Source organism: Meles meles, chromosome 18 (genome assembly GCF_922984935.1).
Source record: "Meles meles chromosome 18, mMelMel3.1 paternal haplotype, whole genome shotgun sequence".
Classification (NCBI taxonomy): domain Eukaryota; kingdom Metazoa; phylum Chordata; class Mammalia; order Carnivora; family Mustelidae; genus Meles; species Meles meles.
In genome coordinates, this window is record NC_060083.1 from 43,231,009 (window position 1) to 43,301,415 (window position 70,407).

General features: G+C 39.9%; 10 protein-coding genes and 1 non-coding gene across 17 annotated transcripts; 1 reads left to right on the forward strand and 10 right to left on the reverse strand.

Moving 5' to 3' along the window:
- Positions 1-5,044: 5,044 nt before the first annotated feature.
- On the reverse strand, positions 5,045-5,473 carry LOC123929637 (keratin-associated protein 9-3-like). Its single transcript, XM_045985537.1, has one exon. It carries the CDS (start codon positions 5,471-5,473, stop codon positions 5,045-5,047), a length of 429 nt encoding a protein of 142 aa, XP_045841493.1.
- Positions 5,474-7,696: 2,223 nt separating this feature from the next.
- LOC123929638 (keratin-associated protein 9-3-like) lies at positions 7,697-8,125 on the reverse strand. The gene has a single exon (XM_045985539.1). It carries the CDS (start codon positions 8,123-8,125, stop codon positions 7,697-7,699), a length of 429 nt encoding a protein of 142 aa, XP_045841495.1.
- Positions 8,126-16,650: 8,525 nt separating this feature from the next.
- Positions 16,651-17,184, reverse strand: LOC123929635 (keratin-associated protein 1-1-like). Its single transcript, XM_045985535.1, has one exon. It carries the CDS (start codon positions 17,182-17,184, stop codon positions 16,651-16,653), a length of 534 nt encoding a protein of 177 aa, XP_045841491.1.
- A 6,643-nt stretch (positions 17,185-23,827) lies between these two features.
- Positions 23,828-24,361, reverse strand: LOC123929636 (keratin-associated protein 1-3-like). The gene has a single exon (XM_045985536.1). It carries the CDS (start codon positions 24,359-24,361, stop codon positions 23,828-23,830), a length of 534 nt encoding a protein of 177 aa, XP_045841492.1.
- A 3,466-nt stretch (positions 24,362-27,827) lies between these two features.
- Positions 27,828-28,217, reverse strand: LOC123929639 (keratin-associated protein 2-3). The gene has a single exon (XM_045985540.1). It carries the CDS (start codon positions 28,215-28,217, stop codon positions 27,828-27,830), a length of 390 nt encoding a protein of 129 aa, XP_045841496.1.
- A 7,830-nt stretch (positions 28,218-36,047) lies between these two features.
- LOC123930248 (keratin-associated protein 2-3-like) lies at positions 36,048-36,449 on the reverse strand. The gene has a single exon (XM_045986573.1). The coding sequence runs from the start codon at positions 36,447-36,449 to the stop codon at positions 36,048-36,050; it is 402 nt and encodes a 133-aa protein (XP_045842529.1).
- Positions 36,450-41,092: 4,643 nt separating this feature from the next.
- LOC123930260 (keratin-associated protein 2-3-like) lies at positions 41,093-41,512 on the reverse strand. Its single transcript, XM_045986596.1, has one exon. It carries the CDS (start codon positions 41,510-41,512, stop codon positions 41,093-41,095), a length of 420 nt encoding a protein of 139 aa, XP_045842552.1.
- Positions 41,513-46,145: 4,633 nt separating this feature from the next.
- LOC123929730 (keratin-associated protein 2-3-like) lies at positions 46,146-46,640 on the reverse strand. Its single transcript, XM_045985730.1, has 2 exons — positions 46,384-46,640; positions 46,146-46,302 (listed from the first exon to the last, which is right to left on the reverse strand). Exons 1-2 carry the CDS (start codon positions 46,638-46,640, stop codon positions 46,146-46,148), a joined length of 414 nt encoding a protein of 137 aa, XP_045841686.1.
- Positions 46,641-54,206: 7,566 nt separating this feature from the next.
- Positions 54,207-54,662, reverse strand: LOC123929729 (keratin-associated protein 4-8-like). The gene has a single exon (XM_045985729.1). The coding sequence runs from the start codon at positions 54,660-54,662 to the stop codon at positions 54,207-54,209; it is 456 nt and encodes a 151-aa protein (XP_045841685.1).
- A 7,531-nt stretch (positions 54,663-62,193) lies between these two features.
- On the forward strand, positions 62,194-62,300 carry LOC123930324. Its single transcript, XR_006816044.1, has one exon. It is a non-coding gene; the product is annotated as a U6 spliceosomal RNA (small nuclear RNA).
- Positions 62,301-65,835: 3,535 nt separating this feature from the next.
- LOC123929486 (keratin-associated protein 4-12-like) lies at positions 65,836-66,651 on the reverse strand. Of its 7 annotated transcripts, none has more exons than XM_045985194.1 (2): positions 66,527-66,651; positions 65,836-66,325 (listed from the first exon to the last, which is right to left on the reverse strand). In XM_045985194.1, the coding sequence occupies exons 1-2, from the start codon at positions 66,649-66,651 to the stop codon at positions 65,836-65,838; spliced, it is 615 nt and encodes a 204-aa protein (XP_045841150.1). The 7 variants fall into 7 exon arrangements, with proteins under 7 accessions (XP_045841150.1, XP_045841147.1, XP_045841146.1 ...); XM_045985191.1 differs by having other exon boundaries at positions 65,836-66,475; XM_045985190.1 differs by having other exon boundaries at positions 65,836-66,481.
- Between the last annotated feature and the right edge of the window lie 3,756 nt (positions 66,652-70,407).

The following is a 70,407-nucleotide window of genomic DNA, read 5'->3' on the forward strand; positions in this document are numbered from 1 at the left end:
TTGTCCTGAGAATCAGATGTTTCAGGAAAACTGGCTGGCTGGTGACTTTGAGTGGGGTGTGCTATGAGGCAATTTCTCCAAGTGTTGAGAAAACCGCAGACTGGATTTAGGTGCTTTTCAGGGAAGGATCTGGGGCTGCTGGAGTGAACAGGTATTACTGGGAGAGACTTCTGGGAATTGTCAGCATTCAGGAAGTCCCAGTTAAGCAGAAGGAAGCAAAAAGGAAGGAGCACATGCCTTCTTCCTCTTCAGCTTTGCAGCTTTACTCTGTCACCCCCTAGTGGCAAAGCCCGACAAAGTGGTTTGCAGAGCATCACAGGGCTGACAACAGCAGGGAGGGCATGCAGCTGGGACAGTATCTTAGCATCTGGCATAGAGGAGCTTACTCTGAAAGCCCAGAGCTTCCCAAATAGGCATCTTTAAATCAGCTGAACCAACGATATCAGCGAGGGAGACAAACCATAAGGGAGTCTTAACTATAGGAAACAAACTGTGAGGGTTGCTGGAGGGGAGGTGGGTAGGGGGGAATGGGGTAACTGGGTGATGGGCATTAAGGAGGGCACATGATGTAAAGAGCACTGGGTGTTGTATGCAACTGATGAATCACTAAACTCTCCCCCTGAAACTAAACTGTATGTCAAATATTTGACTTTAAATAAAATAAAAAATAAATCATCTGAACCTTCCCACACCATTCTTTATTTCCAGTTCCTTAATTTCATTGTCTCATTATGAGTTTTGAAGTCAAAGTTGGGTTCATATTTTAGTTTTTCTTTATGAGCTGTGTGACTATAAGCAAGCTATTTAATTTTCTTTAGTCATTAAAAAACCACGTTGAGATAGGATTGACATACAAAAAACCAAGTTTAATGTAAATAACTTGATGAGTTTGGAGGTAAGTATATTACCAGTGAAACAGCATAATCAATGCCATAAACTTGGAAAGTTTCCTCTTTTTTTTCTCATTTTCCTCTTTTTTTTTTTGGTGATAAGAACAGTTAATATACATCTTTTTAGCAAAGTTTGAAGTATACATTGCAGTATTGTTAACTATAGACCCTGTGGTACACAGGAGCACTCTAAGACTTATTTTACATAATTGAAGCTTTTTACCCCTTGACCATTACCTTTCTCAATTCTCCCCACTCCTGAACCTCTGGTAACAGATGTGAAATATTGGGGTTCAGGAGCAAACAAGAAAGAATTCTTGAGACATCTTTGGTGCAAAAAGGGTGGTTTTATTAAAGCACAGGGACAGGACCTGTGGGCAGAAAGAGCTGTACTGGGGTTGTGAAGAGTGGTTGATTTTATACTTTCAAGTTGGGAGGGGGTTGGGGATAGCCTGAGTCTCTAAGGAACTTGGAAGCAAGGTTTCCAGGACCCTCAGGGACTAGCAGTTGTTAGGAAAACTCCATTTACTACTGTCAGGTAAAACCTCAGTCATGAGATGCTTCAGGTGAATATCATTGGATCATATGCTTGGAGGATGATTGCTAACATATATCTTGGGTCAGGGTAGAGATAAAGGAAGTTTCCAAAGGGGTTTTTACAGGATCCTGGAGGTCTAGCTGATGTCAAGCTAAAGTTGTCTTTTGCCTTTAGCAAAGTATTAATGGTGAAGCATTTGAGTTCCTGGAGAACGGTCACTCTGCCTGTATCAAATACTTGTTGATGGGCTGTAAATTGTAAGACTTAATTTTTTTTTTTTTGCTTTTTTACTCCACATCAGTAACCACCATTCTATTCTCTGCTTCTACGAGTTTGACTATTTTAGTTTCTCATGTAAGTGGTATCCTCAAGGATTTGTTCTGCATCTGGCTTACTTATGTTAGCATAATCATCCATATTGTTGGAAACAATACAATTTACTTTCTTTTTTAAAGTTGGGTAATATCCCATTGTATGTAAATACCCTATTTTCTTTATCCATCATTTATTGTTGGATACTTACTTTGCTTCCATGTCTTAGATATTGTGAATAATGTTGCAATAAACATGGGAGTGCACCTGTCTCTTTGAGATCCTGGCTTCAGTTTGTTTAACCTCTTTCAAATTTAATTTACTCATCTTACAAAACCAAGATAACTGTCTGTTTCACAGAACTGATAAAATATTAAATATAATTGGGTTCACTTGAAATTTAAGTCTGGGTACAGCATATGGCACTAAACAAGGGAAGGAGAAAGGAGAAGAAAAATAAGGAAGAAAATACACATAGTTTCTATAATCCTTCTAATTGGTCACGAGACTGTAGTTGATACTTGTAACTCTCTTCCTCCTCTACCGGTTTTATGTTTTCTTTATGCTCAGTCAGAACTTGAGCTGGTTGAGGTTCTTTATCTGATAGGGAATGATTTAAATCTTCATTTCTGAAAGGTCTTGAATCCATAGTGGTCCTTTTCCAGGTTGTCAGTAAATGGGTTACACTAGCACACTCAAACAGAGTATATATTGAATGCAGAATCCAAAAAAGCCCACCAAGAGTTGCGCTTTTTCCCAGCCAAAGACAGTTAAAGCGACAGCAGTTTTTCTTTCATCCTAAAAAGGAGAGCTCAACATGTTCTAGACAGTTTGACTCCAAGAAGATTCACTGAGGTGGGAACCTCCTTAATTTTTGTGGGGTTTATCTTCCACCTGGAGTTCACATGTGTTTACTAAGACATCTAAAGTAGTTGCTACTTTCTGCTCCTCAGAAACAATTAGCATGATGTCATCTGTAGTGCCACTGTAGTGGACTGATACGCTGTGTGGAATGTCAAGTTGATTAAGATCTCTGCTGAGTATATTATGACAGAACCCAGGAGAGTTGACACAGCCTTGAAGCAGTATTTGTAAAGTTACTGTTAGTCATGCCAGTCCGGTTAAAAGCAAACTACTTCTGATTGTCCTTGAAAACTGATATGGAGAAAAAGGCATTTTCATGTCAAAAGCTGTATACTTCTAATTGCCTGGGGCTATGTTGATTTGTTCCATGAAAGACACTCCATCTGGAACATAAGCTCCAATTGGAGCCATTACCTAAATTAGTTATAATAATGGTAGATAATTACTCTTATATTCTAAGATTTCAGCTTATTGGTTAAATCTTCAGTTTATTTGGATAAATACATAAGAACACAGTTGCTGGATTGTATGATAAGCCCGTGTTTAACTTGGTAAGAAATAGCCCAGCGGTCTTCCAAAGTGGCTGTACTGTTGTGTATTCCCACCAGCAGTGAGAGAGAAGTCTTGTTGCTCCAGCAGGATTTCACCAGCATTTGGTGTTGTCGCTAGATTTTTAGCCACTCTAATGGTGTGCAGCTTGAACTTTTTTTCTTTTTTTTAAACTCTTTCCCTCCCATTTAGAATGATCTTCATGGGCCCCAAAGATTACCTCCTTTGTGAAGCCTTTCCAGATGCCACTCCTGACCCAACCCCTGCTGGTCCCAAAGTGATCTTTTCCTTTTGAAATCCTGTTTCTGGCCCTTCCATCTTCTTTGTAGTCTACATAACCAAAGTACTACTTTCCACAGCAGTGGTATTACTTTATTGTAGACCCCCCTGCTCTGTCTGGGTCCTGGGTTGTCTACAACTCCCTTTGAATCAACCCAGACATGAAATTCAGATCTTCCACTGGTATTCACAGGAAAGTTGACCTACCCTAAAGATTGTGTGAGTTTGGTAACTTAAGGGGAGGAGTCATAGAGTAATATTCATGACCTCCTGACTGGTTCTCTCCTCTCTTCTTCCTTCTCCTCACTCCCTTTCTGGAGTATTAAAAAAAATCCTTCTGTCTCATGTGTAATTATTTTACATCCTTCTCTTAGGGTTTTGGGTTTGCCGACATGCACGTCACATGTGATGCACCTATTATAAGTTGGACCTTTGAGGCATATTGCCACAAAAGCCTCTTCCTAAGATGGAGATTTTTTCTACCAACTCTTAAGAAGATACCGCTTATCTTGTTAAATTGTTTGTGGCTATTTTCTTTCTTTCTTTTTTTTTTTTAAGATTTTATTTATTTATTTGACTGACAAAGATCACAAGTAGGCAGAGAGGCAGGCAGAGAGAGAGGGGGGAAGCAGGCTCCCTGCTGAGCAGAGAGCCCGATGCAGGGCTCGATCCCAGGACCCTGGGATCATGACCTGAGCCGAAGGCAGAGGCTTTAACCCACTGAGCCACCCAGGTGCCCCATGTAGCTATTTTCACACATATACTTTTTCTTACTGGATAGCAAATTCCTCAAGGATAAGAAGTAAGTTTTCATCTTTCTGATTTCCATAGTCCCAGCTTTGGAAGTGGTGATCAATAAATGTTTATAGAATGAATGAATACACTATATATGATTTCTGTTTCTTTTAAAAAGAAATAAATGTATTTCTTTCAAGTAGGCAGTCATGAATTATCACAGGTAACCCATTTCATGTATACATAGAAGCACAGACTATGGTTTGTTTGCCCAGTTATAATATTTATTAAGAAATGACTGAAAACACTGTATCACAGATGTAATTGAAATAGCCAACAGGCAAGATCGTTATGGTCCCCTCCCCCTTGCAAAAAAAAGGAATGGAACCAGATGTTGAACTATGAATAAGTCTAGCCTACTTCTTAGAGGATGAATGTTGGGCGAAGAGCTTCCATTCTTTCTGGTGACAACTGAGAAAAGTTACTTGGCTATATTCTGGTGCTTTTGATGTTAGAAAAATGGTAGGTAAACAGAGCTAAAAATAGATTATAAAGCAGGGAAGAATTAGAGTTGTGGGTAGTTCTCAAGGGTTAATTCTACAGTGTATCAGTAATTTTCAACCCTGCAAAAAAAATCAGAAATAGATATCTAAAGCATTTTGATAGTCAGCTGGTAGGTTCACAGCATTTCTGTTTGCAGTGGATGGTCAGGGTATCTGCTACAGAATGAAATCAGCTAAAACTCATATATTTGGTAGCCCCCATAACAAAAACGCAAATGGAAGTCTAAGAACTCGTGGTGGTCCAGGGATGGTTGAGGAGATACGCTATTCAGAGATACTGTGTCCTGGGCAACTGGAAATCAGCAGGCTTGCTTTTAGCAGGTGGGCTGGCAGCAGCTGGGCTGGCAGCAGTAGCAGCAGCAGGCTGGGCGGCAGCAGGACTGTCCACAGTAGGATGGGCGGCAGCAGGGGGCCTGTGCATGGTGCAGCTGGCAGCAGGTTGGGGGCGTGCAGCTCACCACGCAGCAGGGGGGCAGGCAGGTGTCCTCCACGCGGCAGTCAGGGCGGCACCACCTGACTCGGCAGCTCACAGCTCCGCAGCCACCCTCCTGGCCACCACCAGTGCCACAGCTGGTTCCACAGCAGCTGGTCTGGCAGCAGCTTGGCTGGCAACAGCTGGGCTGGCAACAGGTTGGCTGGCAACAGCTGGTCTGGCAAGAGCTGGGCTGGCAGCAGCTGGAGCCACAGTTCCCACTGGTGGCGCAGGTGGGAAATCCACAGAAGCTAGTGGAGCAGCAGGCCATGGTCAGGACTTGGGTTGAGAGTTGGGTTGCTTGTCGGTGTTTTGGTGGTAAAGTCTATGTCAGACAGGCCTTTTATATATCTGAGCCAGTTTCTATTTATAAAATTCTTAACATATCTTCCTTGTTTTTGTTTAAATTTGTTCCTCATTGGTCCTCTGATTGGCTTACATTGAAATACTTACGACCTATTATGAGCAGCAGTTTAGAAATTACTTTGTTTTATAGTTTCATTTGGACTCCTCATATTGGTTCTTTGCTCTTTGGAATACATTTGTGGTTTTCCATGTTCAAAGAGCTCTTCCATTTTAGTCCATTGTCAACACCCTCATTTTGTAGAGGTGGTTATTTCACGTGACATTCTGTCCATATCTCTAAGGCTAAGGATAATTGTGCTCTTAGTTTTAACTATTATTTTTTCCTTTTGGCTGTATGGACTGAATTCTATTGAATGTAGGACATTGGAACATCCACTGAATTGAAGAGTATGTTTGGTTATAGATAATTAAAAGCTTCCAACTAATTTACTCCAACATTAAATCAAATTACTATCATAGTTCCTTTGACTTCAATCAACTTGAAATATGTAAATATTATTCATATTCTAGGTCAGAAATCTTTTCTTGTGAACCAAGTGACATAGTTTATATAGATATCTTGCAGAGGGCTTAGCTTCAGGTAGATCTTTAATAAATGCTTACCAAATCTGATTTTGAATGGGTGGAGTAAAAGACATGATTCATGGACACATGTACCAATTATAAATAATTTAATAGAACTTTCAAGCTGTAGTGCCTCTCGTGGAGGAGTCCTTGTTATTGTCAAAAGAGAGTAGGAAGTCCTGAAATATTTTTCTGCATTGAAAAGTTGAACCAAAGCTCAGGGAAAAACATCTGGGAGTTAGGACATTTTGAAGAAGGCAAGGCCATCTATTATATTCTTTGAAATGCATTTGATCTATCATTGTCAAATGTTTTTGGTCTATCATTGCTACCAGTTAAATGATAGAGGTAAGTTCTGGGAACTTGTAAATAACTTGGAAAATATTTTTCATGAAGTGTCTTATATTTTGTCCTATTGTGTTTTATATATTGCACTAAAATACTTAATGAGGAATTAAAAATTATATGGTAAAAGTATTTTTTTATTCTAGATTTATGTTAATTTCCTAAGAGAACATCTTTCAAATTGGGTTGCAAAATGCAATATAGAGTTCAAAATGTGTAATGCATGTGTCTGACCATTGGTGACGGTAGAACTCACAGGGTATCTCCCTGGCTCTTTGTTCTACCATCATTTAGATTAGAGATACATTTTATACAAACTCGCAGTAAATGAAGGTGAGTATTAGCAGTTGAAACTTAGAGAGCAATTTGGGGACCAGTGATAAGAATATAATAGGTAAGACATAGGAATTAAACCTAAATGCTTTTGGAAAAGAGTATCTAAAAGATAGTATCTGGTAGATATTTTAAAATTTATTTATTAAGTAATATAATCTTTAGATGTTAGCAACACATGAAGGAGAACATCTAGTATATAAACTGGAAAGAGATTAAAACGGTAGAGATACAACTAGGTAGAAGTCCTATAGATCTGAGCAACCTGAAAATTTTAGCCAAAAGTGATTTTACTGGCTTAGACCTAATCATAATAGGTTAGAACATTTTAGATATTTGAATAATTATAAAGATTATTAAATGCATGGAGGATTTTATTAACTGATGGATTCAGCATAATGTAATTAGTATTTAATCTTTCTGGTTTAGAGTTTCTGTTTATGCTTTAGGATTATTATCAAAATGCAAATCCACTCTTCTTGAGTTCCAGCTAAGGGTGGACAAACTTAGAGGTAGAAGGAAGAAAATAACTCAGTTTGCTTTACACATTTAACATTTTATTTGAAATTAAGGGGATATTCAAGGAGAAATGTCTGAAAATAAGTGGGGATCAAGAGAAAGGGAGGAGACCAGAGATGTCACTGAAATGAAGAAATACCCCACCCTGGTGCTTTTCCAAGCAAGGCAGGATATCTAGATACTCTGATTGATACATGCTTTCAGCATGCTAGTTCAGCACATCCAAGAGAGTCCTAAGACTCATTATTTCTGAGTGGCTTAGAAACATCATGATACTTAGCATGGGAGTAAAATTGAACACTTCTTTGTAGATCAGAGCAGTTTGCTTAGCTTCTCCTTTCATTCTTTCTTAATCAGCAGGCTTGCTTTAGCAGGTGGGCTGGCAGCAGCTGGGCTGGCAGCAGTAGCAGCAGCAGGCTGGGCGGCAGCAGGACTGTCCACAGTAGGATGGGCGGCAGCAGGGGGCCTGTGCATGGTGCAGCTGGCAGCAGGTTGGGGGCGTGCAGCTCACCACGCAGCAGGGGGGCAGGCAGGTGTCCTCCACGCGGCAGTCAGGGCGGCACCACCTGACTCGGCAGCTCACAGCTCCGCAGCCACCCTCCTGGCCACCACCAGTGCCACAGCTGGTTCCACAGCAGCTGGTCTGGCAGCAGCTTGGCTGACAGCAGCTGGTCTGGCAGCAGGTTGGCTGGCAACAGCTGGTCTGGCAAGAGCTGGGCTGGCAGCAGCTGGAGCCACAGTTCCCACTGGTGGCGCAGGTGGGAAATCCACAGAAGCTAGTGGAGCAGCAGGCCATGGTCAGGACTTGGGATGAGAGTTGGGTTGCTAAGAGGTTTTTGAGCTTTGGCTGCACCTTCTACAGCTGGCCTTTTATATATTTCCTAGAGCTGCATATTTCCTTGACATTCAACATTGTTCCTTAAGACCATTTGCAAAGTAAGTCTCTGATTGGCTGGTCCCTGAGTTGTTTAGAAAGTTATTAATAGCATTTCAATAACCTGCTTTGGTCATTATTCAATTAAGCCTCATTGTATTTCTTCTTTGCCCTCTGGATTATTATGGAAGCCAATCAGAGCAATACCTCTTTATGCGAATCACATGAGAGACTAGAGTTGGGCCAACCATGACTTGCTTTGTCAGACTTGTCCTTTGTTAACCTTTAGGCTGAGTTTGTCTAAACTGAGCATTTTCTTCCTAAGTGGTCACTTGGGACCAGGACTTCATAAATAGAATTTTTTCAGATTTGGAATAATTAACATTAGTGTCATCAAGACATGAGGTAGCTAAATTAATCAGCATCCAAAAGCACTATGGCTTTCTAGGATCTGTCTTGCAAGTTAGAGGATACTAAGAGCTCTACCCAGTATTTTTACCTTTATCCATCCAATGGATTTTACCTTTATCCATTTCCAGTTGAAATCCTTAATGACTTTTGCTGGTAGATTGTTTTATCACTCTACTAATTAAAAATGTATGCTAGTTGGTACTGGCACAAAAACAGACACATAGATCAATGGAACAGAATAGAGAGCCCAGAAATAGACCCTCAACTCTATGGTCAACTAATCTTCGACAAAGTAGGAAAGAATGTCCAATGGAAAAAAGACAGCCTCTTCAATAAATGGTGCTGGGAAAATTGGACAGCCACATGCAGAAATACGAAGTTGGACCACTTCCTTACACCACACATGAAAATAGACTCAAAATGGATGAAGGACCTCAATGTGAGAAAGGAATCCATCAAAATCCTTGAGGAGAATGCAGGCAGCAACCTCTTCGACCTCAGGCACAGCAACATCTTCCTAGGAACATCGGCAAAGGCAAGGGAAGCAAGGGCAAAAATGAACTATTGGGATTTCATCAAGATCAAAAGCTTTTGCACAGCAAAGGAAACAGTTAACAAAACCAAAAGACAACTGACAGAATGGGAGAAGATATTTGCAAACGACATATCAGATAAAGGGCTAGTATCCAAAATCTATAAGGAACTTAGCAAACTCAACACCCAAAGAACAAACAATCCAATCAGGAAATGGGCAGAGGACATGAACAGACATTTCTGTAAAGAAGACATCCAGATGGCCAACAGACACATGAACAAGTGCTCCACATCACTGGGCATCAGGGAAATACAAATCAAAACCACAATGAGATATCACCTCACACCAGTCAGAATGGCTAAAATTAACAAGTCAGGAAATGACAGATGCTGGCGAGGATGTGGAGAAAGGGGAACCCTCCTCCACTGTTGGTGGGAATGCAAGCTGGTGCAACCCCTCTGGAAAACAGCATGGAGGTTCCTCAAAATGTTGAAAATAGAACTACCCTATGACCCAGCAATTGCACTACTGGGTATTTACCCTAAAGATACAAACATAGTGATCCGAAGGGGCACGTGTACCCGAATGTTTATAGCAGCAATGTCTACAATAGCCAAACTATGGAAAGAACCTAGATGTCCATCAACCGATGAATGGATAAAGAAGACGTGGTATATGTACACAATGGAATACTATGCAGCCATCAAAAGAAATGAAATCTTGCCATTTGGGACGACATGGATGGAACTAGAGGGTATCATGCTTAGTGAAATAAGTCAATTGGAGAAAGACAACTATCATATGATCTCCCTGATATGAGGAGGTGGAGATGCAACATGGGGGGTTAGGGGGATAGGAGAAGAAGAAATGAAGCAAGAAGGTATTGGGAGGGAAACAACCATAAGTGACTCTTAATCTCACAAAACAAACTGGGGGTTGCTGGGGGGAGGTGGGGTTGGGAGAGGGGGAGGGGGTTATGGACATTGGGGAGGGTATGTGCTATGGTGAGTGCTGTGAAGTGTGTAAACCTGGTGATTCACAGACCTGTACCCCTGGGGATAAAAATACATTATATGTTTATTAAGAAAGGATGAATACCCAACTTTTGTAGCAACATGGACGGGACTGCAAGTGATTATGCTGAGTGAAATAAGTCAAGCAGAGAGAGTCAAGTATCATATGGTTTCACTTATTTGTGGAGCATAACAAATGACATGGAGGACATTGGGAGATGGAGAGGAGAAGGAAGTTGAAGGAAATTGGAAGGGGAGGCAAACCATAAGAGACTATGGACTCTGAAACACAACCTGAGGGTTTTGAAGGGGCGGGGGTGGGAGGTTGGGGGAACCAGGTGGTTGGTAATAGGGAGGGCACGTATTGCATGGAGCACTGGGTGTTGTACAAAAACAATGAATACTGTTATGCTGAAAAATAAATAAATAAAAATGTATGCTAGTAATGAATACATGTTTTAAACAAGTCAAACAAGTACACAGGCATATGAAGAAATTTAATATTTTTCCTCTCTTCCCCAAAACACCCATCCCTTCTAAAACTAATAATAAATATTAACAGTTATTAAATATTAACAGAAATAATAAATATTAACAGTTGGGTACATATTCTTTGACACCTTTTCCCCTGCTTTTGCAGACATAAACCAGCATAGATAGATAGAAAGATTGTTCATCTAGTTAAGTAAAAGTTGGGGTCTATATGTATTTTTAAAAAGTTTTAATTATAATAATATAATATAAAATTTACCATCTTAACCATTTAAGTGTACTGTTCACTAGTGTGAAGTACATTCACATTGGTGTGCAATATCTAGAACTCTTTTTAACCTCCAAAACTGAAACTCTTTGTCCGTTAATGGAAAGGTTTTTCTTTCTCTCCTCCCTAGGCCTTTGGTAACCACCTTTTCACTCTTTGTATTGATGAATTTGACCAAACTAGGTGTCTCCTATAAGTGGAATCATACATACATCTTTTTAATGAATGGTTTATTTCACTTAGCATACTGTCCTCAAGATTCATCGATGTTTAGAATGTATCAGAATTTCCTTCCTTTTTTAGGCTGAATAATATTCCATTGTATGTATACAGCTTGATTTGTTTATCCATTAATCCACTGATGGACACTGGACCCGTTTCCAACTTTTTGGGTATTATGATTAATATAACCATGAATGTGGGTGTACAAATATCTCTTCAAGATCATACTTTCAATTCTTTTGAGTATATTCCTAGAAGTGGAATTGCTGGATCACATGGTAATTCTGTTTTCAGTTTTTTGGGTAACTGCCATACTGTTTCCCATAGTGACTACACATTTCCACCAACAGTGGAATTTCTTCACATCCTTGCCAACACTCTTTGGATTTTTTGAGTGTAGGGATTCTAGTGGGTATGATTATATGTCATTGTTGTTTTGATTTGCATTTTTATAATGCCTGTTGATATGAAACATTTTTTCAAGCGCCTGTTGGCTGTTTATCTTCTTTGGAGAAATGTCCATTCATGTCCTTTGCCCAATATTTAATTGATGAGTTGTAGGACTTCTTCATATATTCTAGATATTAGCTTCTTATCAGAGATATGATTTGCAAATCTTTGTCCCATTCTCTAGATTGAATTTTCATTTTGTTCATTGGTTCTGCAATGCACAGAAGTTTTTAATTTTGATATAGTTCAGTATCTGTGTTTTTAATTTTTGTTCAATATATTTTTGGTGTCATATCCAAGAAATCACTGCCAAATCCAGTGTCATGGAAAACACATGTCTCCCTGTGTTTTCTTCTAAGAGTTTTACAGTTTTATCTCCTAACTTTAGGTTTTAAAATCTGTCTTCAGTTAATTTTTGTGTACAGTGTGATGTAAGAGCCCACCTTCATTGTTTTGCATGTGGATATCCACTTTGCCCAGCACCATTTGTTGAAAAGACTGTCCTTTCTCAGAAGGATCTTGTAAATGATCTTGACACTCCTGTTGAAAATTATTTGACTGTATATGTAAAGGTTTCTTTCTAGGCTTTCTTTTATTCCATTTGTCTATATGACTGCCTTTATGCCAGTGCCATGCTGTTTTGATTACTGTAGCTTTGTAATCTAGTTGGAAATCAGGAAATATGATGCCTCCAGCTTTGTGCCTCTTTCTCAAGATTGATTTGGCTATTGAGAGTCTTTTGTAGTTCCATACAGATTTTCAGATTTTTTTTTTCTATTTCTGTGAAAAATATCATTGGAATTTTTATAGGGATTGTAGTGAATCTGTAAATTGCTTTGAGTACTATGACATTTTAACAGTACTGATTCTCCTAATTTATGAGCATGGAATACCTTTTCATTTATTTGTAACTTCTTTAATTTCTTTCAACAATGTCTTTTAGTTTTCAGTACACAGATCTTTCATCTCCTTGGTTAAATTTATTCCTAAGTATTTTATTCTTTTTTGATGTTATTATAAATGGAATTGTTTTCTGAATTTTTCTTTCTTTTTTTGATTTATCTTTATTATTATTATTATTATTATTATTATTAGAGAGAGAGAGTAAGAGGGAGAGCAGCAGGGAGAGGGAGAGGGAGCGAAAGAGAACCTTAGGCAAGTGTCATGCCCATTGTGGGGCCTGATGTTAGGCTCAGTGTCACGACCCTGAGATGACCTGAGCCAAAATCAAGAATGTGACACTTAACTAACTAAGCCACCCAGGCCCCCTTAATTTTTCTCTGATATATTGTTGTTAGTATATAGAAATGCAGCTGATTTTTTTTTATATCTTGCAACTCTACTGAATTTGTTGACTAGTTCTAAACATTTTCTTTTTTCTTTCTTTCTTTCTGGTGGAGTCTTTGGAGTTTCTATATATCATATCATGTCATCTGCAAGTATAGACAGTTTTACTTTTTTCTTATTTGGATGCTATTTACTTCTTTTTCTTATCTAATTGCTTTAGCTGGGACTTCCAGTACGATGATAAATAGAATAGATAAAAGTGGGCACCCTTCTGTTTTTCTTAATCTTAGAGGAGAAGCTTTCAGTCTTTTACCACTGTGTATGATATTGGTGTGGGCTTTCATATATGGCTTTTACCAGGCTGATGTACTTTCCTTCTATTCCTAGTTTGAGTGTTTTTGTTTTCTGTTTTTTTTTTTAATTATGAAAGCATGTTGAATTTCATCACTTTTTTTTTCCATTGAGATAATCATGTGTCTCCCCCCCTTTGTTCTGTTATGCGATGTATTATATTCATTGATTTTTTTTTTGTCTGTTGAACCATCCTTGCATTCTAGGATAAAATCCCACTAGGTCATGGTATATAATCTTTTCAATGTACTCTTGAATTCTGTTTGGAAGTATTTTGTTGAGGACTATTGCATCAATATTCATCAGGGATATTGATCTCTAGTTTTATCTTCTGTAGTGTCTTTGGCTTTGATATCAGGGTAATGCTAGCCTCATAGAGGGAGTTTGGAAGTGTTGCCTCTTTAATTTGTTAGAAGAGTTAGAGGATGATTGATTTTTAACTTTTCTTTAAACGTTTGGTGAAATTTACCAGTGAAGCTTCTGGTACTGGGATTTTATTTGTTGGGAGGTGTTTTTTTTTGTTACTGATTTAATCTCCTCACTAGTTATAAATCTGTTTAGATTTTCTATTTCTTCATGATTCAGTTTTGATACATTATGTGATTCTAGGAATTTATCCATTTTATCTAGCTTATCTAATTTTTTAGCCTATCCCATATATATTAGTTATTCTTTTAAATAAGCTATGCACTATTCCAGAGTGTGATCATACCACAGTCTATTCAATCATCCCCCTATTGACAAATCCACAAATATTTTTAGTTTGTGCTTTTGAATTAGATCATAGAATTTTAAGGTAAAAGGGACTTTAAAGGAGTCCAGCTTTAGGTGATTATGAGAACTAAATTAAGCTAATAGAACTAAACAGGCTTCTGAAACAGGTTCTACCATCAAGTGTATTCTGTGACCTCAGAGTACTTAATCCCCCTGAAAATTGTTTTATTCATCTGTAAAATGAGATGATCTCTTAAACACTCCAGGGCTAAAATTGTATAATTGCTCTTCCAGATCATTCATTTCTTAAGGGCATGATCTGCTATGTCTGATTCTTTTTTTTTTTAATTTATTTTTTCAGTGTAACAGTATTCATTGTTTTTGCACAACACCCAGTGCTCCATGCAATACGTGCCCTCCCTATTACCCACCACCTGGTTCCCCCAACCTCCCACCCCCATCCCTTCAAAACCCTCAGGTTGTTTTTCAGAGTCCATAGTCTCTTATGGTTCGCCTTGCTATGTCTGATTCTTTTCAGTTTCTACATAGTGCCTTCTGCGCAATCTTGAATATAGGCACTCAGTAAAGGCTTGTTGAATCAAGGAAGGAATGAATGATTGGCCGTGTATTGTAATGATAAGTAGCCAAATTTGCATTTTATCCATTTCACCCGTCATTTTATTTTATACTTTTTTCTCAGCAGGAGCTCTTAGGTAGTAATACCTGAAGTGTGGTCAGTAGTTAAAGAAACAAGAGGACAAAACATGTTTCCATTTTTGTTCTGTTGTTCAAGGGTGTCTTCTGGGTTGGATCAGGTCTCTAGAAGAAATGTTGGGGAAACTGATTCTTTGCTTACATGTTATCTTTTACTTGTGCTTTCTAATTTCTTGACTTTCATTAACTCTTTAATGAATAAAGTATTATAATCTTCACCAAAGTAATATATTTTTTTAAGATTTTATTTATTCATTTGACAGAGTGAGACACAGCAAGAGAGGGAATACAAGCAGGGGGAGTGGGAGAGGGAGAAGCAGGCTTCCTGTCTAGCAGGGAGCCCGATACGGGGCTTAATCCCCATACCCTGGGATCATGACCTGAGGTGAAGGCAGCCACTTAATGACTGAGCCACCCAGGCGCCCCATTAACCAAAGCAATATTTTTAATGAAAAAGAATTATCTTCAGCTCCCTCCAGTTCTTTCTTTTTTTTTTTTTTTAAAGATTTATTTATTTTAGAGGGAGAGGCGGAAGGGAAGAGGGGAAGAGAGAGAGGGAGAGAAGCAGGGTGGAGGGGCCAAAGGAGAGGGAGAAAGAGGCCTACGTAGACTCTGAGCTAAGCCCAGAGCTTAGTCCCATGACCCCGAGATCACAACCTGAGCTGAAACCAAGAATCGGTTGCTCAACTGACTGAGCCAACCAGGAGCCCCTGGCTCCCTCCAGTTCTGAGTCCAAGAAAACACAAATTAATCTTGATCCTTGTCTGAAAACTACCCAGATTCATGAAGCATTTCCTAATGCTGTGTTTAAATCTATGTGCATTCTGGTGTGCCAGGTTAGTGTCTGTCCTGAGCTTAGGTCATGATCCCGGGGTCCTGGGATCGAGGCCTACCTCAGGCTGGGAGCCTGCTTCTTCTTTTCTCTCTGCTTGCCGCTCCCCTTTCTTGTGCTCTCCCTCTCTCTCTCTGTCAAGTAAATAAATAAATATGTATAAGTTCATTGTATGTATTTTTTTCATTCGTTGTGTATTATGTATGCATACATGTGTATATATAATAAATGCATGTATTTCTAAGTGAAAATTTTAAACCAAATTGGTTACATTATCTTCACTTTCAGTTTAGAAATGGAAAAAGGAAAATCCTCCATCTAACCAAAAGCATATTTCCTCAGAGAGGCTTCTGCAACTTGTAGCTTTCTTGCTTTACTCTGGAAGGCTATGTGTAAATGGAAGAGTGTAATATATTAGCCTTATGTTCCCATGGTTTGAAGATTGCCTGAAAGAGCATTCCTTTAATAGACCAAAAAAAAAAAAAAATACATCATATTCTGGCTCTGGATTCAGAGTTCCTGGTTTCTATAACTTCCTGGTTATAAAAGTACTTGTGAGGTCTGGAAATAGAGCCTGTGCCACTTCTGAGGCCCTTTATAACTGCCTTTGATCTATCTTTCTCTGGGGATTAACCTCCATTAGATCTGGTAAAATTTCCTAGAAATCATTGTGGTATAGCAAAGGCAGACTAAAATCTTTTCTGATTTTTTATGAAATACGTATCACGAACACACTCAATGAAGAGAAAGAGATATGTTTGCTGCACCAAATAGATATAATTTAATAGGCGTTGGTATATTATTCCCCTTTCATAAAAAGTGCAGTTTGCAGAAAGGTGGAGTATAGGAGGTACATATGGGACAGATGATTCTTCTGTGGCATCGGTGACACTGAGTCAGAGTAGATTCAAATGTGTGCTGAAGGCAATTTCTTGAGTTAAATTTGTATTTTGGCAACGTCATTGGGGTGATCAAGGTCTTTCCGGAATGGAATGGAATTAGATAGGTCTGTGAGGCCCAAATATTTGGTATCCCCCACAACAAAAACCAAATAAAAATTCAAGAATTTTTTAGCCATTCATGGGTGGTAGAAGAGATAATTAGTTCATGAATTGATTTGGAGGTTGAAACTTTAAATCAGAAATCAGCAGGCTTGCTTTAGCAGGTGGGCTGGCAGCAGCTGGGCTGGCAGCAGTAGCAGCAGCAGGCTGGGCGGCAGCAGGACTGTCCACAGTAGGATGGGCGGCAGCAGGGGGCCTGTGCATGGTGCAGCTGGCAGCAGGTTGGGGGCGTGCAGCTCACCACGCAGCAGGGGGGCAGGCAGGTGTCCTCCACGCGGCAGTCAGGGCGGCACCACCTGACTCGGCAGCTCACAGCTCCGCAGCCACCCTCCTGGCCACCACCAGTGCCACAGCTGGTTCCACAGCAGCTGGTCTGGCAGCAGGTTGGCTGGCAGCAGCTGGGCTGGCAGCAGGTTGGCTGGCAGCAGCTGGGCTGGCAGCAGGTTGGCTGGCAACAGCTGGGCTGGCAGCAGCTGGTCTGGCAAGAGCTGGGCTGGCAGCAGCTGGTCTGGCAAGAGCTGGGCTGGCAGCAGCTGGTCTGGCAAGAGCTGGGCTGGCAGCAGCTGGAGCCACAGTTCCCACTGGTGGCGCAGGTGGGAAATCCACAGAAGCTAGTGGAGCAGCAGGCCATGGTCAGGACTTGGGTTGAGAGTTGGGTTGCTAAGAGAAGTTTTTGAGTTTTGGGGTGACTTCCACATCAGGCCTTTTATAAGCCTTGACTAGCTGTGATTTACATAATTCTCAAAATCTCTTCCTTGTTTGTGTATAAATAATCCATCTCTGAATAATAATTGCCTATTCCAGAGTTATTTGTTCAACTTCTGAAAGCTTTTGTAAGTTCATTTTATTTGGTCTTCAATTAAGATTCTTTACCACAGTCAAGTAGTCATTGGCGTTCCTTGGGTACATAACCCATAATGCCCCATATTTGTTAAAATTTGGTGATTACCTTAAGAATAATTGATGCCTCACTTTTAAGGAGTGTTGTATTACTCAGTGTTGACTCTGATAATCGCGCTCTTGGGTCTCACATGACAGTTTAATTCCCAGCAATGTGGTTCCAACGTCAACTACTGCCTCTTTATCTTTTTCATCTCCAATCTATGAAGCAAAGTGATCCAGCTGGCCAGAAAGGGATGCTTTTTTGGGGGACTGAGAAATGGATGAATGGATGAATGGATGAATTGTTACTAATCACAATTTCTGGAGCACTTTGGTGCTCAAATGGTTCTGACTGCTTTGCATGTATCAGTTTATTTAATTTTTACTGCAGTGATATGAGCCATGCCTATAGCTACTACCATCATCCATGTAAGGAAACTGAGCCTCAAGCAGATTTACGTCTCTTGCCCAGGTTCACAGCAGCAAGTGGTGCATTTGAAATTTGAATCTACATCATCTGACTCCAGACTGAACTCTATTCAACACACTGCAGTCAGTACTCTGTTTTCCATGTAAGCAATTGTTGTCGAGAAAATAAAAGAGTAAAAGAAAGATGTAAAAATTTGTTCACTTTCAAACTTTTTAGAGTCCAGGGAAGAAAGGCAGAGCTTTGGATGAGTAATAACAGTATTTAGTAGGACTTCTCTGGAAATTTTTGGTGTGTTGTTTTTTTTTTTTAAACTCCATAATAAGCATGTTTCGAGAAAAATCTCCAGTGCTTTTATAAAGGTTAATCTATTTGACTTGAGACTTCATCTAAACTTTGGTATTAGGATGTCTTCTAGATTTAAATATTCTTAACTGCATAGAAATGACAGTGTACTCACACTGGAGCACATGACACACTGTGGTGTGTTAGATCGGCGGCATGCAGTTTACTGTACGTATTAAGAACTAGTCCAACTCGTTTAAAGTTATTGTAATTTGAATGAGACATCTGATGAGGGTGAAGATGAAGCTTTTGTGTGGGTACAATGAAAGGTGACCTGGCCTTCATTGAGTATGGATTATATTGTAGGGAAATGGAAGTTAAAATACTACCACAGAGTTTGAATCAGAATACCAATTTTTAGTTCTGCTTCTCCAGAAATGACAGCTTTGAGTTAAGATCATAACTCTTCCTAAATCAGAATTAAGACGTTTTCAAATCCCACATCAAATGTGAGTTAAAAGGTATGTGAATTTTTTGTCTCCTCTCCTTAAGCAAATCTACCACACAGATTTTGTTTGATAAGCTGATTTTTTTTTTTTTTAAACCTTGGATGTTTGGAACATGTAGATTTATCACCATTACAATCTCCGGAGCTACTTCATTCATATTTAAATTCAGTAGAATCTTTTATTTTGACAAATAATAATAAAAACATTTATCTCCCCTTGCAAAAATTCAGATGTTGAGGAGTTGAAATACCTCCTGGTAAGGGCACTGGACATAGTGGTGTTGTCTGTTAGGTCTCCATTTCTGGCTTTTCTGCTGTGGCACTGTTTATAGCATCTCCCTTGGTGCAAAACTTAACTCAGTTTTCATGTTTCTGGTCTTTTGTTGCCCTCAGAGAATTATTAGGTGTTTTAGCTGGAGTTCTCCAGAGAAGCAGAACCAGTAGGATAAATATAAAAATATGTAGGAAGAGATTTATTGTGAAGGATTGTTTAACACAAATAGGGAACCTGGAAAGTCCACCAAGAGCACTGAAGTCTGAGGGCAGGAGAAGATGGATGTCCAGCTTAAGCCACAGAACAGTTGGCCCTTTCTCTGCCTTTTTGTTCTATTTGGGGTCTCAAAGGATTGGATGATACCCACCCACATTGCTGAAGGCCCGGGTTCTTTATTCATTCTACAGATTTATATAATAATTCCTTCTGTAAACACGTTCACAGACACACAGGAATAATGTTCTACCAGCTATCTGTGGATTCCTTAAACCAGTAAAGTTGTTACATAAGATTAATCCATCACATAAGGTATGACACTTAAATTTGAGAATTCTGTTCTTCTGCCATAGACTAATCTGAATATTCTCTTATCTTCCCTAAGTAAGTCAAGAAAATAAAAATTATTTCCTTCTACCGCTTAAATCCATTTCTTCTTGATTGGTTCTCATACAAATGGAGTAAGAAGTTATAGTCCTTTGTGATGTTTCGCTGTATAGATTTTTCAGACTTGTTTAAAGGCTCGAAATCCCCATCTGTGGTCTTCTTTGAGAAAAGAATGCCAGGAACTTTACATTTAAAAAAGTATTTTATTACTATGCATATTCTCTTTGGTTTTCATTACTTCATTTAAGCGATCGGGCCCAGACCCAATAGTACCATTTGGAGAAAGGATGTGTTTGTCTCTTATTATTGAATATTTGCCTTCTGTTTATAGATACTAATATTTGAGTTATTTTTCTTTAAGAGATCAAGGTTCTGGGTTTTTTACTGTAAATTTTGGGGTGTCTCTCAATTCCTTAAAGTCCATTTCACAAGTTCTTTAATTCAGCTGCCTCTGCCTTACTTAGGTTCCTGAGTGATAAGACATGGTTGATATACCAAAGAGTTGAACATCCCCAACTTTTTATTCTAAATCAAGTAATAAGATCTTCTCTCTGAATGTCGACCTGGCTCTTTCGGTTCTAACCTTAAGCCTTCTAAGTCAAAGGCACCTCAAACCTAAGTCTTCCTAATCTGTTGGAAGAGAAGAGAGTGGTATATGAGGGGCACAGAATGTTGAACAAGTTTTAGATACATTGTGTATAAATATGTAGGTTGCCCCCTATTGAGGGGCTCTGTCCACTCAGAGGTTGGAGAATCTTCTTCACAAAAAGATGTGCAAGCCAAAAACAGACACATAGATCAGTGGAACAGAATAGAGAGCCCAGAAATAGACCCTCAACTCTATGGTCAACTAATCTTCGCCAAAGCAGGAAAGAATGTCCAATGGAAAAAAGACAGCCTCTTCAATAAATGGTGCTGGGAAAATTGGACAGCCACATGCAGAAAAATGAAATTGGACCACTTCCTTACACCACACACAAAAATAGACTCAAAATGGATGAAGGACCTCAATGTGAGAAAGGAATCCATCAAAATCCTTGAGGAGAACGCAGGCAGCAACCTCTTCGACCTCAGGCACAGCAACATCTTCCTAGGAACATCGGCAAAGGCAAGGGAAGCAAGGGCAAAAATGAACTATTGGGATTTCATCAAGATCAAAAGCTTTTGCACAGCAAAGGAAACAGTTAACAAAACCAAAAGACAACTGACAGAATGGGAGAAGATATTTGCAAACGACATATCAGATAAAGGGCTAGTATCCAAAATCTATAAGGAACTTAGCAAACTCAACACCCAAAGAACAAACAATCCAATCAAGAAATGGGCAGAGGACATGAACAGACATTTCTGCAAAGAAGACATCTAGATGGCCAACAGACACATGAAAAAGTGCTCCACATCACTGGGCATCAGGGAAATACAAATCAAAACCACAATGAGATATCACCTCACACCAGTCAGAATGGCTAAAATTAACAAGTCAGGAAATGACAGATGCTGGCGAGGATGCGGAGAAAGGGGAACGCTCCTTCACTGTTGGTGGGAATGCAAGCTGGTGCAACCCCTCTGGAAAACAGCATGGAGGTTCCTCAAAATGTTGAAAATAGAACTACCCTATGACCCAGCAATTGCACTACTGGGTATTTACCCTAAAGATACAAACGCAGTGATCCGAAGGGGCACGTGTACCCGAATGTTTATAGCAGCAATGTCTACAATAGCCAAACTATGGAAAGAACCTAGATGTCCATCAACCGATGAATGGATAAAGAAGACGTGGTATATGTACACAATGGAATACTATGCAGCCATCAAAAGAAATGAAATCTTGCCATTTGGGACGACATGGATGGAACTAGAGGGTATCATGCTTAGTGAAATAAGTCAATTGGAGAAAGACAACTATCATATGATCTCCCTGATATGAGGAGGTGGAGATGCAACATGGGGGGTTAGGGGGATAGGAGAAGAAGAAATGAAACAAGAAGGTATTGGGAGGGAGACAAACCATAAGTGACTCTTAATCTCACAAAACAAACTGGGGGTTGCTGGGAGAGGGGGAGGGGGTTATGGACATTGGGGAGGATATGTGCTATGATGAGTGCTGTGAAGTGTGTAAACCTGGTGATTCACAGACCTGTACCCCTGGGGATAAAAATACATTTTATGTTTATAAAAAAAAAAATTGGAAGGGGAAGCAAACCATAAGAGACTATGGACTCTGAAAAACAACCTGAGGGTTTTGAAGGGTCGGGGGTGGGAGGTTGGGGGAACAGGTGGTGGGTAATAGAGAGGACACGTATTGCATGGAGCACTGGGTGGTGTGCAAAAACAATGAATACTGTTACGCTGAAAAAATAAATAAATTAAAAAAAAATAAAACAAAAAACAAAAGATGTGCAAGCTCAGTGAGCTGTGTATTCTTCAGACTATGTCTACCTAAAGGGGGTGACTTTTCTAATTCTGGTGAAGTCGTGCTAGTGGAGACACCATCCCTTTGACTTAGTTTTTAAGTTGAGGTGAAATTCACATAACATATATTAAACCATTTTAAAATGTACAGTTCAGGGGTGCCTGGGTGGCTCAGTGGGTTAAAGCCTCTGCCTTCGGCTCAGGTCATGATCCCAGGGTTCTGGGATTGAGCCCCGCATTGGGTTCTCTGCTCAGCAGGAAGCCTGCTTCCTCCTCTCTCTGTCTGCCTCTCTGTCTACTTGTGATCTCTGTCAAATAAATAAATAAAATCTTTAAAAAAAAGTACAATTGAGTGGCCTTTAGTGCATCCATAATGTTTTACAACCACCATTCCTGTCTCTAGTTTAGAAGCTTTTTCATCACCTTAGAAGAATCCATAATAATCTTGAGTAATCACTCCCCATCCCCCTTTATCTCCAGCCACTGGTTTACCACTTTGATTTTAAAATCAAAGATTTTATCCATTAAAAGGGAAGTTCTTATTACGTGTTTTTTTTTTTTTTTAAATTTTATCCTTGCTTCATTCTGAACTCTGCCTGGAGATTAGAATAAGAATGGGCATGGTGAATGCCAGGATCATGCTTGTTAAAACCATTCCTGTAGTGAATATTTATTTTCTACTTAACAATACATGAAACAACTATATAGATGTTATAGAAACATTAGTTGGAATTCCCTTTCATCATGTTCCAAAGTATATTTTGAAGAATACTAGTGTTACAGGATGTCAGTTGGTAATAAGTGAGTGGAAGATTCTCTAAATCAGTTTGGGAGTAATCGTTATAGAGCTTTCTTTAATGTTCTAATGTGCTTTGTAAACCTTCGAGATGGTGAAGATATATGCAACGTATTTGACCATTGAACACTTTTTCCCTGTGGTGCATCTGAAGAGTCAGTGCTTTTCCTGTTCAGGAAATAATCTGTCCAATGCCTGGGAGGGATGTTGTAAGCAATGGAAGTCAGTTCTTTCATTTTCCTGGCTTTCTAAACTGGTGCCCAGGCAGGCGAAGGGTCTTGCTCAAGAATCCATGGATTCTTAGTTACAAAAAGGACAAGAACTCGGGATGTCTTTACATTTTATGCTGATATTTCAAAATCATGTGTTTATTGTCTTTCTGATTACGTATTACCCCTTTATACCCTTGCTAATTCAAAGAATTGTACACAGAGTCATATGTGAATGAAATGAATAGATTTAGTAACACCTCAAGAAGCTAAATGACATAAAAATTCCTTTTTGTAAAAATGATCTTCTGGAACACGTAGCCTACCAGTTGCATATGTGAGGAACTTGGAAAATAATTTCTAAATACTGATAGATTCTTTTAATCATACATTTTGGCTGCAGAATATTGGGCCATTTAATGTTAAAACAAAGGAAAACCATCTTTTAAAGACCTTCTTAAAAGGACAAAAATAAAGACCAACCATACTGCCATACCACAGTTATTAAGATTTTGAAAAATCCAAGTATCCTGATAGCAATAACAAGTTCCAATGAAAAGAAAGCTCCAACCACGACTTCGTCACTGAAGAATAAAATTTTATTAAATCCCAAATCTAATGAGCTGTTGAACTATTTCAGATGATAATTATAGTAAAGTTTTTACATATTCCTCTTAACCTGGCTTGACTTCTATTCATATCCAGGTTTATGAAATATTTTTGGTTTTCGATTATAAATTCACATTTCAGGAAAATTATGTAGCCGTGTGACTAGAATTTGCAAGCTGGGTTATGAGTATTGGAGCTCAGAAGTTGGTTGGGGCTCTACATTGGCTTGTTTTGAAGTGCCAGTTTCTCAGGATTCCTTTAGAAGGTGTTCAGCAGGTGGGCTCACAGCAGGTGGGCTGGCAGCAGCTGGGCTGGCAGCAGTAGCAGCAGCAGGCTGGGCGGCAGCAGGACTGTCCACAGTAGGATGGGCGGCAGCAGGGGGCCTGGGCATGGTGCAGCTGGCAGCAGGTTGGGGGCGTGCAGCTCACCACGCAGCAGGGGGGCAGGCAGGTGTCCTCCACGCGGCAGTCAGGGCGGCACCACCTGACTCGGCAGCTCACAGCTCCGCAGCCACCCTCCTGGCCACCACCAGTGCCACAGCTGGTTCCACAGTAGCTGGGCTGGCAGCAGCTGGTCTGGCAGCAGGTTGGCTGACAACAGCTGGTCTGGCAGCAGGTTGGCTGGCAACAGCTGGGCTGGCAACAGCTGGTCTGGCAAGAGCTGGGCTGGCAGCAGCTGGTCTGGCAGCAGGTTGGCTGGCAGCAGCTGGGCTGGCAACAGCTGGGCTGGCAGCAGCTGGAGCCACAGTTCCCACTGGTGGTGCAGGTGGGAAATCCACAGAAGCTAGTGGAGCAGCAGGCCATGTCAGGAGCTGGGTTGAGAGTTGGTTTGCTTGGTAGAGTTTCTGAGTTAGAGCTGCTTATTTCACTTGGGCCTTTTATAGGTCTTGGCCAGTTCCTGTGTTTGCGATGGGAAGCATTTTTATCTTGTTACTCTTTAAACAAGCTTTTCCAGAGTCCTTTGATTGTTCAAATATTGAGTTATTTTAAATGCATCCCAGATTGGTTTTTCCTTATTGCTCAGCTAATGCTCACTAAATGTTTTTGTCCTTGGTAGAAATGTTGTTTCATTTCCCAACAATGCTATAATTTCTCCTCAAGTCTCAGCTTCCATTCTGCATTTATGATCATATCACCTGACAAAGTGACTCTCACTCATAAGATGATGTGAATTTTTAGGGTCATATTCACCAGACTCAAGTCTCCAGAGGAAAATGATTAACAACTGATTATCTTTTATGTAAGACTGTCTTTATATTTTTTGATTAATAAGATTATAGTCCCTACAGTCAGCCAGATAGAAACTCTGATAAACTTCACATTCATAGAAATGCATAGATTTTTCCAGGATTGGATCTCTCCAATTTCCGTGATCTCTCCTGAACTTCACACATTTAGACATCAGAATATATCACTGAGGAAGATCTGTAGAACAAAAACGGTTCTGTTCCAATTTATTGTGGATATTTTATTAGCATGAATTTAAAAGGTTAAAATTCATAGCCAATAATTAGGAAAATATCACACAAAATTTCAAGTATAATTTGTATTTCTCTATGAAAGATAAAAATCACTATGTAGATTATCTAGATGGTATTTCTTTTTGTTTTTAAAGATTTTATTTATTTATTTGACAGAGAGACCACAAGGAGGCAGAGAGTCAGGCAGAGGAGGGGAAGCAGGCTCCCCACTGAGCAGAGAGCCTCATGTGGGGGTCCATCTGAGGACCCGGAGATCATGACTTGAGCTGAAGACAGAGGCTTAACACACTGAGCCAACCAGGCGCCCCTAGACAGTATTTCTTATAGGTGGGATTTTCATTTTATGTAACTATACCATGTATTCTGTGAAATGATATTAGACCAAAGAGCATGACAATTGAATTTATGAAGGGGAATCAATAAAAGAAAAAGCAGGAGTTAGGAGATACTTTTTCTGGATTACAGTGTATATAAGGCAGGGTAGGAAATGAATGATCAAATATTGTTCAATAGATATAAGTGCAAAGAGATTAAATATACCTTATACTTAAGATATAAGTGTAAAGGGATTGATGTTGTGGTATGGACCACTTTTAATTTACCCTGAGCTTCAGACAATGTTAGAATACTGTTAAATCTAGGAATGGCTATAATTTGGAGAGGTAAGTGATTTGCTCCATTTACAGAGTACATAACCAGAAAGCTTGATGTAAATTTCAGGAAAATGAATTTGAAACAATTTTGGTGGTTGTCAAAAGAAAGAATTTGTTGTCAAAAGAAGAATGTGTAGGGTTACATGGTGGGAAATAAAAAAAAGTGGTGACCAAAAAGAGCATATTATCGCTACTTGTGGTAGGTTTATTCTTTCCTTCCAATCTTGAATAGGAGCACATAGCTAGTTATTTATGAGGTTGAAGAAGTGGTTTGTGCAGTGATAGAATTACATTAGGATGTGATTCATGCCGCTGTCAAGAAAGATGTTCACGTCATATGATAACCATAACTATAGGTATGAAGTTGAAAAGTGGTTGAAGGAATCATTAAATATCAGAGATAAAAAATTAATAAATCACCTTGTCCAAACGTTTGATTGTACAGTTATAGAAACTGACATCATTAAAAAAAAAGAAACTGACATCACTGTTTTTATAAGTAGCAAATGTTTATAAGTCATCATATTATGCACATAGCACTAAAGTGTGCAGAAAGCAAGATTCAATCTGTCTCATATCTTGCTCTAGTGTACAAATTATTGTAGTTTTGATAGGAGGGATGAATCAAGGGAAAGAGTCAAATATATTATCATCCATCCTCATAGTTTTAATTTGGAACACTGATGTGGTACAGACTGCTTTTAATTTCCTCTTGGCATCAGCTGATGTTAGTATACTACTGAGTCCAGGAGTGGCTGCATTTTGGAGAGGTTAGTGACTTGCTTTATTCACAGAGCACACAACTAGAAGAGTTGGGTATAAAACTCCGACCTCTCCCTCCTGTATCAGTTCATTTTATTTTATTTTATATCATGCTGTTTTCCAGGATCAATAAATTATTAAAACTCTTTGTCTCCTATTAAGAAGATACTTTTTAAAAAAGAAAATACTTTATAATAGCTCAGGAATAGAAATATTAGTAGTGAGCAGAAATGCTATGGAGTAGTAACTTTAATCACATAGTAAATAAGCATGAATATGTTCAGATTCTTTTAAGTGTCTTCTGGCCAGAAGGGTTTTCTCTAGAGCTGCAATAACGCATTTGATTTTTAATTGTTTCTTGTTTCCCACATTCATATTAGGTAACATACCTTCTGGGTTTCTATGTCTGCCATACTCTTTGTGTCTTCTTTATTCCATGGCTATCATCTTAGTTCAGTTCTTACTGTGTATCCCTGGGGCCAGTACAATGGCCTCTTAATTTGTTTCTGTATAGCCATTATATGTCCAGACTTTGGAGTTCTTTTTTGATAAGCAGCTGCCATAAGAATCATCCTGTTACCCAATGCCTATCATGCCGTTCTCTTTCCCCAAGGCTTTCAAAATGTCCTCAGAATTTATTGCATTAAGGGCATACTCCTTTGGTTAGTATTCAAAGCACACACATTTTCCAAATCTATCTTCCATTATTCCTTTGGGCTCTCTGCTCATTCTACATATGTCTAGTGTTCTCAGCCAAACTATCCTCTGAACAATCGCTCTCGCTATACATTTGTGCACACTGTGACCAGTGTTGAGAATGCCATCTTCCCTTAGATCTGCATGCCAAAATCTTAACCCATATACAATGCTAGTTCCATTTTCAGTCTTTCTTGTTCTCCCCAATCAATAGTGATTTCTCTGTTGACACCAAAGTGTGTTGTACTTTTTTTTCCAAATTTTTAGTTGCATTATTATGACTTCATTTCTCTCTAGAAGTTTTTTAAAGAGGGGCACATTTTAAAATCAATTTTAATTGCTGTTGTATGCCATCTAGCCTGTGATTTGCAGATGTTAGGCAGTCAATACATTTTTTTATTTAAATTTAATGAAAAGAATTAGAAAAATAAGTAAAACCAAATATGTATTTGCTAGGCCAAAGAAGAGAACTTTATTAGAAAACAAGCATGCCATAAGAGCCAAGATCTACAGTGGGAAGAAGGGAATTGATACTGTTACAAAGACTTGAGAACATTCCAGGTCTTAAGAGATGAGCCTGGATTTCCATTCATCCTCTGGTTGACTTGGATCTTGATGGTTCAGGGCAGGAGGTTTGGTAGGTAGGGATGGGATTGTTCTAGTTGGTCAGTACACTTCTCAGCAGCAGGGGGAGGTCCTGCAGGTGGTGCGGCAGGGGGCAGGCTGGCAGCAGGGGGGGCGGCAGCAGGGCGCCTGCACAGAGATGGGCTGGCAACAGGTGGAGGCCCAGCAGCAGGGGCGGCAGACCACGGCCATGCAGGACGTGGGGCAGCAGCTGATGGGGCGGCAGCAGCCCTCCTGCACGCCACAGGGGTCACAGCAGACGGGGCGGCGGCAGGGCTCACAGATGGGGCGCGTGCAGCGGCAGGTGCAGGTCACGGGGCGGCACACGGTGGTCTGGCAGGACACGGGGCGGCAGCAGCAGGGGTCGCGGCAGCAGCAGGGCTGGCAGCAGCCTCCCCCACAGCCTGAGGAGGAGCAGCAGGAGCCGCAGCAGGAGCCGGACATGGTGATGTCTGGGGTTGGTTAGGGTTGGACTGGTGAGAGGATTTGGGTGTTGTCAGGTGTGAATGTCTCTGTCCTACTCTGGGCCCTTTATATACCCTGGCCAACTGCTGATGACACCCCCCTCCCCATTTATCTTTTGGCCAATTAAGTAGAATTTTGTTTTGACTAATGATTGCATTGCTTGTGACACACTCACAATCTCATTAAGAGAACTCTCTTAGCTTTCCTAAATATGGATCTATTCATGCTGTTCATCATCAAAATCTAAACACTCACAGTCATTTGAGGTAATAATAGCTCTTGATATTTATGTTGGGTAGGTAGCACCTGATGAATGTTGGGGAAAATGGTCCTAAAGGAACTGCAAATTTTTACAAGAAACATATAGGGGTCTCTAGATCAGTGACTGGATCCTGACTTGACCCCCAGGAGATGCCCTGAGAAACCTACATGTGAGTCATACAGGTATTGGACATGTCCTTGGGTCTGGACTCCTTGGAAGTTTATTGACATATCACTTGATACAATAGAATGCATATACCTTGAATAAGACCGCAGTTCAGGTAATTTGTATGGGAAAGATAAAAGGTTACTTTTGTAAGTCAGTTAAGTTACTGAAATAAAATATCCATAGTTGCATTTCATTTTTTTCCCTTCTTTTCTCTAGCTCAAGTTTGAGGGACTGTGGTCCTTCTGGCCACAGAATGTTGATACTTATTTCTGAGATGTGACATTTTTTATATTTGCCTTTCTTATATCTATGATAGAGAATTGTGTAACAAGAAATTTTTTCTTAATATCCTTGACTAGGCACTATATGACTAAGTGGTAAGATGGAGGTTTTCAACCAGCATTGCAGACATAGATAATACATTGATCAGAGGAGGCATGTAGGAGGCTGCACAGGTGTTCTGTGATGACATTGCTTCTTAGGGAAGTGTTGTTAGAGGCCCTTGGGGAGTTACATGGGGGAAGAAGTCTCATTACTTTGCAGCTTTTCCCCTTTTATTATTCACCAGACAGGATTTTTGGTTACTTTAGGATCATTCCCATCATTCAAAAGAATGTGCCTCAAGCCCCAGGAGCTAAAGATCCCCCAATGAAATCTTAAACATAATTCTAAAACTTTAGAAGGAATGTAAACTGACCGAAGATATAGTCATAATTGGGGAAACAGAAGAGGGATAAATGAAGTGTGGTCTCATCAATGAAGACCTTTGATTCTCTCACATTTCATGTTCTTTCTCTTGTCCATGGACACACTTGACTTTTTCCCAAAGCAGGAACCAGGACCAAGATAAAAACTCATGTATTCTACTCTTTCTTGTTCTTTTTCTTTTTCCCAGCTTTATTGAGATACAAGTGATATATAACATTGTGTAAGCTTAAAGTGTACATTGGGATGATTTCATGCATGTGTATATTGAAAAATGCTTACCATGATAAAGTTAGTCAACATATCCTTCACTGTGCCCTATATAATTATCATTTTGTTATTGATCTTTGTTTTTGTTTTATTGTTTTTATGGTTTTTATGGTGAAAAGATTAAAGCTTAACTCTCACAGCAACTCTCAAATGTACAACATAGTATTGTGTTTTTTAAATTAAATTTTATTTTTTCAGTGTTCCAAGATTCATTGTTTATGCACAACACCCAGTGCTCCATGCATGCAATACATTCCCTCCTTAATATCCACCACCAGGCTCACCTATCCCCCCACCCCCCTTCTTTCCAAAATGCTCAGTTTGTTTCTCAGAGTCCAGTCTCTTATGGTGCGTCTCCCGCTCCGATTTCTCCCAATTCATTTTGCCTTTCCTTCTCCTAATGTCCTTCATGTTAATTCTTATGCTCCACAAGTAGGTGAAACCATATGATGACTTTCTCTGCTTAACTTATTTCACTCAACATAATCTCCTCCAGTCCTGTCCATGTGGATACAGAAGTTGGGTATTCATCTTTTCTGATGGCTGCGTAATAGTCCATTGTATATATGGGCCATATCTTCTTTATCCATTCGTCTGTTGAAGGGCATCTTGGCTTTTTCCATAGTTCAGTGATTATGGCCATTGCTGCTATGAACATTGGGATACATATGGCCCTTCTTTTTACTACATCTGTATCTTTGGGTAAATACCCAGTAGTGCAATTGCAGGATCATAGGGTAGTTCTATTTTTAATTTCTTAAGGAATCTTCACACTGTTTACCAAAGTGTCTGTATTAACTTGCATTTCCACCAACACTGTGAGAGGGTTCCCCTTTCTCTACATCCTGTCCAACACTTGTTGTTTCTTGTCCTGTTAATGTTGGCCATTCTAACTGGTGTAAGGTTGTATCTCAATATGGGTTTGATTTGAATTTCCCTGATGGCTAATGATGATGAACATTTTTTTCATGTGTCTGCTAGCCATTTGTATGTCTTCTTTGGAGAAGTGTCTGTTCATATCTTCTGCCCATTTTTTGGACATGATTATCTGTTTTTTGGGTGTTGAGATTGAGGAGTTCTTTATAGATCTTGGATATCAGCCCTTTGTCTGTAGTGTCATTTGCGAGTATCTTCTCCCATTCTGTGGGTTGCCTCTTTGTTTTATTGACTGTTTCCTTTGCTGTACAGAAGCTTTCGATCTTGATGAAGTCCCAAAAGTTCATTTTCCCTTTTGTTTCCTTTGCCTTTGGAGACGTGTCTTGAAAGAAGTTGCTGTGGCTGATGTGGAAGAGGTTACTGCCTGTGTTCTCCTCTAGGATTTGTTAACTGTGGTCAGTGTGCTGTCCATTAGATCCCTGGTGTTCATCTTATAACTGAAAGTCTGTATCATTTGACCAAAATCTCCCCATTTCTCCTACTTCTCACCCCCTGACAACCACCTTTCTGTTCTGTTTCTATGAATTCGATGTTTTTGATTCCACATGTGAGATCATACATTATTTGCCTTTCTCTGACTTACTGCACTTAGCATAGTGCCCTCAAAGTCCATCCATGTTGTTACAAATGGCAAGATTTCCTTCTTTTTTATGGTTCAGTAATACTTCATTATGTATGTATAAAACACAGTTATTCATGGGGCGTCTAGGTGGCTCAGTGGGTTAAAGCCTCTGCCTTTGGCTCAGGTCGTGATCCCAGGGTCCTAGGATCGAGCCCCACGTCGGGCTCTCTGCTCAGCAGGGAGTCTGCTTCGCTCTCTCTCTGCCTGCCTCTTTGTCTACTTGTGATCACCGTCTGTCAAATAAATAAATAAAATCTTTAAAAAAAACAGTTATTCCAAGACTTGGAATATATACACACATCATATATATATTATTTATATATATATGCCATATGTGTGTGTATACATATATCTCATTTTCTATATGCATTCATCTGTCATTGGACATTTAGGTTGCTTCAGTGCCTTGTGGCTTGTGCCTTCAGGCTCTTGTGAACAATGCTGTAATGAACATGGGAGTACAGAACCTCTTTGAGGTCGTGATTTTGTCTCCTTCAGATGTATACCCAGAAGTGGGATTGCCTGGGTCATATGGTGGTTCTGTTTTTAATTTTTTGAGGAGTCTCCATACCATTTTCCATAGTAGTTTTACAAGTCTATATTCTCACCAGCAGTACACCAAGGAAGGTTCCTTTTTCTCCACATCCTCACTAGCATTTGTTAGATCTTAGCTTGTTATACTAGTTGTTCTAACAGGTATGATGATATCTCATTGTGGTTTTGATTTGCATTTCCCTGATAATTACTGATGTTGGGCACCTTGTTGGCCTCTGTATGTCTTCTTTGGGAAAATGTCTGTTCAGGTCCTCTGCCCATTTTTCAATCAAATTGGTTTTTTGTTTGTTTTGCTTTTGGTTTTTATTTGTTGTTTGTAATCCCGCTTACTGATTTTTTTGTTTTTGTTGCCTGTGCTTTGCTCTTTTCAGTGCACATTGTCTCATCAGTTTTTCATATTGGGGGTTTTCATGATCACATTTTATGCAAAGGGAGCCTTTCAAGGATACGTAAAACCTTAAGTTAACAAGACTAATTTCTCTACTCTGAACACTTTTGATCCAAAATCATTCCAAAGAGATTTTTTCTTTCTCCTTTGTAAAGATCCACAGAAAGTCCGTGAGTCTCTCAGAAAGCAGTTCTAGTGTTAGTCCAAGATCCTCATCCCCAGCCCATATCCAAGCTTCATGTGCAGGCAGAGAAAATATGGGTCCAATTTCAGTCATTTGTGCCCCAGAACTCTGTGATTTGACATTGGTGGCAAGCCACAGAGCATTTTTTAATGCCACTTATCCTAAAACTAGGTAACCTTCACTGAAAACTTGGCCACTTATTGGCTGTGTGTCCTTGGGCCATGAAGGTTAATGATAGGACACACCCAGGTTGTTGTGACAGTAAATAAGCTATTATTTGTCACTCTAAGAACAGTGCCTGGCACTTATTAACTGTCTTGTGTTTATTAAGTGAACATATTTTTAAAAGTCATTTTCTGTGGGTGCCTTTATAACCTCTAACTTTTGAATTTAGAGTAAAGGTGAGCATCTTTGATATGGCAGATGGCCCACTCTTTCAGTTACCACTCTATTCAGTTACCACAGAATATACACTAAATAAGATAATCTATTGGAGAGTCTCATTAATAATGAAGTAAATAAATGAAGTAATAATGAAGTAAAATAAAAATGCCTGGAAGGAAGATATAGAGCTCCGTGTTTTTAACACCAGTTTCTCAAAGGGGAGTTAGGTTATTGTTGTAAAACCCACAAGAAGAGTATGTGTCAGAATTGTGGATAGTGGCCTGAACTGTGCTGAGAACCCCACAATCCATGCAACACAGAGTGAGCTCTTAGAAAAGCATCCATTAAAAAAAGCCTTAAAACTGATTTAGACAGATTCCTGGTGGTGAAGGGCAACATATTTTGTATTACTAATGCTAGGACTTTATTTAACACTATCATTTAATGTAACAGTATGAACAAATTTTAACATGGAAAATATTGTCTTATGTTCTTAATTCTCAATTGTCTATTCAAATGGACAAAAATAATTATACCTGTAATTTAAAACTGCTAACAATTAAAACAAATTTTAATTGGGACATATTAAACTACACACCTTATTTAAGCAGTTGAGATGATCCCGAAGAGTTCAAATGCAAATCAGTGTTTAATAATTTGGTCAGTTTAAAGGTATCAGAAAGTCCATCATATATACCATAGTGATATTCTCTTCTATATATAATAAAATACTTCTTCTGAGTACAAATAGCTGCTAAGTATCTGCTTTACATCCATTTAGACTCTGATAGGTGGATTTTTTAATTTTTTTTAAATTTTTTTAATTTGTTTATTTACAGCATAACAGTGTTCATTGTTTTGGCATCACACCCAGTGCTCCATGCAGTACGTGCCCTCCCTATTACCCACCACCTGGTTCCTCAACCTCCCAACCCCCCACCCCCGCCCCTTCAAAACCCTCTGGTTGTTTATCAGAGTCCATAGTCTCTCATGGTTCATCTCCCCTTCCAGTTTCCCTCAACTCCCTCTCCTCTCCATCTCCCCATGTCCTCCATGTTCTTTGTTATGCTCCACAAATAAGTGAGACCATATGATACTTGACTCTCTCTGCTTGACTTATTTCACTCAGCATAATCTCTTCCCATCCCTTCCATGTTGCTACAAAAGTTGAGGATTCATCCTTTCTGATGGAGGCATAATACTCCATAGTGTATATGGACCACATCTTCCTTATCCATTCATCCATTGAAGGGCATCTTGGTTCTTTCCACAGTTTGGCGACCGTAGCCATTGCTGCTATAAACATTAGGGTGCAGATGGCCCTTCTTTTCACTACATCTGTATCTTTGGGGTAAGTACCCAGTAGTGCAACTGCAGGGTCATAGGGAAGCTCTATTTTTAATTTCTTGAGGAATCTCCACACTGTTCTCCAAAGTGGCTGCACCAACTTGCATTCCCACCAACAGTGGAAGAGGGTTCCCCTTTCTCCACATCCTCTCCAACACACGTTGTTTCCTGTCTTGCTAATTTTGGCCATTCTAACTGGTGTCAGGTGGTATCTCAATGTGGTTTTAATTGATAGGTAGGTTTTTAAAAGCAGAGCATAATCATGAGAAAGTTTCAAATATTTTTCCCAAAATAGATACAGGTTTTAGACAGTACAGTCCATTTAAAGGAAAATATATGTTCATTTTAAAATTATGTAATTAAAAATTATAAAGAAGAAACTGAATATTATCCCCAGTTACTCTTAGATTTTGTTGCATCATGTTTTAGATAATTTTTTAGGCATAAACATACATAAACATGCAGAATACATTTTCCTTATAGAATAGTTGACTATCTACAGCTTATTTCTGACTTAAAAATGACAAGATAATTGCACATGTTTCCTAGTAAGTTTACAATCAACTATTTTTAACTACTTGACATTTCTTCTATATTTATATTGCTTGCAGTATGTACTATTTGACTTTTTTTTCTTATTTATACTTCATCTCCCTAAATACATTGTAACTTCTTTGAAGCAAGAGCCCTCTTTATTCTTTGATTTCTTCTTATTTTTCTTTGACTTTTCATTTTTCTTATCTGTCTCTAAGGGCTGCTTTGTTCATGGCGTGAACTGTTTTGCACTGCTTTAGCATCTGACTTTGATTTCTTCTTATTTTTCTTTGACTTTTCATTTTTCTTATCTGTCTCTAAGGGCTGCTTTGTTCATGGCGTGAACTGTTTTGCACTGCTTTAGCAGAGCCCTCTTTATTCTTTCATATTCTCTCAGTGTGGTCATCTCAGTGTCTTGTTCATAGTAGATATTTAACAATGTGTAGACTGACAGTGATTGATTAACTTGCTTGGAAAATGCCATTACTGCCCAGTTCCTGAGCATAAAGGTGAGCAGCCTTGAGAGCTGATGTCGATTCAGTACCCACAAGACTTGACACCCTGAATAACACTCAAAATGACTACCAGATCTGTAACACATAGAAAGGAATTATCCGAAGCCACAGTTATTCTTGTCCATAAAAGACCAAAGAGTTCTTCTGGGCAGAAGAACATGTCTCCTACCATACTGAGAGGAAGTGTTTGACTTTTAAGGGCTTAATTTCAGGGGGCATATGGTCTCCTGGATCTTTAATGAACATCAGTGATTATATTAGTAAAAAACTTACTTTATCTTTCATTACTCATTGCTCTTCAGCTTCACAAATGTGTTTGACCAGATGTTGCCTGAGGTTCTTTCCACCTCTAACACACTGGGTTTTCTAAGCCTGCTAACAGGTGACTGAACCCTTATCAGCCTAGATGCAGCCACCTTACCGGGTGTTGTTAAGGATATTTTCCAGATGTTTGGCATGTCTGGATTGTGAGCACATCTGACTCTGTATGTGTGATGAAGGTTTAGCCGTGCCCACCTTTCTCACTTGGTTACTGTGCCTTATAAATTCCACTTACAAGGATAATAAGGAAACTACCCAGACTTGGGTTATTTTAGAGAATAAGTTGAGAGGATTATTCTGCATCTTGCTTTGAATGTCTCTGGACAAAACAGATAGAACCTACTAAAAGAAAGTATCACAAAGACCATGATTTCTATGCTGGAAATACTAAGTTTATTAGGAAACAGAAGACATGACTGAGGAGTTAGACAGGGCTCCTGGGAGGACAGGGTACTCTTCATGAGTAGTCAGACTGAAAAAGGGGTTCCAGTGCCTACTCCAAGCTAGGGTGAAGAGATGCAAAACGGACTTCTCAGAAAAGGCATGCTGTTCTGTCATGAAGAGCAGGATGGATGGACCCCATCTTCTACTGGGGACCATCAGTAATTGATGCACTGCTCAGCAGCAGGGGGAGGTCCTGCAGGTGGTGCGGCAGGGGGCAGGCTGGCAGCAGGGGGGGCGGCAGCAGGGCGCCTGCACAGAGATGGGCTGGCAGCAGGTGGAGGCCCAGCAGCAGGGGCGGCAGACCACGGCCGTGCAGGACGTGGGGCAGCAGCTGATGGGGCGGCAGCAGCCCTCCTGCACGCCACAGGGGTCACAGCAGACGGGGCGGCGGCAGGGCTCACAGATGGGGCGCGTGCAGCGGCAGGTGCAGGTCACGGGGCGGCACACGGTGGTCTGGCAGGACACGGGGCGGCAGCAGCAGGGGTCGCGGCAGCAGCAGGGCTGGCAGCAGGGCTGGCAGCAGCCTCCCCCACAGCCTGAGGAGGAGCAGCAGGAGCCGCAGCAGGAGCCGGACATGGTGATGTCTGGGGTTGGTTAGGGTTGGACTGGTGAGAGGATTTGGGTGTTGTTAGGTGTGAATGTCTTTGTCCTGCCCTGGGCCCTTTATATACCCTGACCAGCTGCTGATGGCCCCCAGGACACATGTTCATTTCCTTGTTTGTGTTTATTTTTTCTTAAATGACACTGATCGTTTAGCAAGTTCCCTGATCACTTTTTTTTTTTTTTTAGGTGCTCAGGTGCTTGTGAAAGACCATTGCTTTCCTTATTTAATGGAGACCCATTATATTTTGCTATTTATGGTTCAAATATGAACTTAATGACCCTAACTTCAAAGTTTCCAATTATCTTTATAATTCAGTGATGTTTTGCCAATTGATGTTTTGATGACACAGAGTAGCTGTCGTGCTCTTACTAATAGTGGAAGTGAATTCCCCAAGCGATGAGCGTCTGTTTCTGCTGCTAAGTTTCTTGGACAAAACAAGTTCAGGAAAATAATAAAAGACTATTTTAAAAGTCATGGTATCTCAGTAAAAGAAGTTTTACTGTGTACTTCTGGGAGCTACAGGAATCCATCTTATCATCTTGTCATCAGTGTGGTTTTTTTCCCCCCAATTTTTTAATTTTGCTAAAATACATATATAACATATAACATATACTTTTTAAGTGTACAGTTTAGTGGCATGGTATATATTCATACTGCTGTGAACCATTAGCACCATCCATCTCTAGAGCTCTTAAAAAAAGATGTAATTAATTAATTAGTTAAAAATTAATTAATGAGAGGGTGGTGGGTGGGCAGGCAGAGGGAGAGAGAGAATCCCAAGCCGACTTTGCACTGAGTGCAGAGGCTGAGGTGGGGCCTGATCTCATGAGCCTGGGATCATGACCGAGCTGAAATCAGGAGTTAGATGCTCAACTGACTGAACCATCCAGCTGCCTCTAGAACTCTTTTAGAACTAGAATTTTGTGCCCATTAAACACTAACTCCCCACTGGGACACCTGGGTGGCTCGGTTAGTTAAGTAGCTACCTTCAGCTCAGGTCATGATCCCCAGAGTCCTGGGATCAAGTCCTGTGTTGGGCTCCTTGCTTGGCAGGGAGCCTGCTTCTCCCTCTGCTGCTCCCCGTACTTGTGCGTGCTCTCTCTCTCTCTCTCTGACAAATAAATAAATAAAATCTTTAAAAAAAACCAAACCAAAACAAAAACCCCACTAACTACCCATTGAACCCCTCTCCCTGGCCCTTGGCAACCACCACTATACCATTTTTTTTTCTTAATTATTTCTTTCCCCACAGACATCCCACAGTATTGGCTCCAACACTAGGGTGTCATGAGTGTATGACTTTAGGCAAATCACTTATCTGGTTCCTTATGTACAGAATGTACAATATAAACTCAGCCTCTGGTAATCCCTGTTCTATTCTCTGTTACTGTGACTTTGGCTTTTTAAAAAAAAATTTTGTCTTAGATATGTTCTCATTATTTTCCATAGTCGTAGCTTTCCAAACCATGGCAAATTGCATTTTTAAAATCTTCACGATAATGTATCATTGAATTCTAGCAACTATATTCTAAATATTGTGCTAAAACAAATGCATGTATTAATTCTCACAATAATCCTATGAGATAGGTATTGTATTCCTCATTTTACACTTAAGGAAGTAGAGAAGTGACTTGCCTAAGATCATGCACCTACTAGCTTGGAGCCAGAACTTACTGCAGAAACATCTGTGGGAACATTATTTGTAAGCCCAAGGAGCTGAAGAATGGGATGTGGTTATCATATTCCCCTGCCATTAAGGAACATCTGTTCTATGTATGAATTTTAACAGTGAATTTATTTTTAAAATAGTTGGTATTTATGAAATGGCTAATTTTTAGAGTTATCTGAAAGGAATCTTATGTCTTTCCTATAGCCTCAGGAATTCAAAGAATTATCTCCCACATAGCTTTCTAAAAATCCCAAAACAGGGACACCTGGGTGGCTCAGTGGGTTAAACCTCTGCCTTCAGCTCAAGTCATCATCTCGGGTCCTGGGATCGAGCCCTGCATTGGGCTCTCTGCTCATTTGGGACCCTGCTTGCCCCTCTCTCTCTGCCTGTCTCTCTGCTTACTTGTGATCTCTCTTTCTCTGTTAAATAAATAAATAAAATCTTAAAAAAAATTCCAAAACATACCCTAAGGAGATAGCATCAAAGTTGGACCTAATGAAGTAGTTATGGGGCACTCTGAACAAAGCCACTGTTGAGAAGGAATAATTTACTCTACCCTTTAAAGTTCTTCTAGCTGGACTAAGAACCAGATCGACATGTGACAGATTAACAGGAGAAAATAAAATTTAGTGGCATACTTATGGGAAATTCACACAGACATGGAAATTTCAAAGACATTGAGGCAACGTGATACTTACATGAGCTAAGGAGAGAGGTGGGGGTCTGAAGATACAAAGGGGAGAAAGACTATTAGCCGGAAGTTGAGAGGAGATGTTTGGAAAACAAAGTTTGTCCTATTAGCAGATAAGTGTTTTATGTAAAAAGAAATCTTACTAATAGGTTTCTTCCTGGTAGAGGCAGTTAGTTGCAGGGGAGGTAAAGAACATTTCCTGAATCTGCTGGGTTTTGATTGCTTTTAACTCAGGAAAATGTTTATGCCGAAGTGGCCCATTTGGGGGCAGCCTGCCCTTGGCCCCTACACCACCATCTAGATGAAGGTTGCAGTCTGCCACCATAATAGAGCACCCAGGTAGTGATCCTACCAAAAGTGGTCTCCAGGCCTGCTTTGTCATACCCTGTATCTTGTTCCATTGTCTCCCTATGCACTATGCTTGAGCATACTCCTGCTCCCAGAGCCAGTTGTGATTCTGTCGTTTGGAACTGAGGAAAATCACTTCACTCAGCCACTTTGTAGACTCTGCCTTTGGATTTGCTTGGATCTGATCTTTTGCTTTGCACCTGATTCTCTTCTAGATCTGTGGTTGAAGGCTGTGGTGCAAGCCTCCTTTCTGATCATTCTGCTTGCATAGTCTCTTGCAGGCTTACCCAGATCCACACCAACCACTGTGGTTGACCATGGCATGGAGTTACTCTGAAAACAAGCATAGTTCAATAATGATGATAAGCTTGGGAGTACACAAAGAATTCTACATCTGAGAAAATAATGTAAGACAAGGAATTCTGTAGGAAGCCAACAAAGAAAATTCTGAGAGGGGAAAATTGTGTAGTTAGAGAATTTTTTAAATGGTGTCCAAGAATATGTAGAAAGGCTCACAAGTCCAGTTTCTTTATACCAGTAGATAGACCCTTATTACTAAAGAGAAAACTCTGTTGTGCATGTAAATGTTTTGACTGCAATGGACTTCTTGTTGAAAGTTGTTTTTTTTTTTTTACCATATTTCAAGAAAAATACTTCCTTCATAAGGTGGCCCATTTATTTTATTAGAAGAATGTACATGTCCAGCATGAGGAGAGAATCAGTGAGGGATAGAGACGTTTTTCTCTCTTGCAACCCTGTAGAACTTATTCATTCCCTCCTTCAACAAATTCTGATTATATCCTATGTGTTAAATATGGCACAGATCAGTGGGAATCCAGCAATGAAGAAAGTCTTTCAAGTTCCAGACCTTCACAAAGCTTACCTGGCCTGCCTCATCTCTCTGGACAGGTAGATATGCCCAGTGTGGATTAATGTTTTACCACTTCAACTACTTGGGCATTATTTTAATGGTAAAGTCATTTGGAGTTCTAAATGAATGGTTCCAGCTGCATATCTCATTTTTCCAGCAGCAATGACTCCATTAGAATCAGAATTGGCCATAGTAGTGCCGGAGGGGAACCATAGGAAAGAAAGTGATTCTTCTAGCCTAGGCCTTCAGTGGTTCAGGATTCCCAGGTACCACTTATATTAATCACTGCACAGTTTTCCAAATCAGGCTATAAATGCAGCTCTAACTTAGTCTTCCTCCCCCTCATGACATGTGTGGGGATGACTCATGGGTCAAGTTCATGATCAGAAAAACATGTAGTCTCTCCATTTCCTCAGCATCACTACAAAACCTGTGACTTGAGCTATAAGAGTACCTCACACAAGAGGTTCTACATTATTTGAACTGCTATTAAGATTACAGATCTTGCACCTGAATTGTTCCTAAAGCTAAAAAAAAAAAAAAGTCCTTGAGAAACCCTTCTTTTTTTGTTTTTTTTTCCTGATTATGCATTCCATACCATAACCTAAAAATAAGCTTTTGAAGATTAATAAACAATAAAGAGAAACCAATTTGCTTCCCAGAGATAAAATTTTTATTATTTTACCATGCAAAACCCCATCATAAATATAATGATATCCTGGAAAAGTATCCCATCTTATAATAGTAGAGATGTGATGATGAGTCAGTGGGATAGAGCTCCATTCAAGAGGAACTTTGATCTTTGTTCACTAATTTTTTCAAGCCAGGAATTCAAATGATGGAAGTTGGGATGTTTCTAAAGATTTTAGAAGAGGGGCGGGATTAACTGGGTAATTATGTGGGAAAACAGACAGCTACTGTTGAGTTAGTTGTTGAAGAGCATGTAGGTTGCAAAGCAATCTCTCATTTGATCCCTTGGGTTGGGAAGAGTTTTTACATGTTTCTGAACACCTGGGAGTGTTTCTCAGTGGGCTATTCAGCAGCAGGGGGAGGTCCTGCAGGTGGTGTGGCAGGGGGCAGGCTGGCAGCAGGGGGGGCGGCAGCAGGGCGCCTGCACAGAGATGGGCTGGCAGCAGGTGGAGGCCCAGCAGCAGGGGCAGGCCCAGCAGCAGGGGCGGCAGACCACGGCCGTGCAGGACGTGGGGCAGCAGCTGATGGGGCGGCAGCAGCCCTCCTGCACGCCACAGGGGTCACAGCAGACGGGGCGGCGGCAGGGCTCACAGATGGGGCGCGTGCAGCGGCAGGTGCAGGTCACGGGGCGGCACACGGTGGTCTGGCAGGACACGGGGCGGCAGCAGCAGGGGTCGCGGCAGCAGCAGGGCTGGCAGCAGGGCTGGCAGCAGCCTCCCCCACAGCCTGAGGAGGAGCAGCAGGAGCCGCAGCAGGAGCCGGACATGGTGATGTCTGGGGTTGGTTAGGGTTGGACTGGTGAGAGGATTTGGGTGTTGTTAGGTGTGAATGTCTTTGTCCTGCCCTGGGCCCTTTATATACCCTGGCCTGCTGCTGATGGCCCCCAGGACACAGGTCATTTCCTGGAATTGTGGTTGCCCGTTGACCTCTAGATTGGTGGATTCAGTTGCTGAGGCAGCAATTCCAACATCATGGAAGGATGCTTTCCTTTCTGCCTGTCTGCTTTCTTCCTCATTGAAATGAATACTTGGTAATTTATATCATCCAAAAAATTATTCATGGAATAACCAATCCTTCCATACCATGTCACGTGACCAGTTGACATGTCTTATGACAAGTTGACATGTCACATGACAAGATGAAAGTTTGTAGAATCCAGTGTTGCCACCATCCTACTTTCTTCTTATTTGTCTTATTCACCACCCATGACTAAGTATGAGACTGTAGGGTTCACGAGGTCACAGACCTGGTTTCTAATTGATATTGAGATGAAGTAAGAATTTCTGAAAAACTAGGATGACTCATGGAAGGAGACATGTACTGATTCTGCTATGGGAAGAATGGTCCAGTGCTTCTGGAAAATAGAATAGTGCTTCACCTTGTTTTTAAGGAAATAATCACCAGAGCTACTGGAATGACTCTAGTTTGCCTATAAATCTGAGTCACTACTGAGACTCTTTCTGTGTAAACAGCACCGTGCTATTTGGGAGTGGACAGGGAAAGGAATAAAAGGAAATTCTTAGTAGTTTCTCATCACACAGTGATTACAAATCTTAGGATGGCAAGACAAAGGTACATAAAGCAATGAAAGGAGAAGACTTTTCATGGGGCAACAAGGTCAAACTAAGTGAGGACTTTATTCGTATTGCGCATTTTGAATGCCCCTCCCTGAGTATGGTCTTAGAAATAGAGTTAAAACTGGGATTACTCTTTCTTTCCAGGTGTGACCATAAGAGCACTTGTATTGAGTTATTCAAAACATATTGAAGATATTTGTAAAGGAGCCAATTATCTTTCTGTGGTAGATACTTTGGTCTCTTGGCTGAGGGTTTGATTGCTTATGAAGCGTGAAATTGGTTTCAGGAAAAACAAAGGGAACCACATGTACTGATGACTGATAAAATAGCTTTGTCTTTTGAAACCATAAGAGACTCTTAATCTCACGAAACAAACTGAGGGCTGCTGGAGGACTGGGGGAGAGGGATAGGGTGGCTGGGCATTGGGAAGGGTATGTGCTATGGGGAGTGCTATGAAATGTGTAAGCCTGATGATTCACAGACCTGTACCCCTGGGGCAAATAATACATTATAGGTTAATAAAAAATAAATTTAAAAAAGCTTTGTCTTTTTTAACCATAGTTAAGTAAAGTGGAAATACAGAAAATAAATTTGTAGTTGAAAGGGAGGTTAAGGATGACATCACCGAAGGCTTGCTGATGACTCTCAGACCAAATTTGTCTCCACAAAGTGTTTCGTTTGCTAGAACATGTTTTATACATTCGTTGGCCTGCCATAGTCCTGGTGGTTGAAGGCCTTGAGTTTGTGACCGGTCATAGTCCTTCACAGTTCTTGAGGGGCCCGATATGTGAAATGATTTCCTTAAAGTCATGCAGATAAAAGGATGGCAAAGTGTTGACAACACTGTGATCTTCTGATGACTGTAAACACTGATGAATGACCCCTAGTTTTTTCCAGCTGAGTTATTTCAGACTAGTGAGTGGGTAGTCATAGTTATCAAAACTTCTGTCCCATCTAGTGAAGTAAACTGGGAGCTTGTTGATTTATGATTTAGAGTATTGTTATTTTGACCTAGAATATATACAGCAATTCAAATAGTAGGAATAGGAAGATGTCTGTAAACTCACTGCGTTTGTTAATTATCGAAAGGACAGAACACTAAGAAATTCTGTATCCTGAAATCACAGACTGCCAGAAACTTTGCAGTTTTAAGCCATATCAGTAAGAATGGAAGATCCCACTATTTCTGGGACAGGATCTTAGTCACCTAAACACAGAGAAGCAACCTCAATATCCAGCCCAAAGGCAGAGTTTCAGATAAGAGGTTTTCAGATACAATATTCCTCATTTATCTTAACTATGTAGTTTTCAGGGAAAGAGGGCCTAAGTCCTGTCACAACCCAGTCCTGATGTTAATACTTTTGCTCAAACCTCTGTTTTGCTTTGAGCCCATTAAAATACCATTTCATATAATTTTATGTAAACTCTACTGTTCTTCAAAAATCCTATAAAAGCTTTTCCTTTGTTGGGTGGGATGCCCCTGGTCCCCTGTGTTGCGTAGTTTCCTTTGCTGTAGCACATAAATAAGCCTAAGCTTGTTGAACAAGAGATTGTCCCTAATCTTTACCACGTGAGCTTTTTTAGTCTATTATTTGAACTCCAGATGTTCTGCAAGAGCATAATCACCAGAGTGGGAAAAAGTAAATGGTAACCATGGTGGTGATAAATTGTGAGATTTTGTGGTTGGATTGAAAAACTATGCAGTGTTGGTGACTTTTTCTGATGGTGAACCATGCCTCCTCCTCCATGGTTTCATGAGTTGTTTTGTTAGGAACTGGCCACTGGATGTTAGGAAGGTTTTTAAATTCTGAAAACAGAATATGCATTCCCTGTTCTCCAAAATGATCTTTGAAATACCCTCCAATCATAAGAGTCAGAGATGGAGCTGGGAAAGAGTGAGGGAGAATGGGCAGGAGGATACGGAAGACAAAGAGGGATTCAGATGCTTCCTCCCTCACCTAGTAGTTGTGTGGCTTAGAGCTGATACCCGTCTCTCTGCCAGCACATTTCCTCAGTTGTAGAGGGGGAAAGGTCATCTGTCTCTAATGTTCTTCATGGACCAGGTTTATCATGAAATCTGTACGACATGGAAGACAAAAGAAATGGGTATCATTCATTGAAAAGAAAATGTTTTAGGTGGAAAAATTCTAGATGATCGGGGGTGGGTGGGATTTTTTCTGGAATTTAACAAATAAATATCTTTCCTGCCTAGGGGCACCTGGGTGGGTCAGTCAGTTACATGTCTGAGTCTTGATCTCAAGATCGTGAGTTCAAGCCCTGTGTTGGACTCCATGCTGGGTATGGAGCGTACTTAAAAAAAAAAAGAAGTTTTCTGCCTAATAAATACCATTTGCCCAAAGCCAGGGAAGACTAACCCAAGTAATCTTTTAGAGTTTCTTACAGTCTGAGTTGTTTAGTTCCTTTGGGTGGTTCAGGGTCAAAGGAAGATTCCATCAGAGGCATGTATTCTCCCCAGCTCTCCTAGCTTCTGATGCTAAACACTTATTCATAAACTTGCAATCTAGGGGCTATTTCCTGTGGTTTATCCAATCCACTTTTATAGAGCATTTTCATTCTGAGATGGCCTCAATCTAATGATAAATTTTACATGCATTTTACATGCATAAGGTCATTTAACTTTCCCAGCGACCTACAATGGTAAGGATTAACCTTACCATTTGGCAGAGGAGGAAATCTGAGGGTCAGAGAAGTTAAGTTATACTGATGCTGAAGATTCTGCTTTAAGTAGAATATCTGCCTTTTAGAATTCTTGTCATGAAGACAATTACCTTCTCATTTTGTTTGATTCAACAAATAGAAATCAAGTACCAATGATATTCTAAACATTGAGCTCCATACTGAAAGCAAGAATAAATAAATTGTCTCTTCTTTGGAGACAGAGAAGTGGATGATCTCAACATGATGCTATATGGGGAGGGAAGTAAGCATAGGGTGCTATTGGCACATGTTAGGGGCACCTAACCCAATCTCTCTGTGTGTATGCACATGTGTCTGGGTGTGTTTCTGTGATGGAGGGGTTAGGGCAGGGCTGTTACAAAAGGCTGAACTGAATCTTTGAAATGGCTCAGTGTTAGGTAGGTGAAGAAAGTGGATGGCTGGGGTAGGTGGAAAAAAATATTCCAGATAAATGAAAGACTATGACAGAAGCAAAAACCTACGGAACTGCATGGTATGTGCCACTTACTGTGAGTTTAGTGTTACTTGCAGTGAAACTTGGTGGGGGGTGTTGAGACGTGAACCTGGACATGTGGGCAGTGGACAGACCCTGGAGGACCCTGTGTGCACAGATTTCCTATCCATGTAAGCAGTCTGAGGACTAGCCTGGTCATCCTGTACCACCTTCCAAGATTCATACCAGGATTTCTAGCACCTTTCCCTTTCCTCTCCTGTCTTCCTCACCTTCTCTGTCTTGTCTTCCTTCTTCCTATTCCCTGTCTGATCATCTACATACACTAATAAACATTGGACTACCGAATGAATCAGAGAGCAGGGAAGTTTACAAGAAAACTTAGTTTATTGAAAACAAGCAAGCAGCACCTTACAAAAGATGGTGGGGAGGATTTGAGCAGTCCTCAGAGTTCAGGATGGGTTTGCAAAGTCTACTCTGAAGGGTTTTGAAGAGAGATTTACCACCCATAGTGTCTTCTGCTGTTGTGGCCATCTGCTTCTATACCCAAATGGTAGGATGTAAAAATGACTATTGTCACCTTATGAAAAATACCTATTTTTCTTTCTACTTTCTAAAAATGCAGAATAGGTGCTTAGGCTCCAGTGTGTTGCTCTGTGGGGATAGTGGGAATCTCAGCAGCAGGGGGAGGTCCTGCAGGTGGTGCGGCAGGGGGCAGGCTGGCAGCAGGGGGGGCGGCAGCAGGGCGCCTGCACAGAGATGGGCTGGCAGCAGGTGGAGGCCCAGCAGCAGGGGCGGCAGACCACGGCCGTGCAGGACGTGGGGCAGCAGCTGATGGGGCGGCAGCAGCCCTCCTGCACGCCGCAGGGGTCACAGCGTACGGGGTAGTGGCAGACCACGGTCGTGCAGGACGTGGGGCAGCAGCTGATGGGGCGGCAGCAGCCCTCCTGCACGCCACAGGGGTCACAGCAGACGGGGCGGCGGCAGGGCTCACAGATGGGGCGCGTGCAGCGGCAGGTGCAGGTCACAGGGCGGCACACGGTGGTCTGGCAGGACACGGGGCGGCAGCAGCAGGGGTCGCGGCAGCAGCAGGGCTGGCAGCAGGGCTGGCAGCAGCCTCCCCCACAGCCTGAGGAGGAGCAGCAGGAGCCGCAGCAGGAGCCGGACATGGTGATGTCTGGGGTTGGTTAGGGTTGGACTGGTGAGAGGATTTGGGTGTTGTCAGGTGTGAATGTCTTTGTCCTGCCCTGGGCCCTTTATATACCCTGGCCTGCTGCTGATGGCCCCCAGGACACATGATCATTTCTTAATCTTCTGGCCAGTTAAGTGAGGATTTAGCATTGAGTAAATAATGTTTTTTGAATCTTCACCTTATACACATCTATGCACACAACCACAAACATTCCTTTGTTTTCCATATTGTTTATTCTTACCAAATGTAGACATTGGATTCAATTCTGATGAATTTTCCTTTGAAATATTCCTAACTCATGGAAGAGAAAAGGGTGTGTTTTCTAAACTAGAATAGTATCTACTCACTCTTCTCTTTAGCCAGCATTTTATTGCTGGACTTCAAAGATTCATATAATTACCACCCAAACAATGACTTGCCGTATTTACACCTGTGGTCCTAACAGTAACAGGTTCATAGCAACACTCTTGTGCAGGCCGGTAGACATCTGCTTCCTGGATGTCTCCTTTCATGACTCACTGAGGGGCAGGTTTGTGGTTTTCAGATGAGGAGGGACCACATTGTATCCTGCACCCCTGCCACCCTGGTTTAGTCACTCTTCCCTCATAGGGCCTGGGCTGGTCTGCCCTGGTTATTGTCTCCCCCATTCACCTGTAATGCCCTCTCCTCCTTCCAGACCAACCTCTACCTTGACTGTAAAATTTTCATCAAGGATCTGTTGCAGTTTTTATCTTTGTAATTTATTCAGGATTAATCATTATATGTGTAGATTCTGGGAAGGGACTGTAGAGAACATATAGATCTATCCCCTCATCTTAAAGGAGAGGTTATGTGGGTTCACCATAGTCACACAGTGGGGTCTAGATCTCCTCATTCCTCAGTAAGCAGCCTCTACTGTGAGTTTTATGTTTATCAGGTTCAGTAGACCATAGTCTTCATACAGGAGAGAGAACATCTCAAGTATTCCCCCATTTTTTATCTCAAGTCTTAAGTAAGCGTTGTTAAAAGTGATGCTGGAAAAAAGTTAGGAAAATGTGTCTTGTTCCAATGAGAGATAATCCAAAAGGACCCTAGGACTTGTTTGCAGGGTCAGATGTGCACCAGTGCAGAGGTTTCTCTTTGAGGAGGGATCAACAGAGCTTGGCTTACTGGTGGGTGGAGGTGTGGGGGGTTGCCTGTTCTGAGATGTTCTAAGTGTAGATTGGTTCCCTTTGGTAACACATTGTGGCACTGTGAGATAATGTGCTTGTCTAATTCCTTTTATTGTTTTTTAATTTATACTTCACCCCATTTCTACCCTTTGTGATGAGTTCCATAAATTTTCCTCTTACTTGTGAAGTAGAGATGTACTTTTCCTTTGGATTAAAAAATTTTTTTTTTATTTATTTCTTATTTTTTTATAAACATATAATGTATTTTTATCCCCAGGGGTACAGGTCTGTGAATTGCCAGGTTTACACACTTCACAGCACTCTCCATAGCACATACCCTCCCCAATGTCCATAACCCCCCTCCCCCTCTCCCAACCCCACCTCCCCCTGCAACCCTCAGTTTGTTCTGTGAGATGAAGAGTCACTTATGGTTTGTCTCCCTCCCAATCCCATCTTGTTTCATTTCTTCTTCTCCTATCCCCCAACCCCCCATGTGGCATCTCCACGTCCTCATATCAGGGAGATCATATGATAGTTGCCGTTCTCTGATTGACTTATTTCACTAAGCATGATACCCTCTAGTTCCATCCACGTCGTCACAAATGGCAAGATTTCATTTCTTTTGATGGCTGCATAGTATTCCATTGTGTATATATACCACATCTTCTTTATCCATTCATCTGTTGATGGACATCTAGGTTCTTTCCATAGTTTGGCCATTGTAGACATTGCTGCTATAAACATTCTGGTGCACGTGCCCCTTTGGATCACTACATTTGTATTCCTTTGGATTTGAGGTGAAAAAAAAAAAAAGCATCCTGTTCCATCAACCCCACTTACTTTCTGTGAGCACTAAATGAAAGAAAGGAGCTTGCAAACCACCCATCAGATGTCCTAAAATTAGTACCTTGAGCTTTTAAAGGGAGAGGCTTCTTATTGTTTTCATAGGGGGATTAGTTTTGTTTTGGCTTTAGTGATATCATGGAAGATATCATAGTTTTGAATTATATTCTCTAAATCTCTTCATCGCAAGCAAGATTCTCTCTTGGCTCCTTTACAGTATTTGTTGATTTTTTCATGTGCGGGTGCAGACTAAGTAATTCTCTGAGATAATGTGGCTGGAATTAACTCAGATAATTGTTGTTACCACCATGGTTGAGTTAGTCAGCTGTAATGCATAACAAGCAACCACAAACTCTCAGAATGTACAATAACAAGTATTTATTTCTTGGTCATATGTCTGCAGGTAAGTTGTGTTTTGTCTTGGCTTCTGGCAGTGGGTTGGTTTGGGACTTCCTTTTGAATTAGAGTTGCCAGATTTAGCAAATAAAAATATAGGTGCCAAGTTAAAATTGGATTTATCTTTAGCATAATAATTCTTCAACATAAGTTTGTCTGAGTATGCATGAGGCATACTTACATTAAAAATTTATTCATTATGGAGGGCACATATTGCATGGAGCTCTGAGTGTGGTGCATAAACAATGAATTCTGGAACGATGAAAAGAAATTTAAAAAATAAATAAAAATTAAAAAAATTGTTACTTACCTGAAATCAAAATTTAATGAGGTGTCCTGTATTTTAATTGGAAACCCTGGTTCTGATGGCATAAGCACATGGGAACAATGCAATCCTGCATATTTTAAGGCTTTGCATGGATCATGTCCTCTAACACCTCATTGGCCAAAGCAAGTCACATGGTGAAGTTCAAGTCACAGGGTGGGAGAATGGGAGAAGAGGATACTTCTCCCAAAGGGGTAGGAAGGGGAAGAGAGCAAACATTAATGAAGAATAATCTGTCAGAACAGCAAATCAATTATTTTGGGAATCTTTGTTGTGAAGCTTGGATAAAGACTTTTAGAAAGTCAAATTAGATGTTCCCTGCCTTTCCATTCATTTGAGTAACTTTTATTTCTCTTCCTTCTTCTCTTCCTGGTCAACCAGGAAATGTCATTGACTTAAAAAGGGACTTCCTGATCTACATATTTAAAGCAATCCCTATCAAAATACTAGTAGCATTTTTTACAAATCTAGAACAAACAATCCCAAAATTTGTATGGAACCACAAAGGACCCCAAATAGCCCAAGCAATCTTGAAAAAGAAAAGCAAAGCTGGAGACATCGAAATTTCAGATTCAAGTTATATTGCAAACCTGTAGTAATCAAAACACTATGGTACTGGCACAAAATAGACACACAGGTTGATGAAACAGACTAAGAAATCCAGAAATGAGCCCACAACTCTATGGCCAATTAATATTCAACAAAGCAGGAAAGAATATTCAATGCAAGAAAGACAGTTTCTTCAATAAATGGTGTTGGGAAAATTGGAGAGCAACATGCAGAAGAAAGAAACACTATACACAAAAATAAATTCAAAATGAATGTGAACCTAAACCCATAAAAAATCTTAGAAGACAGCACAGGCAGGAATATCTTTGACATTTGCCATAGCAAATTTTTTCTAGATAGGTCTCTTGAGGCAGGGGCAATAAAGCAAAAATAATCTATCAGGGCTACATCATAATAAAAAGTGTCTGGACAGCCAAGGAAACAGTGGACAAAACTAAAAGGCAGCCTACGAGGTGGGAGAAAAAATATGTCTGATAGGGGAAAAATCCCTCTACTTACCTTTTCAGCATTCCTTTGGCTAATCTTGGACCTTTTCTTTTCTATATGCATTTAGAAACAGTTAGTCATACTCTGTTTAAAAACCTCATTGGAACTTTGATCAGAATAGCATTAAATTTATTGATTCAACTGGGAAGAATTGACATATTTGTGATATTAAATCTTCCCAGTAATAAACCTGATATTAACTCTTCATTTACATACTGATTTCCAAAGAATATTTCAAACTCTTCTCATAAACATTGCACAGTTTTTTAGGCTATTTTGAGGCAGTTTATAATATTTGTAGCTATTTTTAATGAAATCTTCCTTCCTATTAAACTAGAATTACTAATTGACTCTTGCAAGTTATAAAAATGTTTTTTTTTTTTTGTCAGTACTCTATATACTGAATTCTCTGAACTCTTTTTAGCACAAGTTTGTGGGTTTTCTTGGATTTCCTATGTTGACAACAGTATTGTCTACAAATACCAACTTTTTTTTTTTTGGATAACACTTTTTTCTAATCGGATTGCATTGGCTAGGATCTCAAATACAACAGTGAATGATAGGGAGTGATATGAGTTATCCTTGTCTTATTCTAAACTTTAGTAGAATACTTTTCATTTGTTAACTATTATGTTTGCTATGAAGTTTTAATAAATAACATTCATTAGGATGAAAATGTCCTCTTTTAGCCCTATTTTGCTTAGAGTATTTTAAATAGTAAATGACTATTGTGATGGCCAATTTTATGTGTCAGCTTAACAGGGCCATAGGATGCCCAGACATTTGGACAAACTTTATTCTGGGTATGTCTGTGAAAGTGTTTCTGGGTAAGATTAATATTCAAACCAGTAGACTAAATAAAGCAGATTGCCCTCTCCAATGTGGGTAGACCTCATCCAATCAACTTACGGTCTGAATAGAACAAAAAGGCTGACGTCTCCCCACTTTGATTAAAAAGGAACTCCTCCTGTCTGACTCCCTTGACATCAGTCTTTTCCTGAAACATTGGTTCTTCTTGGGTCTTGAGCCTGCTGGCTTTTGAATTGGAATAATACCATCAGCTCTTCTGGGTCTCCAGTTTATTGAATGCAGATCTTGGGACTTCTCAAATTCTGTAATCACATAAGCCAATTCCTTAAAATAAATCCCTATATCTATATCTACCTATATATATAGAGAGAGGGATTTATTTTATAGCTATCTATATACGGAGAGTGGGTATGTGTGTGTGTTTGTGTGTTGGTTTATGTATATGAACGTGTGTCTATATCTATTTATCTATCTCCTATTGGTTCTGTTTCTCTGGAGAACCCTGAATAATACATTTATATATTATTGAATATAATATGTATTTTTGATATAACAGCTATTGATGTAATCCTGAAGTTTTCCCCCTTTAATGTAGTAGTATCAAAAAGCTTACTTAAATATTTTCTAATTTTGAAGCATTCCTGAATGTCTAGGAAACTGTAGTTGGTTATGATGTGTTATTCTTTATATATATTGCTAAATTTCATTTACTAGTATTTATGGGAATTTTGCATCTATGATCTTCAATAATATAGGCCTATAATTTTCATTTATCACATTGTTCTTGTATGTTTTCAATATTATTGTTTTACTAAAAATGGGAAGATTCTCCTTTCTTCTGTTCTTTTTCCTAGTTGGAGTGGGAGAGAACTTTAAGGTTTAGTAAACTTACTAATGAATCAACATGGGTCTGGCTTTTTAGTATCAATATATGTAGAGGATAGATTTTGCATCATAGGTATAGTTTCTTTAATGGTTATTGGCTTATTTATGTTTTGTATATCTTCTGGAATTAACTTTATATTTTTCTAGACAAGTCAATTCAATCATAATTTTCAAATATATTGGTATAAGCTTATATGTAATGTTCTAGTATGTTTTTAAAAAATAGTCTACTCTTGTGCTCGCTTCGGCAGCACATATACTAAAAAATAGTCTACTCTTTTGGGAGCTGATTATTCCCCTTTACATAATGTTATTTGTCCATCTTTCAGTCATCTTCTTTCTCTTCCTTTCTCTCTCTTTGACCAGTTTTACCAGATTTTTCCATTAGCTTTTAAATCTTTGTTTATATAATTAATCTCATTAAACTTTTCATTTTTTATTCATGTAATTTTGCTAATCTTTTCATTTAAAAATATGTTACTAATGTTTAAATTTGTTATTATAACCTTCTTTCTACACTGGGTTTACTGGTTGGTGAGGATATAGTAGAAGGGGGATATCCTAATGTGTGATTCCAAAGCATGGCTTCAAGAAGGAGAACCCTGTGCATTATTGGTAGGGATATAAATTGGTGAAGCCATTCTGGGAAACAATATGGAGGTTCCTCAAAAAATTAAAGATAAGACTGCCATATAATTCAGCCATTTCACTCCTGGGTATTCATCCAAAGAAAAGAAAAACATTAATTAAAAAAATATGCATCCCTATGTTCACTGTAGCATTATTTACAATAGCCAAGATACAGAAACAACCTAAGTGTACATCAATGGATGAATAGATAAAGAAGATGTGGTATGTATACACAGTGAAATTTTATTCAGCCATAAAGAATGAAATCTTTCCATTTGCAACAACATAGATGGATCTTGAGGATATTATGCTAAGTGAAATAAGTCAGACAAAGACTAATACTGTATGATTTCACTTATATGTGGAATCTAAGCAAATGAATAAACAAAAAAACCTCATAGATGCAGAGAACAGATTGGCTGTTGCCAGAGGGTAGTGGGGATAAGGGGTGGGCAAACTGGGTGAAAGTGCTTAAGAGGTGTTCACTTCCAGTTATAAAATAAGTAAGTCATAGGGATGTAATGTTAGCATGGTGACTATAGTCAATATTGTGTCATATGCCTGAAAGTTGCTAAAAGAATAAATCTTTAAAGTTTTCATTACAAGGAAAATATTTTTGTAACTTTGTATGGTGACAGATAGTAACTAGACTTATTGTGGTAATCATTTCTTAGAGTATACAAATATCAAATTATTATGGTGTATACCTGAAGGATATAATGTTATATGTCAATTATAGCTCAATAAAAATTAAAATTTATAAGTAAGAACTAAGGACATGAATTAAATCTGTCCCGATGTGTATGTGCACATGTACTGCTTTTGTTCCAGTATATTAAATAAAATAGCATTTATTCTCAAAGTGGTTTCAACATGAGTGTTCTTCCTGTATCATCATGTAAAATTTAGTTGCCTAGTTACTGAGTAAAATGATCTGAATACAATAGAGAACAATGCTGATGAATTTTTATGTGTAGAAAAGTTTATTAGAAAGCAGAGAAGCAAAAAAACATAAGAAATTCACTTTTAGAAATACATAACTGGACCCCAAGTCTAAGGGTATAACTGAATCCTAGGTCAGAGGGTATCATGTCAGTACTGCATAGAGATTACAGATAATATTTACTTTGTTAAGAAGGATAATCTAGAGCTCCATAGTGATAGGTAAGAAAGAGAAATTTAGAGGAGTGGGATGATTTTTTAGCTGATGGATTACGAATTAATATCCATATTTGGAACCAGTATTGAAAGGAAAAGATAATAATGGAAGAGCTTAACATGAACCAGAATGTGCTCACAGAGTCAGTGGGTTGGGTTCTTTGGAATCATGAGGCTCAACCTGTGAATGAGGTCAACCAGACTCTTTCCTAATGCTCAGCACAAAAGGAGAGGGGTCTATATCTGTAGGGCAGAGGTAAGCGGAGATGGTGGTCAGAGAGCAGGGGGCTCAACAGCAAGAGGAGGCACAGCACATGGGGCGAGGGCAGGTGGAGATAACACAGGTGGGGCGATAGCAGGTGGTGTGGCAGGAGACCTGGCCACAGACTGGGCGCAGGCAGCAGGAGGGGCAGCAGCAGGAGGGGCGGCAGCAGCTGGAGCCACCGCAGCTGGAGCCACAGCAGGAGGGGCGGCAGCAGCTAGAAATGCAGCAGGAGGGGCGGCAGCAGCTAGAGCCACAGCAGCTGGAGCCACCGCAGTTGGATCCACAGCAGGAGGGGCGGCAGCAGCTAGGCCTGCAGCAGCTGGAGCCACAGCATGAGGGCTGGCAGCAGCTGGACACACAGCAGCTGGGGTGGCAGCAGGTGGTCCTACAGCAGGTGGTCTGGCAACAGCTGGGGCAGCAGCAGGTCTCCTGGCCACAGCCCTGGTCAGAGCAGATGGAGCCACAACAGGAGTTGACCATGGTGTTAGAGGTTAGAGGTTCTGGGTGGGTTTCCAGAAGAACGAAGTTCTCAAGTGTGATCTTTCCCTGCCCTCTGTCACTTTTATACCCTGCTGAGGGCTACTATGACCATGTGCAGGACTCTTCTTGTTTTTCCTAATAGAAAATCAGTTAGCTTTAGTAAATTAGATAATTATGTTTATCTGGTAAATATTCCTATATATAGAAAAGGCTCCATTTCCTTTTCCTGTTGTACTGTGAGCTGGTTAAAACCACGTAAATCAGTTTCCATATCTCTTCCCTTGCCTATTGTGTCTTCCAAACAAGTCCCATCCCATAGCATTGTTTCACTGGATTTCACAAGTATTAAATCTTCATTTATGTATTTAACTCCAGGATAGTATGTTGAGAGTGGATTTTACGATGGCTAAATCTGCTGCTTACATATATAAAAATGCTGGTAGGAAAATAGGGTGAAAGAGCCATCTTGGAGGAGGGGGGGCAGTCCCTTGTGTGCAGTGGGGAATATGGTGATTCCTTTTGATTTTATGGATGGCCAGTAAGGTATAACGGATCTTAACGAAGTTCCTATCTGTTTTGTCTTATTCAGTTATTCAGTTTGAAAGTCGTAATGCAATGATTCACTGCTATTGAAGAGTAAAAAAATCCATTGGCATGAATAGGTCCTTTTAAAAATTATTAAATTATTATGGACATGTTCTTCAGAAATAGGGTATCATAAAGGAGTATTTTTTCTCTTATTTTGGTGGATGAACATACCCAATAGAATATGCATATTGAATATTTTCTTGTATTCTGAGCTTTTGTCTCTCAAAAAGTTATGTTTGGGATATTTTGCTTGATATAAATGAGATCTAAAAGATTAAGCTTTAATCTGTGTTCTATAGGCATTGAATAAGACAAGACACATATATAAGGGTTTGGCAAGCATGTAGAACATAGTGTGATAATAACAATTACGTGTTTAAATCTGTACACTTATGAAATATGAGATAATATCAGTAGTTACTATTTCTGAGTGCTTATTGTGTGTCAGGAATTTTCTGAGTCTTTAATTGTTACCTTGTTTATGCTTCACAAGGTCTCTAAGAGGTGGTCACAATTTTTCTTAATTCTTCAGGCATGAGGTAATTGAGGTTCAGATAGATTGAAGTCATATAGTCAATAGAGAAGATGGTTCTTTCTTAGAAGTTTCAAACAGGTATGAGGAATAATAATTCCATGTCCTTTCTCATACTGTTTCATTTGTTTAAATATGCTTTCCCTTTTGTCAATTCACAAACTCTTGCTCATACATAAATGTTTAGTCTGGATACCAACTCATCTCTAATGTCTTTCTTGACATCTACCACACTCAAAATGAGTCCTTCTTTTCCTTTTAATCCAAGATACCTGTGATATAGGGTGTCACACTCTACCATAACTGGTTTATATCTTTTCCCCCCCCATTCCTTCTGTATACCCCATGAGGTCAGAGATTGGCTTATTCATATATATAAACAGGGTGCCTAGCAATTGCTCTGAATGAATGTTAGTTGAGTGAATGTGGAATTTACTGAAAACATAAGGCATTTACTCACCCTTTATCATACTATAGATAATCTAGATGGATGGAGAAAAGAAAAACATTCAGACAATGGGGATATAATTGAATGGGGGTTTATTTTGGCCTCTTGTGGGGTAAATGACTTGTCTGGTTGGTATGTATAGGATAGTAAAGACAAATAATAGTCTGCTGCTAAAATGAGGAGAATGTAAAGATATTCTTGAATTTATACAAAGAAACTGTATCATCACACAGCTGGGAGAAAGGTGTGAGAGAATAGGCTTTTAAAATATTATTTGCCTGGGGGTGGGGGAATAACGGGAAGCAGGAGGAAAGTTTAGGTGGTGGCTGCAGGCTAAGGATGAGAGATGAATGCCTATCTAGGTTGGTGGCAATGGGAGTAGTAAGGATAGTGATGCAATCAATAGCACTTCAAAGAGAGTCAACCAGGATCACTTACGAAATGGGGCAGTAGAGGTAACAGGAGACTTCATCATTAAAGAGGACTCATAATTTTATATTTTTTCAACTGTATACACATACATTTTACAATTAAATTCAGAGAGTGAAAGATAACTATTTGTAATAAGGAAAATATAGTTTAAAATCTCACCAGAAACAAAGTAAAAAGACAAATGACTGAATGAAAAAAGAATTCCTGCAATTTATACCAAAGACAAAGAGCCAATGATGTTAATATATAAAGCATTTCTAAAATTATACTGGAGAAGAGGAAAAACCTGATGGGAAAATGAGATTCAGATCATTCTCCATCATAGAAAGATGTCTAGTCTCACACATAAGAATGGAAATGAAATTATATAGGATACCACTTCTCACCTGTGAGACTGTCAAAAATTCAAAATTTCACAATATTCTCTAATAGTAAGATTCTGTGGAAATAGGCATGCTCATACCTTTCTTATGAAGATTTGACAGTAATTCACAGCATTTTTCTTTGACTCCAGTATCCCAATTCTATAAATTGTCAAGGTACTCAGGCAAAATGATGAAAAGATGTTATGCAAGATTACTCATGGCACTGCTATTTGTAAAAACAAAACAATAACAAGAGCTAGACACAACCTGGGTGTCCTTCAGTAGTGTAGTGGTGAATGAGCTCTGTTGTATCCCATGATGGAGTACTATTCAGCTGTAAAAAAGGAATAAAGAGTATCTTTATATGCTACTATGAAGTAATCTCCAGTATATTATTAAGAGATGATAAAGCAGATGGAGCAAAATGTCCATAACATTCTATAATGTGTATAAACAAATAAGAGAGGGATGTGGGGGTGAGGATGGGCTAGATGGGTGAAGGGGATTAAGGAGTGTGCTAGTTATGATGAGCCCTGGGTGTTCTATGTAAGTGATGAATCACTAAGTTCTGCTCCTGAAACCAATATTACTACATGTTAACTAACTAGAATTTAAATGAAAATTTGGAAAAAAATACTGCAGGTAGGAAAAAAAATAAGGGAACACATATAGAAAATCTATTTGCTTATATTACATGAATTTTTTAAATAATGGAAGAACAGAAAGCAGAGGAAACAAAACAAAAACAAAAAAGGGACTTACAATTCCTGCTGAGGAGTCTTAGGGACTAGATTTACACTTCTGCCTGAAGCAACTAAAAAAACAGACAAAATAAATGAAACTGTGGTTTATAGACATTGGCTATCAGGTCAGAACACTGGTGCCTTAGAGAAGGGAAACAAATGAGGTGATCCATAGAATTGCCTTGGTTTATTTCTTGAAGCTCTGGGAAAGAGAACCAGGTAGAGCCTGGTAATCTTCCTGACTTGGGGAGACAGAGCTGGCATGAAGGAGGCCAAGCCAACTGCAATTCACAGGATAGGGTATCAGAGAGGAAAGAGTTGCATAGAGAACCCCAGAGGTCTGCAGAAGGTCCACCTGCATCTTCAGCTGAGTACTTATGAGTGCATGTGCATGAAGAAACTACCCAAGGGCAGAAAAAAATCAGCCCTGCCCCACCCTACCCATAAAAAACAAAGAGAACAATCCTTGGAGCTGACAAAAGGCCAGAAACAGTACATGTTCCCATGAACCAGAGTGAAAAACCTTGTAATTCATGGGTCATTGGTTAAAGGACTTAGAATAGTATTGCCTCAGGAGTGAGGCAAATTTTTCCCTAGAGTAAGGGCTGCTCTAATCCCACCATCAGTTTATAAGCAAGTCTTGAAAGGATCAGACTGTTAAATCAACGTAATTGCATTCCAGAATAATCAAGCAGTTGGATTCCATCAAAATAAAAATTACTTTTCAAAAGATATTGTTTAGGCAGTAACCTCTTTGATATTGTCTGTAGCATCTTTTTTCTAGATTTGTCTCCTGAGGCAAAGGAAATAAAAGCAAAAATGTACTATTAAGAGTACATTAAAATAAAAAGCTTATGCACAGTGAAGGAAATGATCAACAAAACTAAAAAGCAACCAACTGAATGGGAGACGATAGTTGCAAATGATGTGTTTGATAAAGAATTAGTATCCAAAATATATGAACAACTTGTAAAACTCAACACCCAAAAAGCAAATAACCCAATTAAAAAATGAGCAGAGGACATGAACAGACATTTCTCCAAAGATGGCATATAGATGCTCATCATTATTTACCATCAGGGAAATTCAAATCAAAATTCTAGTGAGATAGCACCTCACACCTGTCAGGATAGCTACAATCAACAACAGAAGAAGCAACAGGTGTTGGGAAGGAAGTGGAGAAAGGGGAAGCCTCCCATGCTATTGGTGGGAATGCAGACATTGGGGGGGGGGCGTGCTTCTACTATAGAAAACAGTATGGAGTTTCCTCAAAAAGCTTAAGTAGAACTACCATATGATCCAGTAATTGCACTGCTGGATCTTCCCTACCCTTCCCAAATACCAAAACATGAATTCGAAGGGATACGTACATCCTTGTGTTTATAGCAGCGTGACTGACGGTAGCTCTTGGATGGAAGCCCCAGTCTCCAAATGTCCACCTACAGATGGATGAATAAAGAAAATAGGGTTTCTATTGCCAGTGGAAAAGTATTCAGCTGCAGAGGAAAATGAAATCTTGTTATTGGCAATGATATGGATGGAGCTAGAGAGTATAATGCCAAGCAAGTCAGTCAGTCAGAGAAAGACAAATACCATATTGTTTCACTCATATGGAGTTTAAGAAACAAAACACAAGGGCAAAGGGGAAAATTATATATATATATATATATATATATAGAGAGAGAGAGAGAGAGAGAGAGAGAGAGAAACTAATCAAGAATCAGACTCCTATGTGGAGAAAGGGGAACCCTCCTACACTGTTGGTGGAATGCAGGCTGGTGCAGCCACTCTGGAAAACAGCATGGAGGTTCCTCAGAAAGTTGAAAATAGAGCTACCCTATGACCCAGCAATTACACTACTGGGTATTTGCCCTAAAGATACAAATGTAGTGATCCGAAGGGGCATGTGTACCCAAATGTTTATAGCAGCAATGTCCACAATAGCCAAACTATGGAAAGAACCTAGATGTCCATCAACAGATGAATGGATAAAGAAGAGGCGGTATATATATACAATGGAATGCTATGCAGCCATCAAAAGAAGTGAAATTTTGCCATTGGTGACGACATGGATGGAACTAGAGGGTATTATGCTTAGCAAAATAAGTCAATCAGAGAAAGACAACTATCATATGATCTCCCTGATATGAGGAAGTGGAGAAGCAATGTGGGGTCTTGGGGGTTAGGAAAAGAATAAATGAAACAAGATGGGATCGGGAGGAAACATACCATAAGAGACTCTTAATCTCACAAACTGAGGGTGGCCCGGGGGAAGGGTGTAGAGAGAGGGTGGTGAGGTTATGGACATTGGGGAGGGTATGTGCTATGGTGAGTGCTGTGAAGTGTGTAAACCTGGCGATTCACAGACCTGTACCCCTGGGTCTAAAAATATATGTTTATTAAAAAATTAAAAATAATTAAAAATAAAAAAGAATCAGGCTCCTAACTATAGAAAACAAACTGATGGTTACCAGAGGGTGGGTGATGGGTGAAATAGGTGAAGGGGATTAAGGAATTCACTTGTTGTGGTGAGTGCAGGGTGATGTATGGAATTGTTGCATCACTGTTATACATCAGAAGTTAATATCACTATTTTAGCCACCTGAAATTAAAATAGAAATTTTAAAAAAGATACTGTTTAGGAAATTAAAAGGCAAGCCGCACACTGGAGAAAATATTTAACAGAACATCCATCTCACAAGGATTTGTATATAGAACATATAAAGAACTCCTCAAACTCAACACACACAAAACAGATAATCATATCAAAAAATGGGCAGAAGATATGAACAGACTTTTCCAATGAAGACATACAAATGGCTATCAGACACATGAAAAAATGTTCGTCATCACTAGCCATCAGGGAGATTCAGATTAAAACCACATTGAGATACCACCTGACACCAGTTAGAATGGCCAAAATTAGCAAGACAGGAAACAACATGTGTTGGAGAGGATGTGGAGAAAGGGGAACCCTCTTCCACTGTTGGTGGGAATGCAAGTTGGTGCAGCCATTTTGGAGAACAGTGTGGAGATTCCTGAAGAAATTAAGAATAGAGCTTCCCTATTACCCTGCAATTGCACTGCTGGGTATTTACCCCAAAGATACAGATGTAGTGAAAAGAAGGGCCATCTGTACCCCCAATGTTTATAGCAGCAATGGCTACCATCGCCAAACTGTGGAAAGAACCAAGATGCCCTTCAATGGATGAATGGGTAAGAAAGATGTGGTCCATATACACTATGGAGTATTATGCTTCCATCAGAAAGGATGAATCCTCAACTTTTGTAGCAACATGGAAGGGACGGGAAGAGATTATGCTGAGTGAAATAAGTCAAGCGGAGAGAGTCAATTATCCTATGGTTTCACTTATTTGTGGAGCATAACAAATAACATGGAGGACATGGGGAGATGGAGAGGAGAAGGGAGTTGAGGGAAACTGGAAGGGGAGGTGAACCATGAGAGATTATGGAGTCTGAAAAACAACCTGAGGGTTTTGAAGGGGCGGGGGGTGGTGGGAGGTTGGGGGAACCAGGTGGTGGGTAATAGAGAGGGCACGTATTGCATGGAGCACTGGGTGTCATGCAAAAACAAAAAATACTGTTACGCTGAAAAAAAAAATTAAAAAAAACATATAAAGAATTCTTAGCACTCAACAAGAAGAAGAGAAGCAACCCAACAAAAATGGGCAACAGATTTGAATAGACCTTCATCAAAATAAATACACAAATGGAAAGTCAACCCATGAAAAGATATTTAACATCATTAATCATTGGGAAAATTCACATTAAAACCACAATGAGATAACACCATATGCACTCTAGAATGGTTGACATTAACAAGATTGACATTATGAAGTGTTGGTGATAATATGAAACCATTGGAACTTTCATACAAGGAAAGAACATAAAATGGCACAATCCCCTTGTAAAACAGTTTGCCAGTTTTTTAAAGAGTTAAAGATACACCCATGATATGACCTAGCCATTCCACCCCAAAGTATTTACCTGAGAGAAATCATAAGAACAAAGGTAGGGGGGAGAGGGAACCCAAAAAAGACACTCTTAACCATGGAGAACAGATAGTTACCAGAGAGGAGGTGGGTAGGTGGATGGGTGAAATAAGTGAAGGGGATTAAGAGTACACTTACCTTGATGAGCACTGAGTAATATATGGAATTACTGAATCACTATTTGTACACCTGAAACTAATATAACAGTGCATGTTAACTATACTGGAATTAAAATTTAAAAAAAAAAGTTAAAATGATATATCCAAGACTTATTCACAAATGTTCATGGGGACTATTTGTAATGTAAAAAATCTGGGAACCACTCAAGTGTCTACCAGCCGGTGAACAGATAACAAATGTCAGGTGTCCATACTGTGGAAATCTTCTCAGTCATAAAAAGAAATGCGCTAGTGCTCACTTGGGCGCCACATATACTAAAGTTGGAACAATGCAGAGAGGATTAGCATGGCCCCTGTGCAAAGAAGACACACAAATTCACAAAGTGTTCCATATTTTTGAGAGAGCATGGCACACACATGTGCAGGGGAGAGACAGAGGAATGGATTAAAGTAAAACATGAACTTGGAAAATATAGAAAAATAAGCTGAAAAAAAATGAACTAGTGATGCACATGACAACATGAATTTCAATATAATTATGCTGAATGAAAAGGCAAGGTAGAGTACACAATAGTAGGATTCCATTAAATTCTAGAAAATGGAAACAAATTTATAGTGACAGTGGATTGGTAGTTGACTGGGGGTAGGGGATGGGAAGGAATTATAAAGGGGGTGATAGATGTTCATTACCTTGACGTGGTGTTGATTTCAACTGTATATATCAAAACATCAAATTATATGCTTAAAGTAAGTGCAATTTGTTATGATAAATAAGTGAAACCATATGATACTTGACTCTCTCTGCTTGACTTATTTCACTCAGCATAATATCTTCCAGTCCCGTCCATGTTGCTACAAAATTTGGGTATTCATCCTTTCTTTTTTTTTTTTTTTAATAAACATATAATGTATTTTTATCCCCAGGGGTACAGGTGACATGGAGGACATTGGGAGATGGAGAAGAGAAGGAAGTTGAGGGAAATTGGAAGGGGAGATGAACCATAAGAGACTATGGACTCTGAAAGACAACCTGAGGGTTTTGAAGGGGCAGGGGTGGGAGGTTGAGGGAACCAGGTTGTGGGTAATAGAGATGGCACGTATTGCATGGAGCACTGGGTGTTGTGCAAAAACAATGAATACTGTTACGCTGAAAAAATAAATTAAAAAAATATCAAACTGAGAAAAAAAAGTAAGTGCAATTTTTGTATGTCAGTTGTACCTTAATAAAATTGAGAAGAAACAAAAAATAATGGAAGTATCAGAGAAGGTAGAGGAGATAGAGTGGAGAAACAGAGGATAAAAGCTAAATTCTTGGGATATACCTTGTTCTGTAGGTTTGACTTTGGACTCATGTCAATATTTTACATGGTTATAAAACAAAATTAAAGTTTTTGGAATCTCAAAACCATTAAAACAACAATAATAATAAAAGAATGTAACTGTATATCCAGGCATAAAAAGCAACAATATGAAGATCAAAAATAAATAAAACAACCAGAAAACTGTCTTGTTTTCAATATCCATATTGTTGTTAGTTGTTGTTAGTATTGGTAATGTTATTCTGAGACTGTGGGACAAACCTATAGAATATATAGAACATATAGAATATAGAATAAAGAAAATGAGTAAATACATTGGTGTCATTGAGACATTTTTGGCAGAGGAGAAATGAGAGTTATAAGTAAGATATATGAGGTTTAGTAAAAGCCTTGTAGTTCTCAGTAGAAACTCATGACATGGTTTACCATTTAAATACATATTTTCTAGTTGTGAATGTTGAAAAAGCTAAAACAAAGTGATTTACTAGTAATGAACACCTACATATTTCAATTTATGGTCTCAAATACTGTTTCCTCTTGAAAGGAAATGGCGGTTCTCAGAGAAATTGTTGATTATAAGTCTGGGGAAGGAAGTGTACAAACAAGTCTGTAATATCCTATTGTATGAAAAAGAAGAATTTTCGAAGATTACTAGATCCTGGAGGCCAACTTGAAGTTGCTTATTTGAGAATCAATAGAGGGGTATGAACTGAAATGGACTGATTCACCATCAAGTATATTGAAATCTATGAGTTCATATTAATGCAAAATTTAAAAAAAACCAACAAACTCTTACCTCACTCTTGGAGTATGCAAACTGGTAAATAAAGGGGAAGAATCAAACATTTATTTTGCCTTTCCTATACATATGGATTACTAAATGTTGATGTGGGCAAGTTTCTCTGTATGGAATTATCCCAGCTAATAAATGGCAGGCAGAGCAACAATAGAATTGCAATATCATGATTTTGCTATGCCTAAATGAAATAATGGTCCTAGGTGATGATCACCAACAGCTGGTAACATAAAAGAGAGAGAGAGAGAGAGAGAGAGAGAGACAACTGGACAATATGAGCCTCCTGAGGGAAAACCATACCACTATCTGTGAAGCAGACTTTAGATCTTGTGGGATATAGTCTTCCATTAACACGTTCAGCCATTCTCTGGGTTAGTTGTGTAACTTAGCCATAGTTATTGGTCTGTGACAAAGTGCGGTGAGAGAAGTTAGTGAGGGGAACTTGTATTGCTTGTTTTTTAACACCGAAGCTTCTGTATCATCTTCAAGAATGGAGGTGGCGCTAAATGTCAACAAGGAAATCGATCACTTTTGCAAGCTCAGAGGGTTCAGGGAAATTTGGGAACCCAAGATCTTCAAGTGCTTCAATCCAGATGTCTCCATCCATATCTCAGGGTCTCCTTCTCTCCCAACTAAGGCCCTGACCTTGGCATGGCAGAACTACCCAGGCTGAATGAACAACCACCTCTGGAGCTCTGCTCCTCCTCTGACGAAGTCCTAGCCTTGGTCCTTAACTTTATTTAACCTTTAAGAGAGTCCATTTCTATGTTGCCAGTGAAACCTCTGACTCTTACGTCTGTCCTTTAATATCTGATTTATCTTTTTTTTTTTTTTATCAACCCCAGCCTTTCATTATGTTTTCCCCAAATCATCAGTTCCTCCCAGCTACATTCAATTTCATTTTCCTTATAATTACTATTAACTGCTTTCACAGATATGTAGTACAGAATAGATGTCCCAGGGAGCATTAATTTCTTACAGGTTTTCCAAAAAAAATTCTCTCCGATTTTTATCCATGAATTCCCAGAATATCTGTTTTATCTAAGAACTTAAGAGACTGACAGTGAAACTGAAGCTGTGACTAAATTGGGCTCTCCCTCTATTGAAAAATTGACAAAGCTATGTTGTCTATTCTACATGTATAGGTAAAATATAGTTGTCCAGGCTGCATTAAAAACTTTTTTTTAAATTTAATTTTTTACTATTTTGTTTTATTTTTTAATCCAAATTCAATTAATTAACATATAATGTGTTTTTGGTTTCAGAGGTAGAAGTCAGTGACTCATCAGTCTTATATAATACCCAGTGACTGCATTGAAAATCTTAAAGAAGAGTATATCACACTGAATTTTTGTACAGGGAAGTGTTGGTTTATTTTGACATAGAGTTATAACATAAGAAAATTTGGGGATTAAGAATTATAAGAGAATCCACTGGACAATTGAGAGAGTCTATAAAAGTCTGTAATGTAGAAATACTGCAATCAAACTTCAGCCCCTTGAGCTTGATGAGTTGGTGCCTCAAAATTAAGGAGAATTTGGGAGAATTGGTCAGTACAACAGTTGGTATATTGTAAGAAAATTCACATTTGGATGAAAGGGAGAGGTCCACAAGTAGAATTTGGACTGAGGCCAGAAATATGCTCATAGTGTCAGTGGGACACTGATGGGCTCATTAGAATAATGAGACCAAACTCAGTTGAGCAACATTAACCCCATTTCATGTATCCTAAAGGTCAAAACAAACAGGGTCCACACAAAAAGAGTCTATATCTGGGGGGCAGAGGTAAGCAGAGATGGTAGTCAGAGGGCTGGGAGCTCAACAGCAAGAGGAGGCACAGCACATGGGGCGGGGGCAGGTGGAGATGACACAGGTGGGGCGATAGCAAGTGGTGTGGCAGGAGACCTGGCCACAGACTGGGCGCAGGCAGCAGGAGGGGCAGCAGCAGGAGGGGTGGCAGCAACTGGAGCCACCGCAGCTGGAGCCACAGCAGGAGGGGCGGCAGCAGCTAGAAATGCAGCAGCTAGGCTTGCAGCAGCTGGAGCCACCACAGCTGGATCCACAGCAGGAGGGCTGGCAGCAGCTGGACACACAGCAGCTGGGGCGGCAGCAGGTGGTCCTACAGCAGGTGGTCTGGCAGCAGGTGGGGCGGCAGCAGCTAGAGGTGCAGCAGCTGGGCCTGCAGCAGCTGGAACCACAGCAGGAGGGCTGGCAGCAGCTGGACACACAGCAGCTGGGGCGGCAGCAGGTGGTCCTGCAGCAGGTGGTCTGGCAGCAGCTGGGGCGGCAGCAGGTGGGGCGGCAGCAGCTAGAGGTGCAGCAGCTGGGCCTGCAGCAGCTGGAACCACAGCAGGAGGGCTGGCAGCAGCTGGATACACAGCAGCTGGGGCGGCAGCAGGTGGTCCTGCAGCAGGTGGTCTGGCAGCAGCTGGGGCGGCAGCAGCTAGAGGTGCAGCAGCTGGGCCTGCAGCAGCTGGAACCACAGCAGGAGGGCTGGCAGCAGCTGGACACACAGCAGCTGGGGCGGCAGCAGGTGGTCCTGCAACAGGTGGTCTGGCAGCAGCTGGGGCGGCAGCAGATCTCCTGGCCACAGCTCTGGTTTGAGCAGACGGAGCCACAACAGGAATTGACCATGGTGTCAGTGGGAGGAGTGGGGTTCCACAAGTGGGTATAAGTGGGTTTCCACAAGAGTGGTTTCTTGAGTTTGAAAGTCTCCTCACCTCTGTCCCCTTTTATACTCTGCTGAGTAGCTGTTACCACGAGGAGCATTCTTGTTTTTCCTACCAGGAAACAATTAGTGTTACAAGTTAATAATTATGTTTATTAGGTTAAATATGCCAATATCTGAGAAAAGCATTATTTCCCTTTTTCTGAAGCATTGTGATTCACTGAAAACGCATTTGCATATTTTTCTGTGTATTATATATGTTGGAACTTTCATATAATATTCTATTATTGACTTTTTCCATGTGTCCCATTTCAAGTATAGTTAACATATAGTGTTACATTAGTTTCTGGTGTATGATACAGTGATTCAGCAATTCCATACATCACCCAGTGCTCATTACAAGTGCACTCCTTAATTCCTATCACCTGTTTCACCTAGTGATGCGTCTCCTCCTATTTCCTTATCAGCACCCCACCTGACAGTAGCACTTTTCCACTTTGCCCCCCCAAAAAAGAGAGAGACTGTCGTGGTGATAATAATCCTCAAAATATGATCAGTGATTTAATTCCTCTTTTTCCATGATCATATTTTGAGGATGGCTTTTACAGTGCCAAGTCTGTCTCTCTTTTGGTCAAAGTGGAAAAATGCATTCTAGTGTCAGGTGGAGTACTGATAAGGAAATAGGAGGGAAGACTCATCACTGGGGTTACTTGTCTACAAATAATGGGAGGAGTGGACTGTATTTCTTGGATTATCAGAGAGTCAGGGCGTCACAGTGCCTAAACTCATTGTAATGACTCCTCCTCAAGATATAGCTTTGATGGATTCCTGTCTGTGTGAGACAGGAATCCATCAGAATCCTAGAGGAGAACATAGGCAGTAACCTCTTCGATATCAGCCACAGCAACTTCTTTCAAGATATGTCTCCAAAGGCAAAGGAAACAAAAGCGAAAATGAACTTTTGGGACTTCATCAAGATCAAAAGCTTCTGCACAGCAAAGGAAACAGTAAACAAAACAAAGAGGCAACCCACGGAATGGGAGAAGATATTTGCAAATGACAGTACAGACAAAAGGTCGATATCCAGAATCTATAAAGAACTCCTCAAACGCAACACACACAAAACAGATAATCATATCAAAAAAACGGGCAGAAGATATGAACAGACACTTTTCCAATGAAGACATACAAATGGCTATCAGACACATGAAAAAAATGTTCGTCATCACTAGCCATCAGGGAGATTCAGATTAAAACCACATTGAGATACCACCTGACACCAGTTAGAATGGCCAAAATTAGCAAGACAGGAAACAACATGTGTTGGAGAGGATGTGGAGAAAGGGGAACCCTCTTCCACTGTTGGTGGGAATGCAAGTTGGTGCAGCCACTTTGGAGAACAGTGTGGAGATTCCTCAAGAAATTAAAAATAGAGCTTCCCTATGACCCTGCAGTTGCACTACTGGGTACTTACCCCAAAGATACAGATGTAGTGAAAAGAAGGGCCATCTGCACCCTAATGTTTATAGCAGCAATGGCTACGGTCGCCAAACTGTGGAAAGAACCAAGATGCCCTTCAATGGATGAATGGATAAGGAAGATGTGGTCCATATACACTATGGAGTATTATGCCTCCATCAGAAAGGATGAATCCTCAACTTTTGTAGCAACATGGAAGGGATGGGAAGAGATTATGCTGAGTGAAATAAGTCAAGCGGAGAGAGTCAATTATCCTATGGTTTCACTTATTTGTGGAGCATAACAACATGGAGGACATGGGGAGATGGAGAGGAGAAGGGAGTTGAGGGAAACTGGAAGGGGAGGTGAACTGTGAGAGACTATGGAGTCTGTAAAACAACCTGAGGGTTTTGAAGGGGCGGGGGATGGGAGGTTGGGGGAACCAGGTGGTGGGTAATAGGGAGGGAACGTACTGCATGGAGCACTGGGTGTGGTGCCAAAACAATGAACACTGTTATGCTAAAAAGAAATAAAAAAAAAGATATAGCTTTGACTCATTCCTTTTTGATGAAAGAAAAATTTTCAGAAATGAACTTTTTCCTTCAGGAATCTTCACATATAGTATGGTAAAGGTGAGCAGGTTTGATCTTTCTTTTGATTGGCCAACATATGTAATAGATTCTGCATTATAAATAAAGTTTTATTTAAAGCACCTTTTTCTTGTGTTCTTTCCATAATTCAAATTCAAGTCATTCTGCTTAAAGAAGATATAGACAGATAAGCCTTGCTGTTTGTATGGGCACTATGGTATACTGAAAGACAAGATTTGGGCAAACATTCCAAGCATTGAAGAATTAGTGTCAAAAACAAGCATTATGTATTTAAGGCTTATTTACCTAGAGTGAGAATTGAGATATTACAGATACTGTTTATGAGTGCTTGCCATGTGCCAGATAGTCTTCTGAATGCTTTGTAATTACTTTTTTGATTTTTCTTCTTAAAGAACCCATGAAGTACTCATTATTCTCTAAGAGTTCACATAGAGATGTGTTAGGTTGCTGAGTCTTATGAAGTGTATACCTTTGATTTTGCTGTTAAATCTCCTTAGAAAGTTCATTCTCCCACATCAAATCAGCAATTCCAGGGCACCTGGGTGGCTCAGTGGGTTAAAGCCTCTGCCTTCAGCTCAGGTCATGATCCCAGGGTCCTGGGATGGAGCCCTGCATCAGGCTCTCTGCCCAGCAGGGAGCCTGCTTCCCTTCCTCTTTCTACCTGCCTCTCTGCCTACTTGTGACCTTTGTATGTCAAATAAATAAATAAAATCTTTAAAAAATCAACAATTCCTTATTCTCTCTTTAAGTTCCAGCCCAGAGCGCTTCATCCTCCATTATGTTTTCTTTAACCCACTGAGCCACCCAGGCGCCCCTCCATTATGTTTTCTTAGACATTTCTTCTTCTTTTCTAAACCTAATCTGTTCCTCCTTTATGTCTGATATCACATTGTGGAGCACTCAGATTCTGCACATCTATTGGAACCTGAATGTGATTGTCTGTCTCCAGCTGGATGGGACACCTGAGGTGAATGCTTGAAACTTATAGTATTTTCATCATGCATGGAGCAGAGTACCTCATCAGTGGCTTTTTAAAAAAATAGTTTCTAGGAATCCCTTTTTAAAATTTAAATGTTGTTTTGCAATTATGGAAAGTATTTGTAGTCCCAAAATAAATTCAACAAATTGAGGCATGTTTAAGGAAGTGTTGTTATTTCTATTCCTTCCTTACCCCACAGAGAATCATTCTTATAATGTAAGGTTTTCCCTCCCACTGCTATTTTTAAAAAAATTTTTTTCCATTTTATTTATTTTTTCAGCATAACAGTATTCATTCTCTTTGCACAACACCCAGTGCTCCATGCAAAATGTGCCCTCACCATTACCCACCACCTGTTCCCCCAACCTCCCACCCCTGACCCTTCAAAACCCTCAGGTTGTTTTTCAGAGTCCATATATATTTATTTGACAGACAGAGATCACAAGTAGGCAGAGAGGCAGGCAGAGAGAGAGAGGAGGAAGCAGGCTCCCTGCCGAGCAGAGAGCCCAATGTGGGGCTCCATGCGGGACTCCATCCCAAGACCCTGGGATCATGACCTGAGCCGAAGGCAGAGGCTTTAACCACTGAGCCACCCAGACACCCCACCCCCCAAATGCTATTTTATTTTTTTTAATATTTTATTTATTTATTTGACAGAGAGAGATCACAAGTAG

Bases quoted from the DNA above. Each gene is read 5' to 3' on its own strand.
- LOC123929639 (XM_045985540.1), bottom strand. From the start codon at position 28,217: ATGTCCGGCTCCTGCTGCGGCTCCTGCTGCTCCTCCTCAGGCTGTGGG.
- LOC123929637 (XM_045985537.1), bottom strand. From the start codon at position 5,473: ATGGCCTGCTGCTCCACTAGCTTCTGTGGATTTCCCACCTGCGCCACC.
- LOC123929636 (XM_045985536.1), bottom strand. From the start codon at position 24,361: ATGGCCTGCTGCTCCACTAGCTTCTGTGGATTTCCCACCTGCACCACC.
- LOC123930248 (XM_045986573.1), bottom strand. From the start codon at position 36,449: ATGTCCGGCTCCTGCTGCGGCTCCTGCTGCTCCTCCTCAGGCTGTGGG.
- LOC123930260 (XM_045986596.1), bottom strand. From the start codon at position 41,512: ATGTCCGGCTCCTGCTGCGGCTCCTGCTGCTCCTCCTCAGGCTGTGGG.
- LOC123929635 (XM_045985535.1), bottom strand. From the start codon at position 17,184: ATGGCCTGCTGCTCCACTAGCTTCTGTGGATTTCCCACCTGCGCCACC.
- LOC123929486 (XM_045985190.1), bottom strand. From the start codon at position 66,651: ATGGTCAATTCCTGTTGTGGCTCCGTCTGCTCAAACCAGAGCTGTGGC. The intron at 66,482-66,526 runs GTCCAGCTGCTG...CAGCTGCTGCAG, and splicing joins TGCCGCCCCAGCTGCTGTGT to GCCCAGCTGCTGCACCTCTA.
- LOC123929729 (XM_045985729.1), bottom strand. From the start codon at position 54,662: ATGGTCAACTCCTGTTGTGGCTCCATCTGCTCTGACCAGGGCTGTGGC.
- LOC123929638 (XM_045985539.1), bottom strand. From the start codon at position 8,125: ATGGCCTGCTGCTCCACTAGCTTCTGTGGATTTCCCACCTGCGCCACC.
- LOC123929730 (XM_045985730.1), bottom strand. From the start codon at position 46,640: ATGTCCGGCTCCTGCTGCGGCTCCTGCTGCTCCTCCTCAGGCTGTGGG. The intron at 46,303-46,383 runs GTCCTGCACGAC...CCGCCCCATCAG, and splicing joins CCCATCAGCTGCTGCCCCAC to CTGCTGCCCCACGTCCTGCA.